This window comes from Phyllostomus hastatus, unplaced genomic scaffold, assembly GCF_019186645.2.
Source record: "Phyllostomus hastatus isolate PE091 unplaced genomic scaffold, TTU_PhHast_1.1 phas_scaffold_216, whole genome shotgun sequence".
Lineage (NCBI taxonomy): Eukaryota > Metazoa > Chordata > Mammalia > Chiroptera > Phyllostomidae > Phyllostomus > Phyllostomus hastatus.
Genome location: NW_025334018.1, coordinates 4,797,619 through 4,867,986, shown reverse-complemented (window position 1 = coordinate 4,867,986; position 70,368 = coordinate 4,797,619). Strand labels below are relative to the sequence as shown.

The 70,368-nt window shown below is 46.8% G+C and overlaps 3 protein-coding genes across 9 annotated transcripts; all 3 read right to left on the bottom strand.

Moving 5' to 3' along the window:
- Positions 1-43,083: 43,083 nt before the first annotated feature.
- On the bottom strand, positions 43,084-48,300 carry S100A5 (S100 calcium binding protein A5). Of its 2 annotated transcripts, none has more exons than XM_045817195.1 (3): positions 48,164-48,300; positions 45,055-45,206; positions 43,084-43,325 (listed from the first exon to the last, which is right to left on the bottom strand). In XM_045817195.1, exons 2-3 carry the CDS (start codon positions 45,190-45,192, stop codon positions 43,182-43,184), a joined length of 282 nt encoding a protein of 93 aa, XP_045673151.1. In that variant the 5' UTR covers positions 45,193-45,206; positions 48,164-48,300; the 3' UTR covers positions 43,084-43,181. The 2 variants fall into 2 exon arrangements, with proteins under 2 accessions (XP_045673151.1, XP_045673152.1); XM_045817196.1 differs by lacking the exon at positions 48,164-48,300 and adding an exon at positions 45,703-45,800.
- Positions 48,301-48,492: 192 nt separating this feature from the next.
- LOC123804591 (protein S100-A4) lies at positions 48,493-50,343 on the bottom strand. 2 transcript variants are annotated; one of them, XM_045816951.1, is made up of 3 exons: positions 50,272-50,343; positions 49,284-49,439; positions 48,493-48,788 (listed from the first exon to the last, which is right to left on the bottom strand). In XM_045816951.1, exons 2-3 carry the CDS (start codon positions 49,422-49,424, stop codon positions 48,624-48,626), a joined length of 306 nt encoding a protein of 101 aa, XP_045672907.1. In that variant the 5' UTR covers positions 49,425-49,439; positions 50,272-50,343; the 3' UTR covers positions 48,493-48,623. The 2 variants fall into 2 exon arrangements, with proteins under 2 accessions (XP_045672907.1, XP_045672906.1); XM_045816950.1 differs by lacking the exon at positions 50,272-50,343 and adding an exon at positions 49,630-49,753.
- Positions 50,344-51,801: 1,458 nt separating this feature from the next.
- On the bottom strand, positions 51,802-64,879 carry S100A3 (S100 calcium binding protein A3). Of its 5 annotated transcripts, none has more exons than XM_045816834.1 (4): positions 64,574-64,879; positions 54,553-54,610; positions 52,659-52,804; positions 51,802-52,226 (listed from the first exon to the last, which is right to left on the bottom strand). In XM_045816834.1, exons 3-4 carry the CDS (start codon positions 52,797-52,799, stop codon positions 52,062-52,064), a joined length of 306 nt encoding a protein of 101 aa, XP_045672790.1. In that variant the 5' UTR covers positions 52,800-52,804; positions 54,553-54,610; positions 64,574-64,879; the 3' UTR covers positions 51,802-52,061. The 5 variants fall into 5 exon arrangements, 1 of the variants encoding a protein (XP_045672790.1); XR_006783166.1 differs by lacking the exons at positions 51,802-52,226; positions 52,659-52,804; positions 54,553-54,610 and adding exons at positions 61,169-61,640; positions 63,056-63,210; positions 64,393-64,458 and having other exon boundaries at positions 64,574-64,862; XR_006783164.1 differs by lacking the exons at positions 51,802-52,226; positions 52,659-52,804; positions 54,553-54,610 and adding exons at positions 61,169-61,640; positions 63,056-63,210 and having other exon boundaries at positions 64,574-64,852.
- Positions 64,880-70,368: the final 5,489 nt, after the last annotated feature.

Here is a 70,368-nt window from a genome sequence, read left to right as displayed (position 1 = left end):
GTTATCAATGGGGAGGGGAGAAGAATGGGGGAAAAGGTATAGGGAATAAGAAGCATAAATGGTAGATACAAAATAGACAGGGTGAGGTTAAAAATAATGTAGGAAATGGAGAAGCCAAAGTACTTATATGTATGACCCATGGACATGAACTAAGGTGGGGGAATGCTGGTGGGAGCGGGGGTACAGGGTGGAGAGGAATAAAGGGAAGAAAATAATGGGACAGCTGTAAAAGCGTAATCAATAAAATATATTTTAAAAATATAAAAAAAAATAAAACTGCTTGCCAGTTTTTAAAAAATAAAAAAATTGCTTGCCAAAAATGAAAGGGCTTAAAAAACAAAAACAAAGAATATAATTAGTACATTTATGAACATTTGCATATCTGAGAATAATTTTCTGGTGCCTTCATAGATGACTAACAACTTAGTTATAAAATTCTGAGTCACAAACATTTTTACCCACAAACTAAAGATTTTGTTCACTTGTCTTCAAATTTCTGTGAGTAAATTCTAAGAAATATGAGTAATATTTCTTAGAGTAGGTTGGATCTAAGAAATATTGAATTTTTCCTTTGTATATAACTTTGTTTCCCCTATGATCTAAGACTTTTGCAAAAGTGTGTCTAGGCATATTTCTATTTTTATAAATTTTGCCTGGATTGCAGTAAGCCCTTGTTCTGCACATTTTTGTGTCTTTTTTTAACTCAGAAATGTTTTCTTTCTTTGTGTTGTAAATAATTACTTCTGCTCCATTTATTCTGGCCTCTTCCTCAGGAACACCACAGCCACCAGAAGGATGGCGCTGAAATTAAGAGTCCAGGTGTGGATCTGTACTAGCTGGAGTCACATGATAGCTCCCTTCCAACAAGTTCTGTAATCTTGGGCTTTCCTAAGCCTGTTTCCTCATATGTGAAAACAGGATAATAATAATACTTTGCAAGGATTAAATATGATGTTTGTAAACAGATTAGCATTATAGCTGGTACCTGAGAAGTATCAGGTTGGAAGATAGATGGGGTTTTATCATCTTGTTTAAAATCAAGTGAAGAAAATAAGTTTTTATGATTGCAACTTCAGATTGGCTTCAACTTAATTCGTGCTCAATACTTAATCCACAAACCTTAGAATAATTGTGTTTCTAATTTTTCACTCTGTTAAGAATGATATTAAGATGCTGGGACCCTTTTGACTTTTGGTCAAGATGGCAGGGTAGGTAAACACTGTGCTCGCCTCCTCCCACAACCACATCAAAGTTACAACCAAGTTACAGAACAGCCAACATCTTGAGAACCATCTGAAGACTAGATGAACAGAAGTTCTATACCTAAGGACATGAAAATGAATCCACATCAAGACTGGTAGGAGGGAAAGACACGTGAAACAGGGCAGTCCCACACCCATGTGTTGTGGTTATGAATTGGGAGGGATCGGTCTGCTGTGGAGATCCCCAATGAGGCACAAAGGGTCCCAGGCTCCCCAGCCCAGAGCACCAGTGCCAGGAACAGGAGTTCCTACAATATCTGGCTTCAAAACTATCAGGAATTCAGTCCAGGTGACACAGAAGGCTGCTATAGACCCAGGCATCCTTTTAAAGAGCCCAAGTACAGACTCACTTGCTCACAAAAACTCACCCTGTGTTCCAAAGAAGGAACAGCACTTCAAAAAGTGCCAAGGACATACAGTCCTTGTTTTCTAACATTTTTATTTATTGATTTTAGTCAAAAAGAGAGGAAGGGAGAGAGAGAGAGAGAGAGAGAAACATGAGTTTGTTGTTCCACTTATTTATGCATTCATTAGTTGATTCTTGTATGTGCACTGACTGGAGATTGAACCTTTAAACTTGGCTCGATGATGGGAACAATGGAACGATGCTCTAACCAACTTAACTAGCTGGCCAGTGCTCATTGCTCCTTTTTGAGGCCTTCTTCATACACATGCAGCCTGCAGGCGTAGGCTGGCATCAAATCTGAGACTCCATTACCCTGGCTAACAGGGCTCTTTCCACACCCTGGTGATTCTCTGAGACCTCCCCCACCCCACCCACCATGCACCAGCCCAAACCTCTTTCAGATGATTTTCCACACAAGTGTCTGGCCTTGGCCCTCGCTGAGGACTTTCCTAAAACATCTCAAAAGTCCACAAACCCCAAACAAGCATTGGCTAGGAGAGCCTTAAACCTCTTGCCAAGTGGCTCCAAGGTGCAGCTGGCCTCAGTTCAAAACATAACCACTTCCAGGTGCCTTCAAGCTCAGTACAGGCAGCTACCAAACAAAAATCACTTTGTAGCTCCTACCAGGTGGCCCCAGGACAGAGACAAGAAGCAGCTGACCTTGGCCTGCATCGGAGTCCCTCCCCAGAGACCCCAGAACCAATACAACTGGTGGACAGCTTCAGAGCACGCCAGAGCACCACACAATTAATGACACACTCTAAGGGTGGACATGGCAGGCACCAGAGCCCCACTAAAGGAGATCTTACTCCATTGGGTTAGCTCTTGCACAGCAGCTTGTCTGCTTTAGTCATTGCCAGTCTTCACAGCCAGTCAGCCTCAGGGCAAATTCCACCCACTGACATGCCAACAGCAGTCAGGCTCAACTACAGCAGGAGAACACACACAACCCTCACAAGCTACACCTCTGGAGAACCCAGCTCAGGTGAACAAGGAGACTGCACCATGGGGCCCCACGAGAAACCTACTCCATAAGGCTCCCCTGTCAAGACCGAGAGATAAAGTAGATCTACCTAACACATAGAAACAAACACAGAGAGGCAACTAAAATGAGGAGACAAAGAAACATGTCCCAAATAAAAGAAAAGGGCAAAACTCCAGATAAAGGACTAAACAAAATGGAGGCAAGGGAGTTACCAGGTGCAGAGTTCAAAAACACTGTTTATAAGGAAGCTCAGTGAACTTAGGGGAAGAAGAAATGATCTCAATGAGAACTTCAACAAACTGACAGGAAACATAAAAAGCAGACAGAAAACATAAAAAAGAACCAGTCAAAATGAAGAATGCGTTAGAAAAAATCAAGAGCAGATTAGATAAAGCAAAGGATCAAATTAGTGACTTGAAAGACAAGGTGGTGGAATACACCCAATCAAAACAGCAAAAAGAAAAAAGAATACTTTTTAAAATGAGGATAACTGACAGTGACCAGAGGGAAGGAGGTAGGAGGATAATGGGGGAAAGAAGGGGAAGGGTCAAGTCAAGGAACATGTATAAAGGACCCATGGACAAGGACAATAGGAGAGAGAATTGAATGTGGGAGGAGGGATGAGCAGGCCAGGGGAGAGCAATGGGGGAAAATGGGGACAACTGCAAATGAAAAACAATTAAAAAATTAAATAAAATAAAAATTAAAAGATGAGGATAGTTTAAAGGGTCACTGGAACAACATTAAGTGTAACATTTGCATCATAGGGGTACCAGTAGGAGAAGAGAGTAAGCAAGGGATTGAAAACCTATTTGAAGAAATAATGATTGAAAACTTTCCTAACCTGGCAAAGGAAATAGATACACAAGTCCAGGGCATCCAAAGTCCCAAACAGATGAACCCAAATAGCTCCCCAGAGAATCTTAAAAGCAGCAAGAGAAAAGCAGTTACTTACAAGGGAGCTCCCATGAGACTGTTAGCTAATTTCTCAACAGAAACTTTGCAAGCCAGAAGAGATCTTCATGAAATATTCAAAGTAATGAAAAGCAAGGATCTATAACCAAGATTATTCTACCCATTGAAGTTATCATTTAGAATTGAAGGACAGATAAAGTGCTTCCCAAACAAGAAAAGGCTGAAGGAGTTCATCACCACCGAACCAGTATTACCAGAAATGTTAAAGAGACTTCCTTAAGAAGAAAAAGATAAAAAATTCAAATAAGAAAATATCACAAAGAAAAATTCTCACTGACAAAGTTAATAAAAGCAGTGGATTGATCAACACTCAAGCTAGTACAAGATGAGAAGGCAAAAGTAGGAAGAGCATGTGTAACTAACTATAACAGTAAGTTAAGGGATAGGCAAACACACATGCAAATGTAGTAAAAATAATGACAAAGATGTAAATGTGGAGGGGGTGAGTAAAAATGGTAGTGATTTTGGAATGTGTTCAAAGTTAAGCAACCATCAACTTAAAATAGAGTGCTATAAACCTAGCTTGGTATATATGAAGCACATGACAATCACAAACCCCAAATCTACAAGAGATATACAAGAAATAACAACAAGGAACCCAAACACAATGCTACAGCAAGTCATCAACATATAAAATAAGAGAGTAAGAGATCAAGAAAAAAACAAAGAACTACGAGTAATCAAAAAACAATTAATAAAATGGCAATAACTACATACCTTTCAATAAGTACTTTAAATGTAAATGTATTAAATGTTCCAATCAGAAGATGAGTGGATAAAAAAGAAATGGTACAGCCCTGACTGGTGTGGCTCAGTTGGTTGGGCATAGTCCTGCAAAGCAAAAGGTCACCGGTTCAATTCCCAGTCAGGGCATATGCTTGGGTTGTGGGCCAGGATCCCAGTAGGGGGTGCTCAAGAGGCAACCACACATAGATGTTTCTCTCCCTCTCTTGCTCACTTCCTTCTCCTCTCTAAAAATAAATAAATACAATTAAAAAAAAAGGAAAACCTTTCTCGCCAGTGGCAGTTCAGGATCAGTAAGGCTCAGGCCCCCAGCCTGACAACAACACAATCTTCAGGAAGATCATTTGCAAGGAAATCACAGCCAAAATCATTTTTGAGGATGACCAAGGTCTTGTTTTCCATGACATTTCCTCTCAAGCATCCACACATTTTCTGGTGAGACCCAAGAAGCAGAAAATGCCAATGAAAATCTTGGATATTTAATGACTGTTGGCAAGAAACATGCTGCTGACCTGGCCTGAGGCAGCATTGTCGAATGGCAGTGAGTGAAGCTCAGCTGAGGGGCAGTCTGTCTACCACGTTCATCTTCATGTTTGGGGAGGTCGGCAGATGAATTGGCCTCCTGGTTAAACATGTTTTAGGGATAATTTTCCCTACTCTAGGCAATGATCAGTTTTGCGAGTTGTAATATGTTAAACAGTACACTTATTTTTGCCTGTATATGGAGAGTTTGATGAAATAATTTCTAACACCTATCCACAATAAAGACATTATTGCATGACCTGAAAATAAAAAAGGGGAAAAATAAAGAAAACTCTGCAACAGACTTACCTGGTTGGTGATAACCCTGTGTAACTAGGAGTTTCCCTCCTTGCTCATGTGGAGGGGGAAGGGGCACTACCCTTCTAAGCAGCACCACCACCCATCCTGGTGTCCAGCCCCCACCAGCCATGTGGACCACTGAAGGGTGAGGCTTCCACATGAGGCCACTGGGATGGGAGATTCAGCCAAGGCTTCAGGCCATGTCACTCTCCTGCTGGACCAGGAGGTGCTGGCCCTGATCAGCTCTGAGAGGGGCCATCTCAAGGCCAAAGCGTGCTGTGGAGGCTCAGTGCTCTCTGCTCCTGCACCTCCCACCCCTGCTGCCCTGTGTAAGCAAGCCCCTTGGAGGTGGGACGATGGTGCTTAGGGATGGTGTGCATATGATTCCAGATCTTTATTATCTTGTATCTTTACTCCAGCTGTTTTTAAAAAACAAGCACCAAAATGTAATGCCTCACCGCCCCCACCCAAAAAAAATGTGATGCCTGTGTTTCTTCTCGTTCTGCACTGACTGTATCCTGAAGGTACCAGAGACTCTGGTCCAGTTGCTGAGTTGGTGTGAGGGCTCAGGGCAGCACTCAGTGGGGCCAGAGGAGGGACCCTCAACCCCATGTCTGGGCCCTTACAGGAGCAGACCCTTGAGGACAACAGTTCTCAAAATGTCCCCAGAAGAGCAGCCCAGCTGCACCAGCAGCATCTGGGAACTTGCTAGAAATGCAAAGTCTCAGTCCCACACCTGACCTGCTGTGTTTTAACAAGCCCTCTGGAGATTCAATGCCTGCTCGAGGTGTGAAACCACTGCTCAGATACATCTTCACAGGCCGAAGAAACTATCCTAAGAGGCAAGAGAATGGCTGCCGGTTTCCTCTGTCCTTGTACTTGGTGTCTGTCGGACTGGGTGGTGTAGAGATTTAGTCTTTCTCCCTACCCTCATGAGCCCTTCCTGAGAATGTGGTGTCCGTGGCTGCGGGCCAGACAGCTCTTCAGCTAAACGCTCTTTTCACCCTCATGCAGCAGCGTGGGGGGGTAACATTAGCCCATGTCTTGGCTAAAGAAACTAAGTCTCACAGACGTTACCTGCTTTTTCCAAGTCTAAGTTGAATCCCTCCCTTCTGCAATGACATCCTATTCTAGGCCCAGCACCCAAACACCTAGGTTTGTGTTTCAGCCCTGCCACCAGCTCTGCCACCAGCCCTGAGCCTGGGCACAGCACTCCACTCACCAAGCCACTGTCTCCTCACCTGGGAAGCAGATATACATCTGACCTGCCCGGTCCACCCACCTAACAGAGTCACTTAGGGAGCCAAGTGGGAGAAGAGGGCAACAATACGGTGGTAATGTCTAATTATCCCCAGTTGTATGTGCATGTCGGGGAGGGGAGCTGGGCAGAGAATAGTGACCCAGGGAGTGTGGCAAGAGGGGAGACAAGTCACCAAGGACATATGTTGCTGTCACAGAGCATGAATACAAGGGGCTCCTGAAGGGATGTCTCAGGCAGGACTCTTTTTTTTCTATTTTTTTCTTTTTTTCTTTTTATTTTCTTTATTGTTGTTCAAGTACAGTTTTCTGCTTCCCCCTCCACCCCTCCCCACCACTCCAGTCCTTCCCACCTCCCTCCCCTATTTCCACCTGCCCCCCCATTATTGTCCATGTGTCCTTTGTAATTGTTCCTGCAAACCCTTCACCCCTTCCCCCTGTAATCCCCTCCCATCTCCCCTCTGGTCACTGTCAGCCTGTTCTCAATTTCAGTGTTTTTGGTTATATTTTGCTTGTTTCTTTGTTCCTATTATGTTATGTTCCTATTAAAGGTGAGATCATATGGTATTTGTCTTCCATCACCTGGCTTATTTCATTTAGCATGATGCTCTCCAGTTCCATCTATGCTGTCGCAAAGAGTAGGAGCTCCTTCTTTCTTTCTGCTGCATAGAATTCCACTGTGTAAATGTACCATAGTTTTTGATCCATTCATTTACTGATGGGCACTTAGGTTGCTTCCAGTACTTGGCTATTGTAAATTATGCTGCTATGAACATTGTGGTGCAAGGGTTCTTTTGGAATGGTGTTTCAGGGTTCTTAGGATATAATCCTAGCAGTGGAATTGCTGGGTCAAAAAGCAGATCCATTTTTAGTTTTCTGAGAAAATTTCATACTGTTTCCCATAGTGGTTGTACCAGTCTGCAATCCCACCAACAGTGCACTAGGGTTCCCTTTTCTCCACAACCTCTCCAACACTTGTTGTTTGTTGCTTTGTTTATGATGGCCACTCTGACTGGTGTGATGTGGTATCTCATTGTGGTCTTAATTTGCATCTCTCTGATAGCTAGCGGTACTGAGCATCTTTTCATATGTCTCTGGGCCCTCTGTATGTCAAGCAGGACTCTCTGACTGAAAGTAACAAACCTCAGCTATGAGTAGCTTCAGCAAAAAGAGCTCACATCGCTGGAGAACAATGGTCAATTCCAAGAATCCAATGATATCACCAGGTTTCTAGATGGATAGATGATGGCTCCACTGATGTTCTCTCTGTCTTGGAAGATCTCCATCTCTGCTGCCTTGGGAGGACTCCTCCCTGAAGAGACAGACAGTCCCCGCTTTCATCACCCACAGCTGCCATCCCAGGGAAAGACAGCTTTCCTCCCATAGCATCTTTCCCCCAGGAAAGGTTCCAATTGGCCCAGTTTGGGTGACATGACTACCTTTTAGGCAATCATTGTGGCCTGGGTGACATCATCCACAGAGTTGGATTTGAGGTTTCGAGAAAAAAATTCTGACCATTTATATAAAGTTTGTATTTATTACGAAAGACCCAGAGACGTCCCTTCCACAGAACATCCCAGGGGTGTCAGCTGGGAGGATGTTTTCTCAACAGCCTTCCCAGTTCCCCCTCCTGCTCTCAACCTCATCATATTGAAACTCCAGCACAGCCACCGGACACGGTTTTAAAAACTGCCTCGGGAAACCACATCACCTGGCTCTAACCTTCAGTTTCCAGGCACAATTTTTTCTTGTCAATGATCCCCATCTTGCTGTATCTGTCACATATCCAGAGCCAACCACAGCCAGGTAAGGGTGGCCAGCTGACCACATCTATCAAATGCCTCCTCTGTACAGGGCCAGGAGGGACTGGGCATAGCAGGCTGGCCAGGGCCCCCTGCATCAGGGACAAGGCCGTGGGGTATGGCAGGCCTTTGGTCACACGCACACACACTGGGGCAGGTAGGAATAAGGCAGTATAACTGGGAGCACTGCCAAAACAAAGTAGGAATGGGGAAGGAAAGTTCTCCAGGGACTGAGGGAATGAGGGACCAGGTCATCAAAAGGGAGAAGATGGTGGTCAGGCTTGTGGGGATGAAAATGAATGCAGCAGTGACACCAAGGACCAACTGGCCCCCACAGTCCTTCGTGGTGTGCTCAGAACTCACTGGGCCCTTTGGCACCAGGCATATGGTCCAGTTTGAGTCACCAGCTTTGTGCAGCTTCCCTCACCAGCTTCTGTTTCCAAGACCAGGGTGGGGGAGACTAAGGAATTTTTTGCCAGAGAATCCAGAGAGCACCTGAGTCAGCTGCTGGGCCAGGGTCCAGTTCCCTGTGGCAGGTTGGCCAGAGAGTAGGGGCTGACCCTGCTGAGAGGAAGAGAGGAGGAAAGAACCCAGACTGGAGCTAAGAGGGTGAGGCCAGATTATAAACACACTGGGGAGTGAGAGCGTTGACCCCTTGTCTCTCCTGGCTCTGCCCCCCTAGAAGGACCAGAGTAGATGCAGCGAGCAGGGATGGAGGGTGAAAGGACAGGGTGGGAACATGAAGTCTTCCCCCAGCCTTCCCACTGGAGGCTTCCCCAGGGCCTGAGACCGGCCCAGCCGGGCAGGCCAGGAGCTTTGATGCCACAAGAGATTGAGCTTCAGACTGGACTTTTCACTACCTAAAAATTGAGGTCTGGGTGACTGGAAAGGTTACAGGACCTGCAAGATTTGGCCCAGGGAGAGAGAAGAACAATGGCCAAAAGCAGTTTTGTTGGAGAACAGAGTTCCACTCCCTGTCAAGTTCACTGCACTCAGTAAACTGGTTAGCTGATGGTCACACGCATGTAGCTGATGAGTTAGCACCTTCTTTATGCCACACACAGTGCTGGGCATGAGGGATACAGCAGTGAACAGAGTACCCAGTGGTTCACGTGCCCTGCTGGAGCTTCCATTGGAGTGGAATTCCAGGTCTGTGCCCACCCAGAGCTGTGTCTCCCCACCTGCCCCTCAGCAGCAAGACTGAGCCCTCACTGCGCTTCTGAGATGGTGACTCGTGGGTGTCCTCTGCTTGTCCTTCAGCTCCTCAATTGCGTGGGGTGGAGTCTGACATAAAAAGTCCTTCTACAGGTACCCACCCCAGCCCTTTATGCCACAGCCCTCCACAGTGTGGAAGCGTGGTCATCTGTTCAACTGAGACTTATTAGACACCTGCGATGTGGTGGGCCCTGTGCTGAGTAAAGATGGGGTGACATGACCCCTCACTCTGAGGGGCTCCCAGTTGGTATCAGTGGAGGGAGTGGCAGAAAGGGAAGTGGGGTGGGGGCCTTGTAAACAGATTGCTACACCTGGGACCTGAGATATCACAAACGAGGTGATGTTTGAACCTGGGGTGAGTTTACCAGGAGAGCGAAGAAACTGCATGACCAGATCATGGAATGGACTTGGCAAGAAGAATCAGGAGACCAGGGCAAGTGTGAGGCTTGCGGAGAGCACTCCTTCTTTGCACCAGCAGAGGGCGTCAATCTCAGCAGGAGGCTCCAGACCCTGACCTCGTCCAAACCTGATTACTTCCCACATATCTTCACTTTGGGAGTCGGGCGGGACTCAGCATAAAAACCAGCCCCAGGGGTGGGGGGGAGGGAAAGAGCATTTAGTTTATTGAAGCCATAGGATATAGTTTATAGGATAGTTTATATAGGATTCCCATAGTTTATAGGATTTTAAACTATGAAACCAGCTTTATTTGTCAGGGAGACAAATTTGACAGCAATATGGAAGATGAATTGGAGCCAAGAAGTCTAACTCATTCTTGTCCTTACACAGTGGGCTTGCCCATCACCAAGGCCGAGTGACTTGATCCTAAAAAGCAGCACAGGGGTCTAGATTCTGCTCCAGGCACCTGTTGTCCAGATATCTCCCAGCCAATCGGTTGGCAACCCCACCCAGCACCCAGATCTCTCAGACCACAGGGAATGGGGACTGGATGGTCAGCAGGGGGAGCCAAATGACCAGTGATTGGACTGTCACCCACACTGGTCAGCCCCTCCCTGCCCAGTGTGGACAGAGCCACCTGACCATGGCCTACATGATTCCCAGCCCTGTGCCCTGACTCAAATGGGAGGGAAAAAAAGGAAAGAGGACATATTTCTTTACCCCAAATTTGGGGCAAGGGATGGGGAAACACGTACACACATACACATTTTTTTAAGGCTCTACCCATGGCCTGGAGAGCTTTTTACTACCAAACTCACCAATTTCTGGATCAAGTTTTGGATCGTGCATCTGTGTGTTTCTAAACTAACAGCAGACTAACACCATGGCTCCCAGCTGTGAACAAGGACACGGGGGTGCATTAAAAAGAGTTTTGACCCATTTCTGGGCCAGTTCCCCAGGGCAGGCAGTGACATCGCCTTCCCTCCCCTGAGAGACAAGAGCAGGCACAAGGGCTTCTTGCCTGGTTGGGAGCCTGAGTGTCTCCTCGCTTCTCTTAAAGACTAAGGGAACACAATGCCTATTTTCTATATTCCCTATTTTCTATATTCCCATATTCTGGTATGGCATGTCAATTTTTAGATACCAAAATATTAGTATCTTTGTATAGCAACATTACTTCAGTATTTTTAAAAATCTGAATTCTCAATCATTTATATATTGAACTGTGCCTAAGAATTATAGGTTATGTTAAAATTTCAAGTCAAACAAAAGTTTACTAGACTAGAAAGCATTCCTCTACACCTCCATAATCCAATAGGAGAATGAAAATGCCAATCAAGTCCCTTCTTCGAGAATCATTCCTAACATCTCTATGAAAGTGAAATAGACATTTCAGCACTGAAATAGGCACCAGTTCCTCTGCACAGTAATCTCTATTCATGAGTGAAGTAATTAAGGAAGACCAAGGAAATCAATGATCTTCCAAACAGAAACTATATCTTACAATTAGCAATAAAGACTACATGTCTTGAAAAATATCTAAAAGCATCTCCAAGCTATGAAACCCAAAATAGGGTTATTTGAAGATGGAGTCAGCTGCCCCAAGCCTCGTCATCTAGGTGTAGAGTCAGTGTTTTCAGCAGCTGGGAAACTGTCCATAAAAATGCGTTCACACTCTGACTGGTGTGGCTCAGTTGGTTGGGCATGAAAGGTCACCGGTTCGATTCCCAGTCAGGACATATGCCTGGGTTTCAGGTTCAGTCTTCCCACAGGATGGGTGCAAGAGACAATCGATCAATGTTTCTCTCCCTCTCTTTCTCCCTCTCTTCCCCTCTTTCTAAAAATAAAAATAAAATCTTTTTCAAGAAATGCTTTCACTGCTCAAGTACACCACCATTGGAGATTGATTTTTAAGATTACTCTTCTTTAAGATACCATTTCAGCTTCACCTTTTCAAAGTTAATGAACTTTATTTTTAGATAATGTTTAGTTTACTTTTTGAATAATATTTTAGCATCTTTCTTTTCTAATTTACAGCAGAATAATAATGCATGTTTAATGTTGATGAGGTTTAGGGCAGGCCACCCCAAGATGTGCCACTCTGGCCTGGGGATTACTTCAAGCTAAAACAAGCGAGGTCCAGAAGTCTCAGGAAGTACCTCTGACTTTCCACCAAACTGCCTTAATGAACGTCAGACAGAAGGCCCGCTCCCGGAAGAACTCTCAGTATAGGCAACCACAGTCTAATATGAACAAGGTGTGATAGACAGGGAGGAATCAAGGGGAGCCTTTTTGATCTAAGTCCTCTCTGTGACCCATTGTCTCCACATGGCCCAGCAAACATTTGTCTACTAAACATTAATTCTTCTGTCACCATTTTGTTTTATTTTGTTAGGGAAAACAAACATCCTCAGAGACTTACTGTGTCTTTGCAAACAATTTATTTAGCACAGGTTTACTGTGGGAATTATAATTTTACAAGCTAATAACATATAGGATGGTATCTCCTAATGAGCCAAATAAAGAAATAACATCCTCCAAACAAATGACAAATTAAGCACATTCTTGTTCCAGGCAAGGCTAGAAGAAAGTATTAAAAGAAACAGCCAATACCTGGCAGGTGTGGCTCAATGGACTGAGTGCTGGCCTGCAAACTGAAAGGCTGTTGGTTCGATTCCCAGTCGGAGTACATACCTGGATTGCGGGCCATGTCCCCAGTTCAGGGCATGCGAGAAGCAACCAATCAATATATCTCTTGCACATTAATGTTTATCTCTCTTTCTTTCTCCCTCCATTCCCCTCGCTCTAAAAATAAATAAATAAAATCTAATAGATATATTTTTTTAAGAAAAGAAAAGAAACAGCCAAAATGGAGTCACCCTTGCTAAGCCACTTCACCAAACCAAAACTTAACAGTAACTTAATTTCAGTTTCAGCTTCTTCCAGTAGTAGAATTTTAAAACAATCAATCTGGATTACCTGATCAACTTCAGAGAGGTAATCTGCCTGATAAGACCCCCTGCCTTCCCCTAGCAGGGGTGTCCAAACTTTTGGCATCTCTGGGTCACACTGGAAGAAGAGGAGTTGTCTTGGGCTACACATTAAATACACAAACACTAACTAAAACTGATGAGCAAAACAAAAGTTTTAAGTAAATTTGCAATTTTGTGTTGGGCCACATTCATAGCCATGCTGGGCGACATGTGGCCCATGGGCTGCGGGCTGGGCACCGCTGCAAGGGAAGGCTTCCTTGCCTGGAATAATCCACTCTTTCAACGTCTTAGTCCCACCTTCTCTCTGTCTGTGAAAACCTCCCACTTTGCTCAAGTCCTCAGAGCTCCCTCCAGTTGTTAGATGGGATGATGCTGGGTTCATGAATCACTTAATAAAGCTAATCAGATCTTCGAATTTGCTCAGTTGAATTTTGTTCTTTAACAAAACAAATAAAATCCAAATGTAATATGAAGTATACCTTTTTGTACAGGTAGGCCTATGGTGCATTGAATTGCTACATTTATAAATTACAAAATGAATACCACTGTAGCATCAGCTAACACCTCCATCCTGTCATGTAGCTACTGTTTCTTTTCCATGGAAAGAACATGTAAAGATTATTTTTTTAGCCACATTCTAGTACACCATCCAGTATCATTAGCTATAATCACCATGGTGCACATTAGACTCCCAAACCTGTTAATCATATAACTGGAAGTTTTCACCAACATCTCCCCATCTCCCCAACCCTCTGAGACCTGGTAACCACCACTGCGCTCCATTTCTCTGAGTCTGACGTTTTTAGATTCGACATGTAAGTGAGATCATACAGTGCTTGTCTTCCTCTCTCTGACATCTCACTTAGCAAAATGTCCCCAATTTCATTCACATTGTTGCAGATGACAGAATTTCCTTCTTTCTCATGGCTGAAAAACATTCCTCTGTGTGTGTGTAAATCTGTCCAGCCAGAAAAAGTCCAGCCATTGTTAATATAATGAGAACAAGTTTGCATGACATCAATGTAACCTGGCAGCCAAGGAGAGTGGCCTGGAATGCGCATGTGTGAACAATGACAACTTCACTGTACTAGTCAGTGGGGGTGGTAGATGCTGTTGAGTGAACATGTGTACCATGTGGTTGCCATATTCAAAATGACTGAGCAAGTAGAGCAACAAATCTGCATCAGATTTTGCATTCAGCTTGAACATTCCTCCGCAGAAACCATTGGGATGACTCAGAAGGCTGCAGCTATGAGCAACTGAGCATTGGCAGCTTCATCACAACAACACGCCCTCTCATCCATCACATGTCTCTTGTGCAGAGTTTTTGGTGAAACATCAAATCACCCAGGTGACTCAGACCCTCGACAGCCTAGATTTGGAGCCCTGCAACTTCTGGCTTTTCCCAAAACTAAAATCACTTTTGAAAGGGAAGAGATTTCAGACTGTGAATGAGATTCAGGAAAATATGACTGGGCAGCTGATGGTGATTGGGAGAACTGTGTGAGGTCCCAAGGTGCCTACTTTGAAGGGGACTGAGGTGTCATTGTCCTATGTACAATATTTCTTGTGTCTTCTTCAATAAATGCCTCTATTTTTCATATTACATGGCTGGATACCTTCTGGACATATCACACACACACACACACACACACACACACACACACACCCTACATCTCTCCATTCATCCATGGCGGACAGTTATATTATTCCCATCTTTGGCTATTGTGAGTCATACTGCAATGAACATGGGAGTTCAAGATCCTAACTTGAATGTCTTAAAAAAATAGACAGCCCTGGCTGGGGTGGCTCAGTGGGTTGAGCACTGGCCTGCGAACCAAAAGGCACTGGGTCAGTTCCCAGTCAGGGCACATGCCTGGGTTGCGGACCAGGTCCCTGGCTGGGGTGTATGAGAGGCAATCAATTGATGTTTCTCTACCTCTCTTTCTTCCTCCCTCCCTTCCCCTCTCTCTAAAATTAAATAAGGAAAATATTTTTAAAAAATAGATAGACTAAGCAATTTTTTTCTTGAGAAGCAAATACTCCATACATTGAGCATTGGCGTCTAAGTGGGGTGCCGTTAGGCACAAGAGGCCCTGTGCTGAGGGTCCTGACAATGTTATTTTTATTTCCTTTAAAAGCACAAGAAATTGAATATAATAATAAATATATAATAATAAATCCATCTTGGACTACATGTATGTTTATACCAACACAGTCATAAAATACAGTTTTTAATATTTTTCTTTGGAGGAAAGAGTCCCCAGAGGCAAAAGTACCGAGGGCCTGTGGAAGTGCTTCCAGGTAATTCATGAGGAAACTAGTCACAGCCGGAAGAGAAGGAACTGGGCCAGAGCACATATCAGCATCCCCATCTTGGGAATCCTCCTGAGCTGGCAAAGCCTGGCTTAGGAAAGCTCTTTTAGCTTTCTAAAGTGCCAAGGGAAATAAAGGCTAGGATGTCTTTATAGAAGAAGAGTAGTGGAGTGTCTCAAGGGAGGAGTTTGGCAACTTAGAAGTTAGGAGGCTCAAAGAATCGTGGGAGGAGGAGGAAGAGACATCCACTGAAGGAGCATCTGCCTCTGCATCTGTCCTGGGACTCTCCCCATCTGAAACCCTAAAGTGAGCTTGAGGCAGGAGGAGAGTCTGGTAATACTGACTCTGGTCTTCCTGACAAGAGATGGAAAGGGTTCCTCCATACCTTTTCTCCTTCCTCTGGATAGAAGAGAGCAGAACTGCTCTGCCCTGGACTCTGGGAAGACACAGGCAGGGAAGTTGGGCACTCAGAGGACTTGGTGGGGGGGTTCTATTTGGACATCCTACTAAGCAGCGGCCCCTCACTCACTAAGGGTTCTCTCTGTCTGCTCCCTGCTCCTCTGCCACACCCTTCTCAGACAGAGCAGGAAGGGCTTCAGTCAGCTCCCCTCCACTGCCCCACTCCCCCCACATGCTCCATCCCCAAGGACTGACTAACTGTGGGCAATAGAGACAAAATTCCTCTCCTCACCCATCTTCTCTTCAGGCTCCTCTGGGTATGTCCCTGCTCACCACCTAGGTCCTAGGTAAGTCCCAAGATGCCAGGAGGCTGAGGCACTCTCTCCAGGAGTGCCATCACAGGCCAGCCAGTGCCAACCTAGGGCATCCTAGACTCTCTACACCTCCACCCTGCCTCCCCCTCATCCAATGAATCCTGTATGTTCATCTTTGCACACCTGTCTACCCCCTTCCTGCCACTGCTCTGCACTCCAGGTCAGATCCTCACCATTCCATCTGCACGGTCCACCAACTTCCTGCCCCCACTCCAAGTCCCCCTCCCCAAGCTCCAGATCTCTTTGAAGTCCAGGCTTTCACCAAATCACCACCTTATTATAAATCTTCAATACCCACCCCACATGTGAAACTGAGGGACAGGTCTTTCAAACACTCCTTTGGAAACATTTCTTAAAATAAAGCCTATGGGAGAGCTGATATATGAAAAATATGGAGCTCTGGCTGAAAGGGAGAAAGGGGCGGGGAGACCCCCACTCTGAGACAGCACCCTACCATAGGAAGCGCCTAAGCCATCTCTGGGGATTCACCAGAACTTTTGTAGTTCAAAACCCACTAGATCCTATCACTAAAATTTCTTAAAAGTGATATTGCATAAGGCTGTCCGCGCCAAGAAAAAATGCTCTCATTTCCTACTAATGGGAAGTGTGAATTGTCATTGCCTTGATGGAAAGTAATATAACATTAGATATTTAAATTAAATATGCATATTCCCTCAACCCAGCAGTTTCACTCCTGGGATTCTGCACTAAAGAAATAAAAGCATCAGTCCTTTAGAATGTGTGTACAAGCCCTGGCCCAGCAGCTCAGCTGGTTAGAGTGTTGTCCAAATATGCCAAGTTTGTGGGTTCGCTGTCAGCTCAGGGCACATGCAAGAAGCAACCAATGAATGTATCAGTAAGTGGAACATCAAATCAATCTCTGTCTCTCTCTCTCTCATCAATAAATAAAAATTTAGCCCTGGCCAGTGTGACTCAGTTGGTTGGAGCATAGTCCCATGGACCAAAAGGTCATGGGTTCAATTCCCAGTCAGAAAACATACCCAGGTTGCAGGTTCAATCCCCAGCTGGGCACATACAAGAAAGTAACCAATCAATGTTTCTCTCTCACATTGATGTGTGTGTGTCTCTCTCCCCTTTCCTCCGTATCTAAAAGAATTGAGCAAATGTCCTCAGGTGAGGATTTAATTAATTAATTAATTAATTAAAACAAAAAAGCATGTGTATACAAAGATGATTATTCAGCAATATTATTATTGCTTGTAGCAAGAAAAATGGGGATAGGAAATGTGATGGTTAGGAACATGGGATACAGTCAGATAAATTGTGGTGCTTACATACCGTGGAATAACATACAGCTATTAAAAAGAATTTAGCTCTCCACCAGTTGACTTGAAGAGATTTTCATGACATATTGCCAAATGGATGAAAAGTAAGATGAGAGAAATATCTATCATGATCCCACTTTTATCATGTGATCACAATGTATAAAAACATTTCTTATGTTCCATCTTATGTGGAATTATTTTTATAAATGGTGGCATGAACATAAAGAAAGCTGTGAAAAATGAATTCAGGTTTATTAACATCAGTTGGGAAATAAAGCTGCAGTGAATTTCTTGTTGCAGCAGTAAAAGCCCTTACTTGCCTCATAAGTCTCTTCTCAGATGTTGAAATTAGATTTGTAGCCATTCATGTAGTTAATTCCTCTGATCCACCAAACAGACAACAAAACTTCTCTTATGTCCCAGAAAGAGAGTGTAATGATAGGTTAAGCCCTGAGGTCCCTGGGAGACTGCAACACTATCTCCCTGGGTGTTTACACATCACAAGGGATGAATTTAGAATTTAGAGACATCTCTAGGACTAAAAGCTGGAGACTCCTGGGCCTAGCTGGTTTCTGAGTAAAATTCATTCACATTCCAAATGGTGATGTAGAATTCAGGCATCTGACATTTCCAGGAAGTCGTTTCAGAAAGAGAGGAGGACAGCTGTCCTCTTTCCCTTTATAAGTAGGAAAAAATTTATTTTTCCTTGATCTAACCTTTGGATATCTGGTTATCATATAGAACTTGGCATAAGGTAATCCTGAGCCAAGGCAGCCCTGATGCACTGATTGATTGCTTCCAGTAAGGTAGGTAAGAAGAAATCTATCTCTGTCCAGAATACTTCGTGTGTGCATTCAGGATAAAATTAATAAATATAAATACTAAAATCCTAACACAGAGGAGATAGAAGATGGCAGTGGAGTAGTTGGCAGCTACACTCACCTCCTCCCAGGACCAAACTGGAATTACAACTAAATTATAGAACAATCATTATGAGTAACCAACTAAAGACAGGCTGAAGAGAAGTCTTATAACCAAGGATTACAAAAGACGCCACACTGAGACTGGTAGGAAAGGCAGAGACACAAAAAGGGCTGGCCTCACTCCTGAGGGCAGCTGCTGAGGTTCCATAGGGATGGCTCAGCTGCTGGGGGAGTCCCCCTGAGAACCATGGGGACTAAACTCCAATCTGGGCTTCCTAGTCCAGAGCACCAGAGCCAGGAAGGAGCACCCAGATAACATCTGGTTGTGAAAAGCAACAGGGTTTCTGTCCACCAGGGAAAGGCAGGAGTCTGCTAGAGACACAGGCACCCTCTTAATAGGCCAATGTAAAAAATTTTATTCACAGCTACTCACCCTGGGTTCCAACAGAGGGAGAGCAAAGTGGACTAAAGTGACCTGAGGAGAGTCTGGTCTTTATGGCTCTGGAGAGGGAGCAGAAGGGACAGCTGCCAGGATCTCTGAGCTGAGTCATTCTACCAGACCACAGACACCATCTTTCTTGGGTGGAGCACTTCATTCCAAGCTGCATCAGCCTTGGGAAAAACAATAGCCTCACCCTCTGGAATCCCTCCTGCCCCACCCTGTGGAGTACAGCCAGAGACTCTTTCAGTGACTGAGCCTAACAGTCAGTCTTCAGATGGAAACAGGCTGAGGAGGAGTATCTTGGGACTTCTGCTGACCTGCCCTAGGGCCAATGCTGGTAAAAGCCAACCTTGGTGCATAGTTTGGTCCTTCCCACACACACCCAGGCCCAGCAGAGGCAACCACAAACTATGAATTGCTGGTTGCTCTAAACATGTTGCCCATGGCCAGTCGCAAGCAGCATCTGACATTGGTCTACACCAGAGTCCTTCCCAAGAGGCTCAGAACCAACACACTCAGTGGCCAGCTTCAGACAACATCAGGGAAAAATCCAATAAGCTTCACAAGCAGCATGTCCAAGGGGAGTTCTTGGCAGGCACTAAACCCTGCAGAGGTAAATTCTACTTCTTGTGGTCAGCACCTGCACAGCAGCTCACACACCATAATTGGGGTTGAGTCTAACAGTAAGCCAGCCTCAGGGTCAAGCCCATGCATAAATGCACCACAAGCAATCAAGGCTCAATTACATGGTGATAACCAGAAGGAAGAGGGAGCAGAGGCTGAGAGAAGGGGAGGGAGGAAGGAAGGGGGGAGGGGACATCTGCAATAATGTCCATAATAAAAATTTTTAAAAAATAAGAAAAATTGAAAAAAGACTCAAATAAACAGGAAGACCCACATAACCCATACAAGGGACATTCCTGGACCACTCAGATCAGTGATTAAGGAGGCTGCACCACTGGGCTTACAAGACCACCCCATGAAGACTGGGAGTCATAGCAGATCTATCTAATATTTAAAAATAAACACAAAGAGGAAGCCAAATGGGGAGACAAAGAAATAGATCCCAAATGAAAGAACAGAACAAATCTCCAGAAAAACAGCTAAATGAAATGAAAGCAAGTAATATAACAGATACAGAGTTGAAAGTAATGGTTATAAGGATGCTCAACAGCATGAAAAATAAAAAGCATAGAAACCATTTAAAAAGACCAATCAGCAATGAGAAATATAATATCTGAAATGAAGAATACACTGGAAAGAATAAACAGTAGGTTGGATAAAGCAGAGGATTGAATAAGCAATTTGGAAGACAATGTAGTGAGGGAAAAACACCCAATCAGAGTAGCAAACAGAAAAAAAAAGAATTTTTAAAGATGGGGACAGTTTAAGAAAGAGGTGGCAAACACAAGGCCCATAGGCCGAATCCATCCCTCCACCTTGTTTTATCCGGTCTGGCACCTTGTTTCTACCTGGCAGCAGCACCAAGCTCCTTGTCCCTAGGTAAGGAGTAGTTACACTTATACAGTCCTAAAATTACATTTGGCCCTTTGAAGGCAACCACAAGGCTGATGTGGTCCCTGGTGAAAATGAGTTTGACACCCCTGGTTTAAGAAATCTTTGGGAAAACATGAAGCATAATAATACCTGCATCATATGGGGTACTAGAAGGAGAGAAAGAGGAAGGGATCAAGAATCTATCTGAAGAAATAACAGAAAACCTCCTAACATAGTAAAAAAAAAAAAGAAAGAAAGAAAGACACATAAGTCCAGAAAGTACAGAAGGTTCCAAACAAGATGTACACAAAAAGGCATACACCAAGACACATCATAATTAAAATAGCAAAGGTTAAAGACAAAGAGAGAATCTTAAAAGCTGCAAGAGAAAGACAGTTATTCATCTACAAGGGAGCTCCCATAAGACTGTCAGCTGATTTTTCTACAGAAACATTTCAGGTTAGAAGGAACTGACATGAAATATTTTAAATGATGAAAATCAGGGACCTACAATGAAGACTACTTTACTCAGCAGGGCTATCATTTAAAACTGAGAAATAATGAGCTTCCAAGAAAAGCCATAGGAGTTTGTTACCACCAAACAATATTACAAGAAATGTTAAAGGGCTTGCCTTAAGAAGAATATGAGGGAAAAAAACACAGGGGAACATAGTTAAAAGAATAAAATAGTAATAAATACATACCTATCAGTAATCACTTTAAATGTAAATGGCTTAAATGCTTCAATCAAAATACATAGGGCAGCTGAAAAAATGAAACAAAACATATATATATATGTTGCATGCAAGAAACCCACCTCAGAATGAAAGATACCCACAGACTAAAAAGAAATGGAAAAAATATATTTTATGCAAATGGAAATGAAAAAATCTGGGGCAACAATACTTATATCTGACAAAATACACTCTTAAATAAAGGTTATAGTAAGAGATAAAGGAGGACACTAAATAATGATAAATGGAGAAGTCCAACAAGAGGATATAGCCCTTGTAAACATTCATGCACCCAACATAGAAACACCTCTATATGTAAAGCAAATCTTGATGTACATAAAGGAAGAGACCGACAGTAATACAGTAACAGTAGAGGATTTTAACATCCTATTGACATCATGAATAGATCTTCCAGAGAAAAAATAAACAAGGGAACAGCAGCTTTAAATGATACACTAGATCAGGTGGATTTAACTGATATCTTCAGAGCATTTTACCCCAAAGCAGCAAAACAGACATTCTTTTCAGATGCACATGGAACATTTTCTAGAATAGACAACATGTTAGGACACAAAACAAGTCACAATAAATTTAAGAAGATTGAAATTATATCAAGCATCTTCTCTAAACTAGAAATCAATCACAAGAAAAACACTGAAAACATTCAAACATATGGAGGCTAAAAAACATGTTACTAAACAACAAATAAAAACATGTCACTAAACATGTTTTAGTGTTTAGTGATAAGATAACTTGAAAGATAAATCATAAGATAACTTGAAAACAAATGAAAATGAGGACACAGCAACCCAAAATCTATGGGACACAGTGAAAGCAGTCCTAAGATGGAAATTCAAATCATGACAGGCCTACCTGAGAAACAAGAAAAATCTCAAATGGGCTGTCTAGCTTTACACTTAAAGGAACTTGAAAAAGAACAACAAATGAAGCCCAAAGTAGATAGAAGGAAGGAAATAATAAAGACCAGAGCAGAAATAAACAAAATAGATTATAAAAGATAATAATACAAAAGATCAATGAAACCAAGAGTTGGTTCTTTGAAAAGATAAACAAGATTGACAAACCTTTAGCCAGACTCATCAAGAAAAAAAGAGAGAGAATCCAAATAAATAAAATTGGAAATAAAAGAGAAAAGAAAGAACTGAAACCAAAGAAATACAAAGGATTATAATAAAATATTACAAACAACTACATGCCAACAAATTGGACAATCTGGATGAAGTAGATAAAGTCATAGAAACATACAATATTCCAAAACTGAATCAGAAAAATATAAATAAGCAGCTAGTAAAATTGAAGCAATTATCAAAAATTTCCCAAAAGCCCTGGCTGGTGTGGCTCAGTGGATTGAGTGTCGTCCTATGAACTAGAGTCACCAGTTCAATTCCCTGTCTGGGCACATGCCTGGGTTGCAGGCCAGATCCCCAGTTAGGGGTGCATGAGAGGCAACCACACATTGATGTTTCTCTCCCTTTCTTTCTCTCTCCTTTCTCCTCTCTTTAAAAATAAATAAATAAACTCTTTTAAAAAACTGCTAATAAACAAAAGTCCTGGACCAGATGGCTTCAAAAGGTGAATTTTATGAAACATTCACAGAATACCTATCCTTCTCAAACTATTCCATAAAATTCAACAGGAGGGAAAACTCCCAAGCTCATTTTATAAGGACAGCATTATCCTAATTCCAAAAACCAGATAAATACACAATAAGGAAAAAAAATATTCTTGATAAACATAGGTCAATATTCCTGATGAACATAGATGTTAAATCCTCAACAAAATATTACCAAAAAGGACTCATCAATATATTAAAAAGGTTATACACCAAATAAAATGGGATTTATTCCTGGGATGCAAGGGTTAGTACAATATCTACAAATCAATAAACACGATACAGCACATAAATGAAATGAAGGATAAAAACCACATGATCATATCCATAGATGCAGAAAAAGCATTTGATAAAATCTAGCACCCATTTATTATAAAAACTTTCACAAAGTGAGAATAGAGGAAATGTATTTCAACATAGTAAAGGCCATATATGACAAACCCACAGACATCATACTCAATGGAGCATATCTCTTAAGATCAGGAACAAGATAGAGATGTCTGATTTACCACTCTTATTCAACATAGCACTGGAAGTCCTAGTCATAGCATGAGACAAGAACAAAAAATAGGTACTTCCAGTCAAGATGATGGCATAAGTAAACATGGCTCACTTCCTCACATAACCACAGCAAAATTACAACTAAAATATAGAACAACCATCACTCAGAACCATCAGAAATCAAGCTGAATGGAAGTCTGACAACTATGGAATTAAAGAAACCACATCCATCCATCCAGACTGGTAGGAGGGGCAGAGATGAGAATGGGCTGGTCCCACATCCATTTCGCTTGCCAGGGAATTTTTCCTAGTTTCTTACTAACCTGTCTCAAAAAGACAACAGGCAGGCTCACTTAAGATTGACTTTACCAAGGAAACTACAGGCCTAGGATGTAACTATCCTCTATGACTTCCTTTCAGTTAGGAATTTTTATGTTCAGACCATTCTATGTGGTCACTTTCAATCTCTGAGTTTGTAAGGCCTGCCGTGCAGCCCTCCCCTGAGCTTGTGGGGTTAGTATGCGGCCCCTTTTTCATTCGGCCTCCCCTCTTGATCATAACTCAGTCCTAAGGATGCACTGATGACCAAACTTTTGGTTTAATAATGTGGTCCCACGATGCTAGCAAGGCTCATTTCTAGGAAGTCTCAGCATCAGTATTTTGTCTTGCTGAGCCATTGGGGATGGGACAAGACCATAATCTGAGATGAAAGTCAAGGTTTAATTTTTCTCAACAGGGAAAGGCAGGCAAGTGGGAGGCAGTCAGGGATTATGGGCCTTCATTAAGAAAAGAAAACACGCCGGATCATTTCTAACCTGCAAGCTATCATGCTCCAAGTTTTGCTATCTGTTTCACTTTCCCGTATTTTGCATCTAGTACAACATTTACTTATAGTTTGAGGGCGCTCCATACACCTCTTCAGCGTTCATCATCTGGCCATGAGACAGGTTCCCATTTACTGTTGTTGTTGTTGTTATTATTATTAACATGGTCATCTACATTCCATTGAAAGCACTCAAGTGCCATTCATTATTAATCTGATTCCTGCTTGTTGTGCAATTGAGAACTATAATTTTAAGGTTTTAATCACAGCCAAGTCTGTAAGAACACACTGATATAAATCACACGTACCATCTAAAAATTTCCAGGGGCCAGGAAGATGGTAAGAGTTTTATAAGTACATTTTCTGTGCCTCAGCAGCAATCCCAGCAGTTACAGGGAGTTCTGTTTGGTTGACCAGTTGGTTGGTTTTTTGTGTTGTTCTGTTTTGGTTTTGCCCCTTTAGTCTTCACGTGAGGTAATACAGTTAATAGTCCTTGTTAGGCCAGGGAGTAAACACATTCCCATAACAGGTTTCTAGCATTTCTGCATAAGACTCCTCTCTCAATATTTCTTTCCCACTAACCTGCAGTGTCCCTTGTTCTTCTTAGTTTGTCCTTTTCTACCCGCTCAGAAATAACTGACTTATTTTGACAAACTACTTCCTTTCAGCTTCTCTCAAAAACACACTCATCCCTTTCCTTCTTTCTGTCACAACATCCTTTCTAAATTTCAAAAGAATAACCAAAACAGTGCACTATTGATCATAGAAAAGCCGTGTTTTTTGGACTATAAGACACACCCCCACCCGTCCCCCAAATTTGGGAGGAATAATGGTTGTTAATGCTGCTGTTGAGTTCTGTTTACATTTCCATTGGTGAAATATTATGTTACTTATGTTATTAAATATTTTACCTCATTTTTTGCTTCAAAATTTTTTCCTATTTTCCTCCTCTAAAACCTGGGTGTGTCTTATGCTCCAAAAAATACGGTAACATATACCTTCAGCAATTATTAATAGTTGCTCTGGTTCTGGGGTGTAGTGGGTGTGCCCTGAGGGGTCTGGAAAAGGAGATTACTCTGACATTTCAAAGATATGTTGAGAAGACAATAGGCAGGCTCACTTAAAGGCTGACCTTTGTCAAGGAAGCTACAGGCCTAGGATGTGCCTGTCCTCTTTGACCTTTTAGTTAGGAATTTTTATGTTCAGACCATCCTATGTGGTCACTTTCAGTCTCTGAGGTTGTAAAGCCTTCCCTGAGCTTGTCAGGTTTAGTGTGTGGCCCCTTTTTTGTCCACAGAGTCTAAACCACCAGCGGCATGGCTAGACAGGAAAGAACATGCCCATCCTCTCGGAGTTTGCAAGTGTTTTTATACATCAGGTTAGGGATGTGTCGGGGGAGGGGTGTAAGCCATTCTGAAAAGGTTTACATTAGCTCCAGACAGAGCGGGTGGGAGAAGATGAAGCGGGGCTGGTTCTCGGACCAGCACCGCAGAGTCCAAAAGGAAAAACGTCTGTTCTTGTAGCTTAGCTGTGAGCAACATATCGGGGAGACCATGAGCCCCTGAGGTTTGGTGGGGCCTGGCTGGTCACAACTACGAACAGGCTAACTGTTCTGTCTCTACCTCTCACTCTCCAGATGCTGTAATTTTAGTCTAGAACATCTCAGATTTTTTTTCTTGTTATTATCTTCAGGCAGACAGTGTCATAATTGAATTGGACACCTGCTAGTGTCTGAGAATTGCTTGGTAGTGGGGGTGGGGGAAGCTCCACACATTGGAATTGGTATCAGAACCCCTTTTTAAGGGGACAGGTACAGCTCCCTGGAGCATGTCCGTGCCTTTTCTTCCCCCACAGGCGTGCATCTCCTAAACTCTGAGGGACCCCATTAGACTTGCAACGAGGGCAGCAGCAGCTCATCCTGGCATAACCCCCTGATCCTGTCCCCAAAGGCCTCCTTTTTTCTGGCTTTTTAGTGAGTGAAAGCAGGCTCGCCAAGGCTCCTTTCCCCACCTAGTCACTCCCCATCCTGTTGTTCTTGTCTAGGGCAGGCCCTTCCTTGTTTCACTGTCCCCAGCTTTAGTAAACGTCCTCTAAAAATCACCTAGACTCATGCTGTGAAATCTCCCCTGCACAAAGTCAAGACCCACATATTACCAGCTGGCCTTTGGGAGACCCGCTCAGAGTCAGGTCTCCTTTCTGGTAACAACCTGAGAAGCTATAAGTGGCTCTGAAGCAGGACTACCTACATAATTTGCAGGGCCCAGTATTGAATGAAAATGCAGGACCCTTCATTCAAAAGTTGAGTCATGATGGTGACAGCAGAGCATTCAGACAAATGAGGGGGCTCTTCTGAGTACAGGGCCTTGGCCGTACACTTCGAGCGTCCATGAGTCTGATCTGTGGAGTTCAAGGCAGGCAGCTAGTCTGCTATGCAGATAAATTTGGTAGCTACTCTCTGGGTGAATTGACTCACTTCTTTTCTAAACTGTTGACTGACTCAGGCTAGAAAAATGAGCAGGCCTTGCTGCCGTCCATGCTGAGAGGCGGCTGAGCATGGTGGGCGGTGACAAGGGGGGAGGCAGTGACGAGGGGGAAGGCGGGCAGGGCTCCAGGCGGCATCTTTTCTCTAGAACAGAAGGTCCCTGACCACAGATACCCAATACGGTCATCTGTCACAGGGTTCACAGTAAAACCCAGAAGACCAACAAAAAGAGAGTGGGGGTGAGATAGTTATAGAGAAGAAATGAAAGAGAGAAAAGTAAGTGAAAAAAAAGCCACTTCCTTTAAAAAATATCACTGCCTTAGAAGTATTTGAGCTCTTCCTCCCTGGCATGTGTCATCAGTGTGGCTCAAATAAAGTTTTAAAATTTGGACGTTTTTGTTTGGACATATGGTTTGGACATTTCCTACATCAACATTTACTTGGAGTAGTTGGCAAGGTTCCAAGAAGCCCACCAGGGCCACCCTGCTGACCCAGGCCAGGGCTAAGCACAAGCAAGCGCCCGTTGTGTCCCACCAGCTCCCCGCTTTGCACCAGGTAAATTCAGGTGAGCTTCGCTTGGAATTGCTGGCCTCCTTTCTCTAAGTAGCAGGCTGTGACTTTGTTTGAGCTGTTTGTTGAAAACCCTCAAGGTGCATAAGGGTTGAGATGACCCAGGGAAAGGAATAAAATGGGTTGCAGCTTTTAACTTTGGTTTTTAAGTGGATTGCTTACTCCTCTAGCATTAATTACTTGACAGGCTTAAGCAATCAAAGCCATAACCAAATAGTTAAAGAATTTGGCCTTAATTGGCTTAAGTGACTGACGCACATGGAAAGCTGCTACCATATGTTGCATGTATAATTCGCACCCACAGTTTTTGTGCACACTATACACGGAATTATGCCCATGGCATGTGGTCATTATGCCCATGTATGATGTGCATCCTTATTTTTCCCTCAGAAATTTGGGCGAAAAGGTGCATACTATACATAGCAAAATACAGTATTCCAAAATTGTGAAGCTTTTGAATAAAGATTCTTTTCCTTTATCACCACACTTTGCCTCTGGAATGTTGCCTAGAGGGGAGTGGTGGGCAACAGGGCCCCAGCTGCCATTCGGTAACAGCACTAACAGTAGTCAAATCCACAGAGACAGAAAGCAGAATCGCCGGTCCGGGGAATGGGAGGAGGAGCAGTGGGTGTGACTGTTTAGTGGATACAAAGTTCCTGTTTCACAAGATGAAAAGAGTTCTGTCGGCTGGTTGCCCAACAATGTAAACATATATAAACACTACTGAACTGTGTACTTAAAAATGGTCAATATGGAAAATTTTATGGTGTTACTATAATAAAAATGTTTTGAAAAATTTTATAAGTATCACCAATAAATTAGCATTTATTATATGATCTCTAAGGAAAGAGTTAAGATAGGAAATATAAAATGCAGTCATTTTTAACCAAGTTGCTAAAATTATTAACATTGTGAAGGTTGGAGCATGAGGAAAGTCTCTATTCTTACTCTAACTAGCCTGGAAACTGAAACTTTTTTCAACTTTCCAGTCCCGCATCAATGATGGATATACATCTAGATCTCCAGGTAAGCCTCTAATTGGCCCCTGAAGGACTCGCGAACCCAGGCTCTCTGCTAGCCCCCTGAAGGACTCATACATCCACCCAAATTCATCATCTTGACTGACTGACACCTGGCTGGCAGCCGTCCTGACCAAAGCTAGGGCTAAGAATGCAGGACTAATAATTCTCCATACTGTACTTTTTACTATAAGGGCTTTTAGCTTTTCTTTCTTCTTTGGAAAACTTCTAGAGTTTTCCCTAGCTATGCTCCCAGTTTGCAACTCCAAGACCCTTGAACAAATCTCTATTATTTTTTCTAGCAAAGCCTCCAGACCCTTTTTGAGTTTATTCAACATCCCATACATGTAAAATTATGTAAATAATGCATCTAAAAAGAGATGCATAAAAGGATGTAATCAAACCAAGGGTTCTTTCATGACTTTTCCTTTATAATTTCAAATGTTTTTCAAAATTTTTGTAATGAACATGTTTATTGATATAATGTGGGGGTGGGGTGGGGGGTAAGTATTTCATAGCCTAGCCTCTGACTATGTGATCCTGCCCAAATTAAGCCACTAAATATGTTTCCCTCTTTGAAATTCTAGCACTTCTCTGCAGAACTAAGGGGGCCCACATCATATTATTGGGGGGGGGGCGTTAAAGGCAGAATCAAAAACCGTATGCTGTTTTCTTTTTAAATAAATTTTTAGGAAGTAAATGTGAGAGCATCCTACCCAGGAACTAGGTACAGATCCCAGAGCCCTGGCCACCAGGCATTCCTGATTAGGCCCTGGGCTGTATAATGTTCCCAGGCCTGCTAACTTATATGCAGCCTTCATGCAAATGAGAAGTGCCTCATGTTCCAGGCAGATACAGCGGGGCACCAAGGTGGCAGCTTGGAAACCTCAACACAGGCTGAATTTGAGTCCTCACTGGCTCCCCCGCCAGGCCTTTTTGTGCAGGACACAAATTACATGACTGTTCCCAGCAGCCCTGCCTGCCTAGGGTACCTCCAAGGAACACAGCTTTATCACACGACACAGACATACCTCAGAGGTACTGTGGTTCAGTTTCAGGCCAGTGCAATGAAGTGAATATCACAATAAAGAGAGTCACACAAATGTTTTGGTTTCCCAGTGTATATAAAAGTTATGTTTATACTACAGGGTCTGGCAGAAGTAACGCCTGCTTGAGTGCGGTTGGTAGGGTAATGATAATGGTGTAATAATTCATAGTTTTAACTTGAACATTTCACCTAAAATTTCATATGGTGTGCTTCAGTGTAATATTGTTATGTTAAAGAGTTACATGCTTATGATTTTGTAATTAAAATGGCACAGTATTTGTGCTGGATCCTGTATATTGTAGTCTATTAAGTGTACAATAGCATTATGTCTATTAAAAAAGCAATGTACATACCTTAATTTAAAATATTTTATTGCTGCATTTTCAGAAAGGTGCATGGTTACAAACTGTAAATAAGTGTATCCAAAGCAGACAGAGCCTCGTGTCACACGTTGGCAGGCCCTCTTGGAACAAGTGAAAAAGAGCTAAGTAAAAGGACACCAAGTTCCTGGGTTTCCTCTGTCCACATGGTTGCCCTGTCCACTTTAAAGATGAGTAAGAAGTTGCAAAATGCAATTTTTTCATCTTGTAAATAAAGATTCAGTGAGAGCCCTGGCTGGGTATCTCAGTTGGCCGAAGCATCATTCCAGTACAAATGACCAAGGTTGCAGGTTTGATCCCTGGTCAGGGCTCATACAATAATTGTAAGTAAATGCATAAATAAGTGGAGCAATGAACTGATGTTTTTCTCTCTCTCTCTCTCAAATTAAAAAAAGAAAGATTCAGTAGACTTTTCAACTGAATTGTTTTATAGAAAATTTTTAAAAATAAAATACTTTACTGTTAATGCTAACCATCACCTGAGCAACCAGCGAGCTGTTGCTGGTGGAAGATCTTACCTTGAATTTGTAAAAAATGCGATAAAATGAGGTATGCCCGTACTGGACCATCTCCTACATCTCATCTAGCCCTAGTATACTTCAGTTCTTCAGATCTACCTCTCTCCTGGCCTCTCTCCTGGGCTAGTCTGTTGGGCTCTGTATTTTTTTGTTAGATATTTTATTGCAGCTATGAAATCCATTAAAACTGAGTATCTAAGTAAACTGAAATGACTTCCTCTGATTTGCTATGAATAAGGAATTTCCCCAGGGCAGAGAATGAATCTCATCCACCAAAGCAATAAAGTTGGTTCCTGGTACACAAAAGGCACTCCCTCAGTACATGCTTCTTGAAAGAAAGAATAAATAATGGCAGAATAGGTACTCTGGCCAGCCAGAAACAACTCAGAATGCTGCAGAAAATATGAAAACCCTTTTTAAAGTATATCAGTAAACAAATAATTTAGTAAGAAATATTCAGAAGCAAAATTTAAATAAAAATAGGGATCCAGCAAAATAAGAGGAGTTTTGAAGTTGGCTTTTGCTTTCAGGGCATTTGCCAAAATTAGTGAAATTAAGCTTCTATTTTCACTGCCACCCAGGGTAAAAAAAAATGCAGAAGATAAAGCCCAAGATCTTCTCTAGGTAGGAAGTTTATTGAGAAAAATATCCTCAATCCCTGCATAAACCTGAGATTTCAGAAGTCTTGTCTATAAAGTGAAGGTGAACTAGAGATAATTCTATGCGTATACTCAAGGAAATTTGCTTTTTTTGAATCTGGATGCTTAGTAGAGGAGAAAAAACTACTCCCCAATAATTGAACAGCAAACCAATCCCCTCTCAGTTGTGCATCTAGAGTTCACAATGCAGGGTGATCCAAAAACCTTCGAATTAAGATTTTGTTTAAAACAGCCCCAGTAGGGAGTTCCATAGGCACCTGATGGAAGCAAATGCAGATCTGCCCTACAGAACCTTATCTTCAACCTAAATGCCTCAACATATTTACACAGATAAAATTTCCAGAAACGTGAGCTCACAGTCAAAAAGCACAAAACACACAAGAAAATCAGGCACCATGATCCAGGGAAAAAAACAGAGATCAGGATTAGTCCCCCAAAGACTCCAATATTGACAGAACATAAAATTGTTCTGGCTACAGAACATAAAATAAATGTGCGATATTTTTAACAATAAAATAAGGAGGTGATATATTAGCAAAGAGCGAGAGACTAATGAAAAACAGCAAGTATATCTGAGGAAAAAACAAATATTGAAATGAAATGTAATAGAAATTAAAATAAAATACAATAATAGAAATTTAAAACTCAATGAATGTATTTAAGCACAAACTAGATATAGTTGAAGGCACAATTAGTGAACCAAAGACTAAACTATCCGGAAAGACAGAGATGGAAAATGCGGAACAGGTTAAGAGACGGGGAGGAGAGAGTGACAAGCTCTAACAGTCTAACAGAGAAAGAAAGGAGAGGAGAGAGATGCGGGATAATAGACCTAAGGATGAGAACTTTCCAAAACTGAGGAGAAACACCAATCCACAGGTGCAGGAAGACTAAGGAATCCCAAACGGGTTAAATACAAAGAAATCTAAACTTAGGGACATAATAATGAAACTATAGAAATATAAAGACAAGGGAAAAATCTTAGAAGTAATATAGAGATTGTAATAACTATGTGTGGCATCAGAAGGGTATGAGACATTGGGGGGATCACTTCGTAAGTTATTTAAATGTCTAATCACTATGTTGCACACCTGAAACTAATAAAATGCTGTATGTCAACTGCAATTCAAAAATAAAAATGTTAAAGAAGTAATAGAGAGCAAAGAAGAATTGGTACTAAGGAGTAAAAAATAGACTAATGGCTCAGTTCTCAAAAACAAAAGTAGGAGGTAAAAGAAAGTAAATAACTTCTTAAATGAGCATTGAGAAAATAACTGTCAACCACCAAAATATCTTTCAGAACAAGTTCAAAATAAAGAGAAACAAAAACCTAAGAGAATTTGCCCTGGCTGGTGTGGTTCAGTGGATTGAGCACCAGCCTGTGAACCAAAGGGTAATCGATTCTCTTCCCAGTCAGGGCACCTGCCTAGGTTGCAGGCCAGGTCTCCAACAAGGGGCACATGAAAGGCAACCACACAATGATGTTTCTCTCCCTCTTTTTCTCCCTCCCTTCCCCTGTCTCTAAAAATAAATAAATAAAATCTTAAAAAAAAATACCTAAGAGAATTTGCCACCAAATGATAGAAAATGTTTAAAGATAAATTTTAAACAAGAAAAATTGAGCAAAATAAGTGATAAAATGTGTGGCTAGTTATATACTAACTGCATAAAATGATAATGATGATGACTTAATGGGGCCAAACAAAAAGAGAGAGAAATAAGCAAGATCCTGGTACTTGACAAAAACAGTGAATAAGTCAGAAAAGGGGTGATCAGAATTAAGGTATTGTAAGGTCTTCATTTATTCAGTAGAAGGGAAAAAATACTGAATTACTTTACACTTTAATGAATATGATATACATGTGAACATATACAGGGTAACCACTAAAATAATGGGAATAGAATGTATTCCTGACTTGCAGACCAATAACGAGGAAAAATGGAATGAGAAAAAAATTGCTTCAATCAATCATGATAAGAAAAGGAAACATGTAAAAATATGGAAAAATAAAGAGCACAAAATAAAATGGTAGGAATAAACAAATATACAAGTTACTCCAACATACTTAAATGAACTAAATGTTCCAATTAAAAGAAAAAGATCATCAGATCAGATTTTTAAAATCCACATATGGTCACTGGAAGGTTGACAATAGAAGAATGAAAAAATATATATGTCATGCATGTATTAACCAAACAAAAGCTGATTAATATAAAATATGTAGCATGTAAAAATTATTATTAGAGATAAAAATAGATGTTATATATTAATATAAAAATGTCCTGAAGACATAACAATTCTTAATTTATTTGTAACTAAAAATATAGCTTCAAAATTATATAAAGCAAATATTAACAGAATTACCAAAATAAATTAATAGATTTGTTAGGTAGAAGTTACCAAAAAGTAGGAGGAGTGGGAGGAGTTCCACAGCACTCAAAGAAAAAGTCCACAGGTAACTTGGGACTAACTGCCTGCCTCTGGTCACTATCTGTTTTATGAAAGAGCCCACAATGCTTGCAGAAAAAGCCCATAAATAACTTTGGGTAACTGCCTCAACTTTGATTAACTGCCTCCGGTCATGTATCTGTTTTACAATGGATGACAAGACGTGGTTTGGATCGAGATAGGGACTGGAGTTAACAGCCCCCTACACATACCTACATTTAGGAAGTCACATCCCCCAAGAGGAAACTGGCACCTTTAAGGACCAATCACTGTGTAACTGTCTCGCCCATCTTACAATTATTTAAGTCCTCAGGACAAAGGACCTGAGGCCATGCTGCCCATACCTTGCCCTGCCTTTACCTGTGCCTCTCTAATCCTATGATAATATTACTCCAGAAGTATACAAAGAAAGGAAAGGCACAAATTATCTTTAAGAACCAAAAAAGGGGGAAGTATAATTACAAATGTTTCAAAAATATAGGTAATAAGAGTACATAGTAAATAACTTCATGTCAATAAATTTTAAAATGTAAATAAAATAGTTAAATTCTTGATTAGCGCACAAGAGTGCACACAAGAACTGATACACGAAAGAATAGAAAGGCTGAGTAGCTCAATAATTGCATCAATGATTTAAGCTCTTACAACTAAGAAAACTTCTGCCAAATTTTACCAATGACATTTATGAAAAGCATTCAAGGAATAAATTTCAGCTTTCTATATACTATACTAAAGTTTAAAAACAGAAAAAATCGCTGCGAACCAGGCTTCGCAGGTTCGATTCCCAGTCAGGGCACATGCCTGGGTTGCAGGCCATGGACCCCAGCAACTGCACATTGATGTTTCTCTCTCCTTCTCTTTAGGGGGGAGGGTGGGAGGGGGAACTGGATTGGGAGTAAAAAGGAGAAAACTGTATATGAACAATGATTAATAAAAAAATAATAAATAAATAAAAATTAAAAATAAAAAAAAAAACAGAAAAAATCTCTCTCCAACTCATTTTATAAGGCCAGTATACCCTTTGTAGACAAACTTGACAAAGACCATACAAGATAGGAAAATTACACACCAGTCTTACTTAAGAATACAGATATAAAAATCTAAAATGCAGTACTAGCAAACCCAATCCAGCAACATATAAAAACTGACATGTAGCATCACCCAGGTGAATTTCTCCCAAGAATGTAAGTTTAGTTTAAGAAGAAAATAAAGTTATATAATTTATTTCATTAATGGATAAAAGAAGAATGTTCAATAATTATCTTAACATATGCCAAAAAAGCATTTTTAAAAAGTTGATCCAGTCATGATTTTATTTTATTTTTTTAAGATTTTGTTTCTTTATTTTCAGAGAGGGGAAGGGAGGGAGAAAGAGAAAGAGAGAAACATCAATGTGTGGTTGCCTCACATGTGGCCCCCACTGGGGACGTGGCCTGCAACCCAGGCATGTGCCCTGACTGGGAATTGAACCTGCAATGCTTTGGTTTGCAGCCCACGCTCAATCCACTGAGCTACGCCAGCCAGGGCTCCAGTCATGATTTTAAATAAAAACTCAGAAAACTGAGAATAAAGAAAACTCCTCTTTTGAAAAAAGCCTACAGCAAATACTTATGATGAAACATTTGGATGAATGGATGAATGGATGGATGGATGGATTTATTTATTTATTTATTTATTTAACAAAATTTTATTTTTCAAAATATACAGCTGGCGGGGCCTGTTGTTCATTCATCTTCACCGGCAGCGGGTGCATCCCCAACTTTGGTGTTTTTGGTAAATCACTTGAGCTCTGTGCTTTGAAACTAGATTTAGGTCCTTTACTAAGGAGCTCCTGAAAGGCTGCCCTGGCTAAGGAACCGCAGATCTTCAGTCTCTCAGAAGACAACTGCTGGGGTTATAAGCTTATGCTTGGGGACTTCCTTACAGAGTTTGTCATGTGTTGCTTTGTCAAATAAGACCAGATTATTGAGCTTGTCCCAAACTTTGCCTTTGAACCACTTCTTTTTGGCCTTCCCCCCAGATTTGTTCACTGGGTTTTTATCTTTCTTGGACAACTCCAGAATCTTCCTTCTTGTTGTTGTTGGACAGCAGAGTGAAACTCAGAGAGCACCTACTACCACTGCTGCCTCCATAAGATGTTGGACCAATGATGAAACATTTAAAAGAATTCCTTGTAAGGTCAGAAACTAAGACCTGGCCAGGTAGCTCAGTTGGTTAGTGTCCTCCCACTATGCCAAGGTTGCTGATTGAATCCCCAGTCAGAGAACATATAAGAATTAACCTGTGTATGCACCAATAAGTGGAACAATAAATCAATGTTTCCCTGTCTCTCTATCTCCTTTCCTCTCTGAGATAAATAAATTAAAAAAGAAATTTAAGATCAGAAACTAAACAGGAATACCCACTGTCACTTCTATTTAACAAGGCACTAGCAAGATACTAAACGTTCTTTCCAGCGCAGTAGGAGGGGGGAAAAGCGTAAATATTTCAAAAGAAAAAGCAAAACTTCAATTATTTGCAGATTGAAATAATTGAATCTGAAAGAAATTCAAAAGAATCTAAATGACTAGAAATAATATAGCCCTGGCTGGTGCAACTCAATGGACTGAGTACTGGCCTGTGAATGGAAAGGTAATCAGTTCAATTCCCAGTCAGGGCATAGGCCTGGGTTGTGGGCCAGGTCCCCAGTTGGGGGCGTGCAAAGGGCAACCTATCAATGTTTCTCTAGCATGTCAATGTTTCTTTCCCTCTTTCTCCCTTCCTTCTAAAAAATAAATAAAAATCTTTAAAAAAATAAACCTTCAGTGATGCCACAAATATGATTTTTCCATTGCCCCAAATAAAATATCTCATTAAAAAGGAAATAATACAAGTTTATTTCAATACAAAACTTAATTACAAAGAGGAGAGAAATCTTGTCACATACCATAACATGAATGAAACTCAAGCACATTATGCTAAGTCAAATAAGCCAGTCCCAAAAATATATACTGTATGGTTCCACTTACAGGAAATATCTAATGTAGTCAAATTCACAGAAACAGGAAACAGAATGATGGTTGCCAGACACCAGGAGAAGGGTGAGATGGGAGTTCTTGTTTAGTGGCCATAGATGTACAGTTCTGCAAGATGCACAAGTTCTGGAGATCTGTCGTCCAACAATGTGATATACTCAACACTACTAAACTTCACAAACTGTACACTTAAAAATAGTTAAGATGGTAAATTTTATGTTATGTGTTTTACCACAACTAAGAATGTTTAAGTATCTAAAAACTTAATGACATTTCTATACCAATAAAAAAGAGAAAAAAAATATTTTTAAAAACATGTCATTTGCAATGTCAATAAATTGTACAATGAAATACTTACATGGTGAAATAATAACATGTTGTTCAAAGATGTTAAAGAAGGCATAAATAAATGGACATATAAACCATGTTCATGGATTAGAAGATTCAATATTCTTGACAAGGTGATCTATAGAGTCAATGCAACGTCAGTCAAAATCCCAACAAGTTGTTTTGTGGAATTTAACAAGCTTGCTCCAAAGTTTATATTTAGAGGGCCAAAAATAGCTAAGATAGCCCTGAAAATGAAGGGCAAGATGGGAAATTTGTCGTACCAATTTTTTTAAATTTTTGTAATCTTTATAAAGTATAAAATTTTTTAAAAGATGGCATTGTATTGGATAGAAATAGACCAGTCAAGCAGCTAAAGAAAAAAAGAGAGCTCAGAAACAGACCCACATATAAACTTATTACATAACTGGCATTATAGAGTGGGGGAGAAGGAATGAAATTTTTAATACATTTTTCTGGAATAATTGTTTATCTATGAGAGAAAAAAGAGATTTGACTCCTTCATCATACTATAAACAAATATATGGTGTCATTCCAATTATATAAAGCTCATGATAATGCAAAGCCACCTATTGTTTAGAGATGAAAGTGCATGTAGTAAAAACCATTAAAGAAAGAAAAAATGACATCACAACACAGCAAAGTGGTTTGCCCTGTCCTGGCAAATACCTAAGTCTCTGCCCTTTACAATGTAACAGGTGCACCAAAACAAAGAAATATGGGCCAAATGAAAAAAACAGATAAAAACTCCAGACAAAAAATTAAGTGACAAGGAGATAGCCAACCTATCAGATGCACAGTTCAAAACACTGGTAATCAGGATGCTCACAGAAATGATTGAGTATGAATGCAAAATAAAGGAAGAAGTGGAGGCCATGAAAAGTAAAGAAAATAAAGAAAAATATACAGGGAACCAACAGTGAGGGAAAGGAAACTGGACTCAAATCAACAATTTGGAATAAAAGGAAGAAATAAACATTCAACCAGAACAGAATGAAGAAACAAGAATTCAAAACAAATGAGGAGAGGCTTAGGAACCTCTGGGACAACTTTAAACATTCCAACGTCCAAATCATAGGGGTGCCAGAAGGAGAAGAGGAACAGCAAGAAGTTGAAAACTATTTGAAAAAATAATGAAGGAAAACTTCCCCAATCTGGCAAAGGAAATAAACATGCAAGTCCAGGAAGCTGAGAAAGTCCCAAACAAGATGGACCCAAGGAGGACCACACAAAAACACATCATAATTAAATTACCCAAGATTAAAGATAAGGAGAGAATATTAAAAGCATCAAGAAGAAAGGAGAGCATTACCTACAAAGACATTCCCATGAAGCTATTAGCTGATTTCTCAAAAGAAATCTCACAGGCAAGAAGGGGCTGGAAAGAAATATTTGAAGCCATAAAAGGCAAGGATCTACATCCAAGATTACTCTATCCAACAAAGCTATCATTTAGAATGGAAGGGCAGATAAAGTGCTTCCCAGATAAGGTCAGGTTAAAGGAGTTCATCATCACCAAACCCTTATGAAATGTTAAAGGGACTTATCTAAGAAAAAGAAGAAGATCAAAACTATGAACAGTAAAATGACAACAAACTCTCAACTGTCAACAACTGAACCTAAAAAAACAAACACAAAAACAAAACAAATTAAGCAAACAACTAGAACAGGAACAGAATCACCGAAATATCGATCACATGGGGGTTACCAATGAGAAGGAAGAGGGGAGAGATTGGGGGGAAAGATACAGGGAATAAGAAACATAAATGGTCCGTACAAAATAGGCAGGGGAAGGGTAAGAATAATATGGGAAATGGAGAAGCCAAAGAACTTAACACGCATGACCCATGGACATGAACTAAAGTTGGGGGAGGAGAATGATGGAGGGAATGGGGGTACTGGGCAGAGGGAATGCAGGGGAGAAAAAAGGAATGAGACAACTGTAATAGCATAATCAATAGACTATACTTTAAATATAAGTAAATAAAAAATGTTAAAAAAGAAAAGAAAGAAGAAATTAGAAACACAATGGCATGACTGGTTCCACTGAGAAGCAAGGAGATGGGACAGGGAAGACTATCTAGGGGCTTGAAAGACAATGGTAATGTTCATTTCTTAAACTGAGTGGGTTTTGTGTCATTGTTCGTATGTCTTAGATGTGTTCTATAAATCATTTTGTATACTCTCAATGTTATTAAAACATGTAAGAGAAAAAGATGAAGAAATGGCCGAAGTTTGCCATGATGAGAAAAGCACCAGTGAACTGACAGGGGAACGGTGCATGCTCCTTCCTAACCCAGAGTTTGCCCTGGATAAAGTAATGTCCTGTCATTTCGTCTTTTCGCTTTTGGTTGGGGTTAACACTACATACCACACAGAAATCTTCCGAGGATCACAAAAGGCAGTGGTGATGAAAGTGTCTTGTAAAAGTAAAAGGGCCATGCGAATGTGAAGTGGCATTATTCTTGACAATTTCAGGCTGCTTGCAGGAGAACAAAAGCCACAGCTTGTGACTCAGTCCCAAACCCCTCACTGGGGCCCGCCCTGGTTTACAGAAACCAGCCATGGTGAGCAGTCTGAGCTCCTCTCCACACCCGATCCCTCCCTTTCCAGGCTGCACTCACCAAATTCCATTGTAAATGTTGCTTCCTCCCACCCACCCACCCCCCAAAAAATACCCTTAAAAATCATACCCTCAAAGCCAACAAAAGATTTATTATTTGTTCGGGGCTTTGTTTTATTGTTTAAATCCATGTTCCTGTTTCCCACCACTACCATGGATGCACCTGGGTATTCAGCAGGTGCACTGCGAGCTTTTGTTGGTTCTCTTCAACCTCTTGTTGAGCTCACCCACCAGATCCCCGGAAATGAAGGGTTAGGGCTTTCCCTGAGCCCTGCCTGTGGCAGTGGGCCTTTGACCACAGAAGCAACCCCTCCTTCCTCTTTGGATGAAGATCTCGGTTCAGAAAGCTCTGAAAGCAGGGGGAGAGGAAGGGCAGGATTCAGAATTTCTCTTTGCAAACCGTGGGCTTGTTCATGGGAGGTGTGTCTAAGGTGTAGCCTAGCTGCTTTATTTGTGGGTTGACTGCTGGAAGCCAAAAGGTTCCCCTGCTGACACCCCCTGGGCATCCAAGCTCTATCTTCCTCTTCACAGGAAGGTCTCCTTGATGGCCAGGGTTGTGGGGCCACCACCATTGGCCCCTCCTTAGGGGTTCAGGAAAACACCCCAACTCTCCCCACCACACCTTGCTTTCTGCCCACATGAGGGCGCTCGCTCCACACCCCAATTACCAGTCACTGCCGGCCTGAGGTATTTTCCAAAGAGACTTGAATAGAGCCAAGGCTTGCACAGGACTGGGCAGACCAGGAGCTGGAACCTGGGTCCCTTCCTGTGGTCCAACCATGCAAGTCTCTACTCCCTGCAAGGCAGAGGAGACAACTAGAGAAGGAAGGACTCCAAAAGGTGATGGTTCCAGCCTTCTCAGGAAGTCCCCACCCCAGGGAGGAAAAAGAACTACTTCCACAAAGTTAGGCCCCCAGGGAAGTGGGAGATAAGAGGGGAAGATGAACACAGTCTTACCCTGAAGTCCCCGGAACCTACAGGGGAACTTGCTTGGTTCAGACCAGGCCTGGAGGGGACAGAACTGTGACAAATGCTGCACTGCCCTGAGACAGTTTACTCTTTTGCCCCCTACTCCCACCTTCTCCCTGCAAACACTAATAATGCAGACAGTGCTGATGGGGCCTGGGGTCTGAGAGTCAGTCTTGACTCCAGGAAATAGCCAGAGTGATTCCTTCTGCTGAGGCTGCAGGGGTGGGCAGGGCTCTATACTGACAGAAAGGCTTGAAGCTGCGGTTTGCCCAGCTCCAGGGACCCCTCTGTCCCTCCCTGCCCCACCCCATGACTCATGTGTCCCTGCAGCTGCCAGCTCCCCAAACCGCCACCCCAACTCAAAGGATGATGTCCCTGAATGCAGGGACAGGCTGCTAAAGCATGCCTCCCACCTTAGACCAGGCGTGGGCAGCTGCAGTAAACTCAGCCATCCTCAGGGGTCTCAGAAAGAACATCCCAGGCCAGGCTTTGGGTATGCCACATGTGTCCTCTCAGCCCCCACTTCACGGTGGTGAGAAAGTGAGCTGGCCAGCCCAGGGCCCTCCTGGCTCTTCTTCTCTCACCACACCCAGAGCAAAACACACCTTCTGGAACCCTGCTAGCACTGTCTCTGCCCCACGCTGGACCCTTCACAGCCTGGCTCAAGCACCATTTCCCTTTCCAAGCCCATCCAGAACCCTCTCTACTGGACCGTTTGCACCTTTCCTTAAGAGGGCTTTGTCCAGAGTGGGCACCTTTTCTAATTCACGTAATGGCACCTTAGGAGCTAGCAGTAACCTTGTCAGAGTTAGATCCACCATCCTATGGATCCTCCCACCAGCTCCCCTGGCCTGGCGAGTCACTGAGTCACTCCCGGAGCATTCTGAACAAACCCTCTGCCGGCTGGGACAGCGCCAAGCAGAGGAGGAAGCAGAACTCATTGGAAAGCGAGGACACATGATTAAAGTTGACAAAAATAGGTATATATTTATTGTACAATTACCCACCACTGGACTGGACTTAAGCCAACTAGAGGGTGCCTCTACCTTCCCAATTTATTCTTAGCCACTGAGAGCTCACGGTAGAACACAGCCAAGGCTCCTGAAAAGTGATATGTTCCTGGAAGTTCACCACCTGGTCCCGTTCTGGTGCAGGCCAGCCGTTGGCATTCCACTTTGGGACTTCTGCAGCCTCCAAAGTGCTGCAGTGAAAAATTCAGACTCGGTGGTGATGAGAACCTGGGTTCTCTCTCTTTCCCCCTCCCAGGCGGCCCTCTCTCCTGTAAATGGCTCAAGAGGGTACTCACTTGTCACCAGAGATCCCAATGCACCTTGGGTTCACCTCTCCTTTGCGCCTGCCCCTCACTCAGAGGGAGTGAATGCCAGGCTGAGAGTATCCCCCACCCCTTCAGGGGAGTGGACCTATGAGCTCAGTAAGGCCAAGGCATATGAACTAGGACCCCAGCATGCCAGTCAGATGCATTTAGCACCTCCCCCTTTCTAATCTGCTTCTAAAGGGCAAGAGGTAGGAAGAGCTAAGGAGGATGGGTGGTTTGGGGATTCGAAGGAACAGATAGGGCTGCAGCTGGAAACCGTCCTCCAAGGGTTCCAAAAGAAGTAGGGAAGTGTCGGGTGGGGGGAGTGGAGGCTGCACACCCAGCCCTTCATGCACAGCCTCACAGGGCCACACACCACAGGCTGACACACCCAAGAAGTGCCCTCTCACACTCCAGAAAAACCTATGGTGGGAGCCACACCACTGGAAGCCTTAGCCAGGATCCAGCCCACACTCCTAACTCCTGCACAGACCTGCCCAGTCTGGATCCCACACAGTGGACCTGGGCGGTGCAGCTGCACCAGCCCCAGGGTGGCCGAGGGACAGCCAACCTGGCCAGAAGTCACCTTCTAGCTGCAACCAAGCCAAAGGGAGCATGGAGGGGATGCACTGAGTAGTCGACCTGCCTGCAGCCACTGGCCAGGGGTGCACCACGCCCCACCCCATGGTTTGCACAACACCCACCCGGCCCATTCAACTTTTTCATGCCTCCTGCTCCAGAGCTGTTGAAGAAGGCAAGGGAGGGAGCTGGTGGGAAGGTGGGGGACCCAATGGAGACCACTGCTCAGTTTGCCTGCCTTGGTGACAAGTGACAAGCAGTGTGTGTGTGTGTGTGTGTGTGTGTGTGTACATGTGTAGGGGGAAGGTGGAAAAGGGTGCCCCACAGAAGGTGTTCAGGCTCAAACCTAGATGGGGGTAGGGGTGTAGCCAGTGATATGATTTAAATTTTGAAGGACTTCTGCAACATCTACCCACCAGCAAAAATAAATTCCTACTACCACCCAACTTCCTCCTTCCACCCCCACCTTGGAATTCTACTTTCTACCTGGAGCTTTAGGATTAATGAGCCCGCCTGCCTGTAAGCATCACTAGTTACTGCCCCTCCACCGAGGGTAATGGCAGGGGTGGGGGTGGGATTTGCTGCTACCCAGGGAGGAATGGAGGAGAGGGAAGAGGGCTGCCAAGTTTGCCCATCTTTTTTTTAAATGTATTGATTTTAGGGAGAGAGAGGAAAGGAGAGGGAGGAGAGAGAAATAATTTGTCCCACTTATTGATGCATTCATTGGTTGATTCTTGTATGTGCCCTGACCAGGGATTGAACCCACAACCTTGGTGTACCAAGTCTATGTTTTAAACAACTAAGTGACCTGGCCAGGGACCACGTTTGCCCTTCTTTTTTTTTATTATTTTGTCTTATTTTTCATTTTGTTTTGGCGGAGGCAGGGCAGGGGGAGTTGTTATGTTTTGTTTTTGCCCTTCTTGTTAGTGTCGTCAGAGGAAACTCCTGTGAGCAGGGTAAACTCCACTACCGCCAGGTACCACACCCCAGACAACCCCAGTGTCCTCACTCTCAAAGCACTTTCCCCCTTAGCTTTCTCTGCATCTGAGCAGCATCCGTGGAGGGCAAGCAAAAGCCTGGCCCCACTTCCCCATTTTCCAGCACGGCAAAACTAAGCCTGGAGAAGCTCAGTGCGGTCCACAGTGAAGAAGACCAGGAAGAGGAGTGGGAGCGCAGGGCCCTAGCTCCCGGAGGCTCTCAACCCACTCGAGGAGAAGCTCTGCCTTGCCCCACCCCACCCCCAGCCAAGGTGGACAAAACGTCTTCAAAACTAGCCCCCAGACACCTGGAGTGGGAAAATCTTTATTTCCGCTGGTGGAAGGGAAGGCTGAAGCGGGGTCCATTTGGGAGGGAGGGGGTGATAGGGCTGCTGAGCATCTGCGGAAGGAGCTGTAGAGGCCGGGGCAGCGGCTGAGCCCCGTCATTTGTGGTCCTCCAGGAAGAAGTCATTGTAGGCCATGCACAGCGTGGTCAGGAACACCGAGTACTCCTTAAAGTCGATCTCCTGGTCGCAGTTTTTGTCAAGGCTCTTCATCAGGTCATCGATACTGCCCTCCTGCATCTTCTTGGAGAGCCCAAGTACAGGGACACGTCAGCCAGCCCTCTCGGCCCTGCCCCACCGCTGCAGGTGCCTCCCGCCCCTGGAAAGGCAGCCCCACGGTGACCCCCATTGACCCCCACCTGAGTCGACAACACTCTGAGCATCTGGACCCCCGGTCCCTCCCCAGCCCACACCCAGCACAGGGTCTGGCACCAAGCAGGGGTGTGGGGGCCTGATATTTGAACTTAAATAAATTACAGTAGGAAGGCAAGGCCACCCGCCCTTTCCCTCACCACTTTCCACCATCCAGATTTTATATGACACCTGACAGGAACACCTTGGTGACGCTGTGGCATTGAGCATGATCCGAGTCTCTGATTTATGCTGTCCCTTTGGCGGATAGGTGAGGATGGACCCAGACTATACGCATCTCTCCACGACAGCAGCGTGTGGGAGCTGAGGAGACGCAGTACCCTTCCCTGCTAGCAGAACTTGCAGGGCAGCTGGAGGGAGATGAGTGCCTGGCACCCAACCGTCATCCCTGTCTGGTCCCCTGCCCTCCCAGCCCAGTCCCACCAAGAGAACGGAGACAGGGCCCTGGAGCCGTGCAGGAAGAAAACACAGACACCCTGCCCTCCCCTCTTCACAGGGTGAAGCTCCAGCTTTTCCACAGGAGACAGGACGTCGGGATGTACAGAGATGGAAACAGCTTCTCTGTGACGCAATCCTTGTCCCCAGTCTGTGCTCCTGTTGTAGCCAGACCCTCCCCAGGGCCTCTGTCCTCCTGTAATTAACCCCTACTGGCCCTGCGGCCCCTCCCTCGGCCCTCATTAACTCCAGGATGCAGAACATCTGGCAGGAAGGCCGGAGAGTAGGCCTGGTGACACACACACACCTGCTTCAGTCCCCTGCCCCCTGCCCACAGGGGCACACTTCGGGGAGCTCCTCTCTGGGGAGGCCCACCAGGGCTCAGTATGTGACTGAACTTTAAAGGAAAAGGGAAGAGTGATACACAGGCCTTGCCTGGAATTCCAGCTCAGCCTCTCACGGGTCAGATGTCCCTAAACAAGTCATATAATGTATCTGAGCCTCAACTTTTTTAACTGTAAAAAAAATACCATAACTACTTTATAGTCCGTCCCCTCTGCCAGTTGCCTCTCTCCCAGCATCTGCATCTGGCAACAAGCAGTTCTGTCTCCTTCCAAACCCGTGTTCACAAACTTGCAGAGCTATCCTTTTGGTTCCTGTGGCAGCACCAGCTGAGAGTGGTGCATGTGGGGGCTCTGCCCTTGAGCTGTGCCCAGCCCGGCCTAGACCCCCTGGGTCCCCTCATCCCCTGCAATGCCTCACTTAGGCTCTGCCACCCCTGTGTGGGCCTGGCCTCCAATCAAAGACTCCTTGATTTCATTCTCTAAAGCCTCCACAGACTTTCTTCTTCCCAGTGAAATCCGACTGACCCCGCAGCCTGGAGATCTAGAGTCCTGCGGGCCTAAGGCGCTCACCTTCTTCCTTTGGTTTCTGTCCCTTTTGGCCACCCTGCTCCTGGCTGAGACTAGAGTACCCTGGGGGCAGGCGTGTGTCCCCTCACTCTGGGTCTCTATGGAGGCAGGGCCGGGTCTCCCACCTCCACTGGAACGCCCCCCACCCCCGACAGTGGTATCAATGCTTCGGTGCTTCCTCTTTTCCTCCCTCCCCTCCCGTGGGGCCCACAGGAAACACACAAACTTGGGCGGGTGAAACGGCGGCCACCTACCTCGCCAAGACACAGCTCCTTCTTGATCAGCTCCTTCAGTTCCTTCCTACTCAGCGTCAGTTTGCTGCCCTCTCTCCCCGAATATTTGTGGAAAGTGGTGACCATCGTGGCCAGGGCCTTCTCAAGAGGGGTCTCCATGAGGGTGTGCAATTCTGGAGGGGGAAGGGAGGGGACAGGTCACATTTCTTGGGAAGCCAGGTCTTCTGCTGCCCCCTATCACTAGCCCATCTCCCAGACCCATCCCTCGAGGATCAGAGACTGGAATCCATGAGACCAAAATCCACCAACAGGTGGACTCAAATGTGTCACGGATGGTTCTAGTGAGAGCCAAGCTCAAGTGGAACAGTCAGAGTGCAGAGAGACCGGCTCCCGAAGGAGGCTGCACCCCGCCCCACTCCGGGGATGTTGAAAACGGGGTCTCGGGGCCGAAGTATGACAAGATGAACTCTCCAAAGGAAGAACTGGTGATAGATGACGGAGCAGATAAGGGGTCAGGATTTTCTCCCTGCCCCATCCAGCCTAGACATTCCTTTCCAGAGGCACCCTAGTCACCCTCCTTTGCCTCCTGTCCTATGTGGGAGTAGGGAACAGGGCAAGAAGAGAGTTCAGAGGTTGGAGGGGGCTAGAGCTGGACCCGGGAGATAAGACCTCAACAGGAAACAGAACAGAGGTGACTGGAGTTGTCCAGCTGGTCTCCAGTCTCTGGCCCAGAGAACTGTGCCCGGAGACTGGCCACAAGGCAGCAAAGGGGGTGCACTTATTGAATTCTCCATATCATTCTGAGAGGTGGATCCAGAGGTAGCATTGGATGGGGCCCTCTGGTTCATCAGCACAGCCACACCCACCCAAGTAAAGAGGCAGCTGGAGCTCCTGTGACTCAGACTTGAAAACCACTTCCCCCTTTGGGAGGAAGGAGGCGACACCCAGGGAACTTGGAGGCTGCAGGTAAATCTGTGCCGAGTCCAGAGCAAACAGGAAGAAGCTGCTGGCTCTCATTGTCAACCCAAAGACTGCCCCATGATTCTCGAACTGGACCTGTCCTTCACCTCACACCTGCCAAAAACCTCAGTTTCTCCCCACCTCCTGGAGACTCAGCCAGGACCAAAGTGGAGGCAACCACAGAACCCCTCTCAGGAAATGCTGAAAGCCACAGTTCAAATGCCCTGCTCACCTTTCCCTAAATAGATGCCTACTCATTGGGCCGGGTCTCCCTTGGTGGAGGTCATCGTGGCTTGTCACCCTCTGACCTCATCATCACCCAGCTTGCCCTACCATGTAGATGAGCAGGGAGATAAGAAAGGACTCACCAAGGAAAGACCAAACCAGAGAACTCTCGCAGCAAAAACAGGCTCCCTTCCACTTTTCTCCGCCTTTATTCCCTCTCTCCAGTCCCCAGGAAATTAGCAGAGGGGCAGGGCCAATGAGAAGGGGCCAGGGACATGAAGAGACCCAGGTCAGAGTCTCCTGGGACAGGGCTGGGGAGAAATCCCCTCTGCCAATCTTACCTTTCTATTTCCAAAGGCAGGGACGGCACACTGAGCCCCCTGAGACATACACATCATCAGCCCTGGAAGCTTTGTTTCCCCAACAGAAAATCAGAATTCACAATCTGATGGGTCAATAGGGCAGGAGAAAAAAAGCCAGGCTATCCCAGAAAGAAGACCCAAGAGGTGTGGACCAAACACTGGGTATTTCCCACGCCCTAGTCTGCTGTCCACTTGAGCCCTCCCAACCTCTTCAAGAGCAGAGCAGACACACCTGGAGATGAGAATTAGATGGGAAGATGTTTCTTGCCAAGGCGATGGTCTAGGTCATTAGGTAGTATAGAGCCTAAGGTTTTGAAATGGCTTTCAAATGAATGATTTCTTCTACACCTCATTCAACTTCCTGAGAAAAAATTGTCAGAGACTCTTGGAATGGAGGACTGTAAATCAGGGCCTGGGGAGGGGGTCCAGGGAAGGGTAGGTCCTGGTGATGGGATAGAGGTTTGGATTGTGGACAGCAAGTTCCAGGTGCAGTAATGAATGGGGTAGGGGTCAGGGAGAGTTGCTTTATCCCAAGAGAGACTCATTGTTCTACCATGAACCAGTCCAAGCCTGAGAACAGAACGGAGTAGGGGCTTAGCACCTGTGGCTGCTGCAGCCCCACCCGAGCTTGCCTGGGTCTTCTCTGCGGTCCCACTCCACACCTACCCCCAGCTGGCAAGGCCAGAAAGGCAGCGGGGACTGGTTGCCTAGCAACAGAAGTTTCCAAAGCAGAGTGTGAAACTGGAGGAGGCTCTGGGGAGGGCACTCCCCAGGGTTATGGGCAGACTTGGGGCAGGGCGGAAGGCAGAGAGAGAGGAGGGAAGAGGCAAACTTTTTCCTGGACCAAAGTTCTTCCAAAGTCTCTGTAATCACACTGAGGGAATATCTGAGTCACCTACCCCATTCTTCTAAAACTTGAAAGAAAAACAACACGATGAGAAGCAAAAGGGAAAGCTTAGAAGGTCAAGGGGACAAACCCCCCCCCTGCCTCTGGACCTGCCCTCTACTCAGCTCTTCCTTAGAGGTCCCCATACACCCAGGTGTGGCCTGGGAAGCTAACCTCGATCCCACTCACTGGAGGTTGGAGCTACTGCCCTTTAACCTATAGAAAAGTAACGCAGTGCCTGATATTTTGGGGGTGGGGAGAGCCTCAATTTTATTTATCAGATCATATGTCTGGAATTTTGTCTTCAGAACTGTGGTCGCCTCCCACTGTCTCCCTCACTCCCACTACAGCCCCTGTCCTCCACTCACCCCTTCCGAGCTGTTCCGTCCTTCTCTGAAGGAATGCGATCCCTAACTAATAACAGCTCTCACTCATCCCAGGACGTCTGGGACAAAGACAGGGGGTTAGAGAAGGACAATATTCTCAGGCCGTTGCCGACAGCCTGGTCTCCCTCTACATCGCCCCTCTGATCCGATCACATCCAGGAAGGACTCACTCATTCCTGAGGGTTTAAGCCGTGACCTGGAAGGAGGCACCAGGACCAAGCCCACCTCCACATCTCCCACGGCCTCCCCGTGACTCAGCCCCTTCCCCCACCGCACCCTCAAGGCGCACAAGCTTCATCCCAGATACCAACCAGGAGCAGATGTGACCTTCCACCCATCCCAGCCTTAGTCAGAGGTCCGGCTGGAGCCACCATTGGAGAGGTGGGAGTAGCAAATGCCCCAACTAAGATTCTAGAGCTGGCACAGTCCAAGCCTCTGGGAGTCCCTTTATCTGCCTTTGGTCCACTCAGAGTCAACTCCGTCTCACACACACACACACACACACACACACACACACACACACAGAGTCACACTACATCCCTCCCCCATCCTCCAGTTCTCTCCACAAAACTGCAGTTCAACTCCCTTAGCCCTCAGCCTCGACCCCATGCCCCTAGCGTCTTTCAGACCATTAGACTCATAGTTTTCAAAAATCTTTATTGAATTTGCTCAGCATCCTGCACACATCCGGAGGAGCCAGGGCGAGGCTTTGTGCTCACTGCCCACAGGGGAAACTCCAGCTGGCAGGCCCCCACCGCATCTGAGGGGCCCTCATTTCTTCCGGGGCAGCTTGTCGGGGAAGCCCTCGAAGAACTCGTTGCACATCATGGCGATGCAGGAGAGGAAGACACAGTACTCCTGGAAGTCCACCTCGTTGTCCTTGTTGCTGTCTAAGTTGCTCATCAGCTTCTGGAATGCTGCTTCATCTGTCCTTTTCTGCAAGGGGAAGAAGCTACAGGTAGACACCAGCACCCGAGGGATGGAGCCAAGACCAGACCAGGTGTCCACATGCAGGTGGGCTCAAGAAGGCGCAGCCAGTGCTGGGGCGTCCAGCTTTGGAACTCCAGCCTCCGGGACTAAGCTAGGAGGCTGGAGTTCCAAAGCTGGAACATATGTTACTTAGCTTCTCTGAGCATTGGTTGCCCTTCAGTTAATTTGTGCAAAGCCCCTGGCCAATTGTTGGGCCGGTAACCTGCCTGTTCATTCTCAGCCTCCTTTCTGCTGGGCGCCAGGAAGTGAGTGGTGGGTCCTCACTCTGTCTCCACCCCAGGCAACCAGAGCAAGCTCTCTGCCCCACCTTCCCCAACTCAACGTTAGGTGCCAGCTGAAGCCACCGCTCTGCAGAAAGACTGGTACCCCCCAGGGCCCTAACCCCTCCTCTGTGGGGGACGCCCCACAACGGAGACTCGTTCCCAGGCAGTAGTCACTCACCCCCAAGAAGCTGGGCATCTCCCGGGTCAGCAGGTCCTTTAGCTCTGACTTATTGAGCTTGAACTTGTCACCTTCCTTGCCCGAGTACTTGTGGAAGGTAGACACCATCACATCCAGGGCCTTCTCCAGAGGGTATGCCATGGTAGCAGTTGAGATCTGTGGGCAGGGGTCACAGAGGCCTCCTTATCTACCTCACCCCAGCTGTGTAATTAGAATGCCCGCCCCACTCCCATCACTCAAGGTACCCTTGGTGACATTCTACTCCCACCACAGGGGGAGCCCAGAAAGGTGGGGCTCAACTCCTGGGGGGAGCACAGTGGGAAAGGTGTGTTTTGGCAGCACACACTTGCAGGATCCACTGAACAGGCTCTGGGTTTCAGGCAGCAAACTCCCGGGGCCTCACTCAGTCCACTCAGCCCACAGCAGCCCGCCCGGCTCATTCTTCCCCCTCCCAACACTGGGCGAGGCTGCTGGAGCCTGCCCAGGAGCTTGTAGCGGAAAACACCAGCGGTCTAGTGTAGGGAGGGGCAGGGTGAGGTGGCAGAGGCAGGGATGCTGGGGAGGCCGAGCACCCATGGGCTGGGCTGCTGGGTGCTGGGCAGAGGCTCACGGACACTACCAGACAAAAGCTCGCAGTTGCCTTCTGCCTCTACTTTGCCTCCCACACCAGAGTATGCACACACAAGCCCATGCAAGCCAGCAAACACAAGCCAATGTGCACACCCACTGGTCACATGCACACCAAACATACTAGAGCAATTGAACGTACTATAGCTCAAATCCAGCCACCTGCACGCGTCTTTCTCTTTGCTTTCTCTCTTGCATATGCACGGGTGTGCACGCACACACATCCCACCCCAGAGCCTCCACCTTGGAATCTCACATCTGGACCTCATCAGCACATCTGGCCCCTACCAGCCACCTCTTTTTCTTGCCCTGAGCCTCAGCCTGCCACCCCTTGCTTGCCACTCAAGTGACCACAACTCACCAGTCCAAGAGAGAGGAAGCGCTGAGGAGAGAGGGTTGGGGAGACAGGAAGGGTGGGGAAAGCCCAGCGGTCTGACCTATTTATACCCCAGCCAGGCCCTGCCCATGGCAGCGGATGGGGGAGAGAGGGAGGCAGCCCTCTCGCCTGGGCCAATGTGGTGCATGCCAGGGCCCCCTCCACCAGCCCAGCCTGGAAACACAGTTCCCTGCCCTGAGGGGCCAAAGAGAGACAATGGGAGAGCCCAGTGGGCACAGGCAGGGGCCTCGATAAGGTGGGCACCCTCCCCCCACAATGTAAACGGCTCGGCCTGAGTTTTAGGTAGCTGAAGGAAGGGGCAGTCTATGCCTGGGAATGGGGGGCAAAGAATAAGTGGCCCCACCCAGCAGCTAGGAAAGGGGATCCAGGTGTGGTGGGTGATGGGTGGGAAATTGCCCTGGAAACAGGACTGCCCAGGAATTAAGGGACAGGACCCCAGGCTCAGTGATTGGGACAGCTCACAGCTGCCTTTCTCCCCTCCCCAAAGGGCTCTCTGCCATGTTGAGCGAGGCCCAGGGCAGGAGCTAGAGGTCTGGGAGGAGGAACAGGCTAACACCTAAAGGAGGCGCTGGGACCACCCAAGCTTGTCAGTGGAGAAGGGATCCTGGGAGAGGTAGTGACAGAGTAGGGAGTGGGAATCAGGTGTGGGAGTTCAGGGATGGATTGGCGGTACCAGGAGCAGGTGGGGCAGGGAGGGCCTCCCCAGTGGGAGTTTAGAATTGGGTGGGTGTCTCTAATGAAAAATGGGGTAGAAAGTTAGAGAGAAAATGACACAAAATGGGAGAGTTAGGGATCAGGGTTAGCCCCTCGGGGTGGGATATGAATTCAGGGACTGAGTGAGGGTCAGAAGTGATGGTTAAGACCCTCAAGTGGCTGTGGCTTCAGGGATGGGGTGCACCTCAAGGTCTCCCCTTCCCCTACGGTTTGCAAGGCACCCCTCCCTGGCTGGGACAACACCCTAATCCATCTCAGGCACCCTAATCCAATTAGTGCTGCTCTCTGGGCTCACATAGCCGGGGGCAGGGAACAAACCCGCCCCAGCCCCACAGCCCCACCCTCCTTCACAACATCCTGTCAGAGGGCGTCCTCTCTCCCTCCCCAGGCTGCCCTCTCTCCCTCCTGAACAGCCCAAAGAGGCTTGTCCCTCAAAGAGCCCAGAGAGAGACCCCCAGCCTCGCCTGGACATCGTCCTTGTGTAGATCCCACCCTCTCCTGCTGGACCATAGAGACCATTTCATTTCCACAGCGTCTGAAACTGCCCTCCGCCTCTTGTTCTCCAGTGGGAAAGGCCAGAGAGGAGCTACGAAGTCGGCAGACTTTGCCCTAAGGCCCTGGCTGTCCTCTTAAAAGAACAAAACCAAGCCAAGTGACACCAGTTCTTTATTAGGAGTTAAGTCGGCCTGTTCCTGTCGTGGTTTCATGTGTGCGCACACCCTGTCAGGCCCGGAGAGCCTCGGAACAAATCCCCACCCCTGCCCACCCCTCTCGGGCCACTGTAGGGACACAGAGCGTGGCTGCTGTACACATCACTAGCTGTGATCCTGGAAACGGGTCCCTCATGGGTCCCCCACCAAGAGCAAAGGGAGAAGACTCCGGATGGAGATATCAGGGGCAAAACTGGGAGACTCCTGATGGAGAGGGTGCAGGAGAGGGGAGGGGGATGTGGGTGACTTGATCAGGACCACCTCAGGCCAGGGACGGAGTGGATCCGAGCAGACCCCGGCTTGCAGGTGCCCCACCTGCTGGAGCAGAGGCTACTGGGAGCAGGGAGGCTCCGGGGGGCAGTCCTTGAAGTAGTCGTGGCAGTAGGTGCAGAGGCAGGCAAGGGAGCGCACGTATTCAGCAAAGTCCACCTCGCAATCCTTGTTGGTGTCCAGAACGCTCATGAATTTATTGTAGTCACACTCCCGGAACTCCGTCTGTGAGGGGTTGGGAGGGGTTGATGGGGCAGGTTGAAGAAGGCAGGACACCTTACACAGGCTTCCTCCCCCCTACTCCTACATGATCCCACCCATCCCAACCCACACCCCCTCTGGGGGCCAGTCTCACCCTCCCCACCCTGATAACTCACTACGCCAGCCCCCTCCCAAACCCTCCTTCTCAGACCACGTACTGAGCACCCACTATTGCCACCGAGCGCCTCTATGTGCTAGGCATTCTTCCCATGCTCTCACTGCATCCTCCCAGCAGCCCTGGAAACCAGCAGGGCTGATGAGGAAACTGAGATTCCGGGTGTCAGTTCCCTTCCCAGTATCCCCTCCCCATGGTCTAGCTCCACCCCTCTTGCTGTCCTATGCTCCAAGCTTGTCCAAGCAGTGCTTCCCCGCAGGGTCGGCACCCCAGGTGCTCACCGGGGTCCAGGTGGGCAGCTCCTTCTGTAGCAGCTCCTTGAGCTCTGCCTGGCAGAGCTTGTGCTTGTCCCCACAGCGCCCCGCATATTCTCGGAAGGTGCACACGACGGCAGCCACCGCCTGCTCCAGAGGCCTAGCCATCCTCACTGTTGCAGAACAAGGATGTGACCCACAGCAGAAGCCCTGGTCACCTCCCCCACCCCGCCCCTCTCCCCTCCATGTTTCTGGGACTGCTCCCAGGCTTGTCTTAATTTCCACCAGGCTTCTGGCCCTACAAGCCCCTCCTCCTCCAAGCAGCCCACCCTGATTATACCAGTGTCACCTAATCTTCTTGCCTACGGCCCATCCCCTCCACCGCGTTGTTATTTTCCTGGACAGAGGTCTCATTTCCCCAACATCCCTGCAAGGCCCCCAAGGGACTCCCTGACTCTCTCCACATTTTCTCATCCCAGACACCCAAGAAAAACTCAGTTCCCTCTGCGCCACCCCAGGACATATAGCCCTTGGCCCTGGAAGCTTCCTCCCCTTCGGGACCCCAGAGCTTCTGTAGGAACTTGCTCAAAGAGAGCCTTGCCCCATGCTCTCTGTCCTCAGGTTCTTGAAGAAGCTGGGCGTTCTTAGGAAGGGTCAGGTCCACGAGAGACGCCCACTGCCTCACCACTCCTCACCATCCCTCCCCTGACTCAGGGAAGCTACATCCAAGGGAAATACTTCTGGGACCCTCTTGCCTCTCACTAGCTGCGCAGCCCTGGATGAGCCGTTTACCCTGCCTGGGTCTCAGGCACCTTATCTGTCAAGTGGGGTCAATCCCATCTCACAGGCCGAGTCAGGCAGGTGTCATATCTATAAAGTGGGGCCAGTCTTACCTCCCGGGCCTAGACAGGGAGCTATATCAGGTATTTGTCTACCTCTAATCTGCCCCATCTGGGGCCGTCCCAGCTTCCTGACCCCTGGGGGCCTTGAGACAGAAGGCTCTGCATAGGGGTACCCTGTTCTGTTGGAGGGGAAACCCTTTCTGGAATTTCCCTCCCCCCTTTCCACTGGCTCCTTTCACTGCCCTTCTGGGAGGACACTTGCAGCTGGGAGGACACTGGTGAGACCATCGGGCAGCCTGGGAGCCAAGTGTTGTTTTCCTGTGAGCCCCATGACTCACTGCCGGTTCCCCCAGGGGATAGGAGTCTTACAACACGAGAGACCCAGGGCCAAGCCTCTGCTTCTAATCTGATGATTCCCCCGAGACCCAGGGCCAAGCCTCTGCTTCTAATCTGATGATTCCCCCTCTGCTGGGCCTATGGAACAAATGGCCAGCAAACGGTTGTGGCTGTGTGGGAAGAGAAGGCAGGGGGAGGTGGGGCCAAGCACTCCCGGGGTCTCTTTGTGGCAGCCCAGGATGGGAGCAGGGTGCCCAGGTTCCCAGGAGAAGATAGGGCCAAGATCCCAGGGAGAGGAATCTCAGAGGTGCTCAGCTGCCCTTCTGGGCTCCTGCCAGCCTGCCCAGTGCCACCACTGCTGCTTTTCCAGAAGCTCGGTGCCTGGAAACGGGAGGGAATCCTCTCCTCCCCAAGCAGTCTGGCTTGTCTCAACCCGCAGTCAGGGAAGAAGGAAGGAAGCAAGGGGAGAAGGAGGGAGCTAACCAAGGGTAGCACCAGTGCTTTTAACCCATTGCCCCCACCCCAGGCCCAGACCTCAGCTCCTCACACCCTCTAACCCAAACTTCCCAACGGCCCCCCTCACCGTACAAGGGAACCCCTGAGTCCACTACATCTGACTTCCCTCACCTCATCAACCCTGCTGTGGTTATCCCTCCAGCCCCATGCCCGACCCTGGGCCTGGAGACAGATCCCGCGCTGCCTAACACCCAAACCAGAGCAGGACCCAAGCAGCCGGCACTTACCACTGGTGCTGGTGTTTCAACTGTAGGCGCCTAGACTCAGCATACCCCTATTTGTAGTCTGCCAGGGAAGGAAGAGGGCAATTATAGGAGAGCCCAAGCAGGTCAAGCGGAGGATGCCCCCAGGGGCTCCCCCTTTTTCCGGAAGCACCTATTACTGGGGCTGTCACCCACCCACCTATCCACGCACACATCAAAGGCCCGGTCTGGGCCTCAGTCATCACCCACTTTGTTCCTCCTCTGCCCTCCCCCAAGGCTGGGAACTGGGGCAGCCTCTTGCCTGTCTCCTCCTGGGCTAGTCCACCACTCCCATCCCCTACACTTTGCTCTGGACAGGCACCACAGAATGCAAAGTGGGAGCACACTCCGCCCTGAGTAAGTTTGTATCCCAGAGAACCCCAGTTGGAACATCTGGCTGAGCCCACCATTTACAGGTGATGAGAAGGAAGTCAGGGGACACTCCCCTGCTTGATCTTGATTGCTTTGCGTTTGGTTGCTTTGGACTGGGGACTGTAACTGCTCACAGCCCTGAGGAGACCACCTATAGGATGTGTGAGGGAGGGAAAATTTTTATTTTACCCTTCTAAATTCTTTGGCTGATCTAATAATCAAATTAGCATAAGACAGATTAACAGGAGGAAAAATGATTAATTTTGTATGTACAGGGGTCTCCATAAGAATATGGGGTCCACAAGGGGTCAGACAAGTGGGGTGATAAGCTACTAGGAACTGAAGAGAAGGGGGCTAGAGGCTGGGACTTCAGAAGGGAGAAAGGCAATTCACGTGGAGGTGGAAAAACAAATATTCGCTGGGCCCAGAGGAGACACCGGGACACAGAGAGGACTCTGTCCCCAAGCCCGGCTGAGCCTCCGCTCCCGCACCCAGCCCAGCCCACGTTCTTTGCAGATCTTTCTGGTAATAGTGTTCTTCCTGGACCAGGTCCTTTAGTTAAATTCTTTTAGGCAGCTAAAGGGGACATAAATACTCTTCCTGAGACTTTTGGACCTCAATTGTCTTCGGCTCAAAGAATCCCCATGCCAGGGTGGTGCGTCCTGGGCATACTCATTCCGAACCCCTACAGGCATCTTTGAGGCACAGGAGGAAGGTGTGTTGCTCATAGGGCACTTGCAGCCGTCTGGCTGGACCGAGTTCTCTCACCAGCCCCTGCACCCCGGCCCCCACCACCGCCAAAGTGCCTTAGAGGAGTGGGGCCTGCAGACTCCTGCCCGGCCTCCTGTTTCCGGTCTTCCCTGCTCCTTCAGCACCACCGCTCCTTGCAGTCCCATGAAGCAAAGCCGGAGGGATGGGTTTCCTCTGGTTTTTAGCTTAAACACGTAGCCGTTTTTGGCCACAGCATCATGGAGAGGGGTCCCCCTTGTCTCCCCAGCTCAATGTGGACCCTGGGCTTTAGCTCTGTCTTCTTTACTCCACAAACCAACAAAACTAAAGTTCGTTTTGGCTTAGTTCAGTCAATGTCTTCAGGGCACAAGGGGCCCTGGCGCCCCCTCACCTCCTGGAGTCTGCTTTTACTTAGACTGTGATCCCTTCATTCCTTGCTGCTTTATCAGCATTTACATATTCAAAAAAAATTTTTCAATTCTGCGCAGCATTTTTTGATGTTTTTAGCTTGAATAGGCATAGTTTACCATGTTACCAGAAATGGAAATCCCTCCTGTGGGGTTCAGAACAGGCCTCTCTGAGACGCAGCACTTGGGCATGTGATTTATTTTGAGCTGAAGGCAATCGAGACCCTGTGGGTTCATAAGAAGATTTTACCTCTCCCTTAAAGTATTTAAATTAGGGGCTTTGTCCATAATAAGAGTATCACCAGAAATAACTTTTACGACCTACCTATATGGCAGTGCAAACAACTAATTACTGAACACCCGCTCTTTTTATCATCCTGCCAATAACCCGCCCCCCCAATCCCCGCCTCCTGACCCCATCCTTAGCTCAGAGTGTCATACATACCTCATTTTAACTTTATGCCTCTGAACCCTGCATGTGTGTGGTGTCTCTGACTCTCTCATGTGTGGGGGGTTTCCATGTGTACATCTGTAATTAAATTTGGCTATTTTCTTTTGTTAATCAGGCTCGTGTTGATTTAATTATTAGACCAGCTAGAAGAACCTAAAATGGGTAAAGGAAAGTTTCTTCCTCCCCACACTTCGTATTCCTTCTCCATTCCTTATCCCTGAGCCGGAGAGACCCCTTCCCATTTCACAGGCGGAGAACCAAAGACCCAGAAGAGTGTGGGAGAGGGAGGGGAGGGCACGTGCCAGGCCTTTGAGGAAGCCCCAGTCCTCGTGGAGGCAGCCAGAGAAATGACACCATGAGCTCACCCTGGCTCCCAGCACCCAAACCTTGCCTGCGCCATCATCTCCTTGGAGACTCAGCCCCTGTGGCTGAGGGGAGAGAACAACGGGAGGGAAACGGGGGCTGTGATTAGCCCTGTTGTATTGACAAGGAATTACAGGGAGCAGGGCACGGAAGTGGGGGCCAGAGTGGACCAGCAATTAACTCAGTTCCTGGTGGAACTCACCCCTGATACCCCAGCTTCGCCACCAGCCGCCTCTGGGCAGCAGGCCACTCCCTTACCACCACCACCCCTCATCTTCCTCATCTGTCAGTGACCGAGGATAATAATGGGGACCACTTCACAGGGCTGCTGTGGGCCTCAAATGAATTCATCCACACAGAGTTCCTATATAAGTAGTGCCTGGCTTTTGGTAAGGGCAGAAATGCGAACCGAGAGGTGGGTAACTTGCCCAAGGTCACATAACTAATCAGCGGCAGGGCTTAGAGTCATTTATTATTTATATAAATATTTAGAGACACCTGTCCAAGGCATTGAGGATATAGCCACAAACAAAACTGACACAGTCCCTGTTCTGTGAAGATGACAACTGAATGGCGAGGTCAGACAATAACAAATACATGTGCCATACACTGTACGCAGGCAGATTAAATGCCGGGGAGAACGATAAGCAGGGTTGAGGGAAAGAACGTGGTGGTGGGGCCCAGGGAACCTTATACAGGCGGTCGGTCAGAGCAGGGCTGGGTCGCCAGGCTCCCAAGCCCCTCATGTTTCTCGGCCTGGATGTCCCACCTTTGTTTGCCCAGTGGGAGAGGCTGAGACTTCCAGAGCAGGGCAGGCCGGAGCAAGTGGAGGGGTGCAGACGGGGGTCTGAGTATAGGCATTTTGGGGTTGGAGGACCATCAGGGAAAGAACCCTTGGTGGGACAGTTACTCTAAGCTCCAGCACCCTCTTGCCTACCTGATTTGAACACACCCTCTGCCTAGTTTGGACCTTAATTTCCTTTTCTCCAAAATGTGTTGGGAAGGTTCCTATGGCAAGACTCTGATGTGAAAGTCTTGCTGCTGCCGTAGCCAGTTCGGGACAGAGGTCTCAGTCTCACTCAAGAGTCGCACACAGCCCCTTCAATGGAGGCGGCACCACGGAGGCAGCAGGGAGAAGGGAGGTGGGGGGAGAGAACCAGCCCTCCTCACCAGGTCACTTTGGCCAGCCTTCTACCTTCACACAGGCAGAGGGTCAAGCTGCAGCCTCTCTTCTCTGGCTTTCCAAGTTCTTCTCACTGCGACTGGGACTTCCTGCACTGCTGGAAGCGCTGCCCAGCATCCACCAGAATCCCCCTTCCACAGTGGTTCCAAATGCACGTCACACTAACCGCCCCTCTGAGGCCCTCACAGGGACCAATCCTCCCCTCCCACCCCCACTGTCCACGATGTCCACTTGATTCTCTGCCCTGGGGTGGAGCCCTGCCCTTGGCCTCTCACCAGAACTCTCGGGTGAGCTATGGAGGTGACTCTGAGAAGCACACCACGTGGGGAGTGTCTCTCCCTGTGGAAGTAGCACCGGAGTATAAGGGGTGAGAGCAGATGCTGTCTTGCCTGGCAGGACTTCTTACAGCACTGACCCTCTCCCCAGCTCTCACTGCCTCTGTCCCCCACTAACACCACCATCACCTCACAAAGGCCTCCCGGGAAACTGCCTTGCCTCCCGAAGGTCAGGCCTAGTGCTGCACGTCAGAGAGAAAGAAGATGAAGTGTCCCAGAGCACCTGAGTGTTCACGTGCTTGTGCCAGGAGGACTTGGGCCTGAGGGACAGGGTGACCCTCATGGGTCATGGGGCCAATGAACCTTGTCACACTGACCCACCTCCTTTCCCATCACCTGAGCCAAGTACAGAGGAAGTGTGGGGAGGGGGGTTTGATTCCTGGGGCTACAACCAGGGAGGCCTTCGCTCCAGGACTGGGGGATAGGGGTGGGCAGAGGATCTGAAATGGGATCAAAGAGAGCCCGTGGGGCTTAGACCTACTACCCCTCTTGACTGGCGAGTCAATGCCCAATTATGCCCGTTTCCCAGAATGGAGCAGTGAGTTGGTGGGGAGATCAAGTGATCCAAAGACAGGGAGATCTAAATAGGGAGAGCCCTATTTCAGTCGTCCCCCTGTCTCAGAACCCCCCTTTGCTTTAAGTCTCTCTTTTCTTAGAGGGTCAATAGGCTGCCAGGGGCTTACCTAAAAGACCAAAGGCCAAAGTGACAGCAGGACCCGATGGGAGGTGAGATGTGTCTACCTAAGGCTCTCCTCCCGACCGCGATCCCAGTGGGAGGTGAGAGAGAACCTGGTCAGCGGTCTTGCACACGGGGCCATTTTCCTGATCCTCCTGCTCTCTGCACCGGCACAGAGATGTGAGGGGAAGGTCAGGACCAGGAAAGATTGTTGAGATCAGTTAAGAAAGGATGACGTTTGTTTGATTGTCAAATGCGAAAGGAAAAGAAATTAGTCCTGTTCAGGCCCGAGCCAGCTGAGGCCAGTCTCCACCAGCCAAATAAGCCCCAGAACCTGGAACTGAGCCCCAGCAGAGGCTGGGGTCCACGGCAAACAGTCAGACTACAGTGTGCCACCACTAGCAATTGGGCCTTGTTCCCCATTGATCCAGAGCATCTGGATTCTGCTCACTTAGGGTCCCGTCACCTGACACAAAGCCAAGGCTTTGGAGATGGCTGGGGGAAGGGGAGGAAGGCACAGACTGCCACCCCTATGTTGCATAGGAGTGAGACCTTTCCTCAGAGACCTGAGTCAAGACCCAGCACTGCTCTTCTTAACCTCTCCCAGCCCCTATGTCCTCTTCCATGAAGTGCAAGAACGGATGGCAAATCCCTCATCCAACACTGAGGAGTCAATGAGACGGTGCTCGGTGCTCCAATGGGCCCAGCACAGAGCCTGGCCGAAGGCAGTACTCCACGAGAGGCGGGTGCTCTTCCCTCCCAGTTTCCTCACCTGTAAAAGCACCTAATGATAGCTCCTCCTGGTGCTACCAGGAGGCTGAAATGACAATGTACACGAACAGAGCTCTGAGAACTGCTGTGGAAATGTTAATTACCATTATCGTGATTCCATGACCTATATTCACTGGCTCCCTTTCCTACAGAGTATTAGGAAAGTAGGCTTCTCGTGTTTTTATTGCTAGAACATACCTGGCCTTGCCTCACCAGCCCCAGACATGCAGTTAAGGCAGACGAGTAAGTGAGAGCAAGCAAGTGGTCCCAGCATCTCCTCACTCGGCTCCTCTCCATCTCTGGGGAGAAGAAACTCCAAGCACAGCCTTGAACTAATCTGGCAAAGGGTGGTGGGGTTTTTCTTGGGGTGTTTCAGAGGGAACGGGCTCTGAGGCAGAAGCCTGCCATTCTCCCAAAGTCGTGCGTCTTTTGAATAAACAACCTCTGTCCTTTTTCCCCAAGCCTCAGCCTCTGGAGTTTGCCGATGCAGAGCGGGCAGTAGAACCCCATTTCTGTTCAGTAACAATCCCAGTCTGCTCACAGAACCTTAAGAGATAATAAATTTACATTTGAATTCACCAAGTGTTGGGGTAGTTTGTTATACAGTAACAGGTAACCAGAAGTACTGAACCAAACCTGAATTGCATACACCAGACTTGCTATTGTATAAGGCATTTAAATGCCAACATTTAATAAGGTTTCCTGTAACTCACAACTGAATATATTCCAAACTGGTAGAGAATTTAGCAAGTAGAAGTGAAATCCACTTAAAAAAAAAAAGGAACCAAAAATGTGGAATTGGATGAAGAGAGAAAAGAATAAAATATAAGGACCTAACCTTTGCAAACTGGAAAGTTGGTGACCTTGTTATGAGATGGCAAAGCGTGGTCAAACCATCATCTGATAATGCACCATAGGGTGCAAAATATATGGCAATTTTAGGAAAAATGGTAGAAAAAGTCAGAATGTTGTTATCAACCAGGTCCTAGTAGCTGTCAGCAGAGACCAACAGGATAGGAATGAACTCTGACTGGAACTCTGACTAGCCGGTCTGAAAGCAGATGTAAAAGGAAATACAGCTTTGCTGAAATCAGGGACACAGCCTGCGGCCTGCAGTTAGACAAGAAAGTCCCTAACACGAAGCTTTGCTGGTTGAGTAGACTAACGCACGTCTCCTGAGCAGATCCTCATACCAAGACTGTTCACGGTATTGAACATCAGAGTCTACCCTTTGTTCTGAGATTATGTCTTTCCTTCTTTGTTGGGATTTTCTTTTTTATGAAATGACAGTGATAGTAGACGGGATTTGCCTTTTTTAATATCTTTATTTGGAAAAAAAAAAAGAAGGAAACTTAGCAAACTATCTCAATTTCCAAATTTTCACTGGTATTTGAAACCCCAAAGTATGGGACCTCGAGCCTTGGGGAGGATTCTAGAAGGAGAGTCAGGGCCCAGAAGGGGGTCAGATCTAGGAGGCCTTCAGTTTTCAGCACTCCACCTAAGCCAGCCAGGTTACAGGGCATCACTGGATTATTAAAATTTTATCAACAAACAAAAAAGTTTGTTGAGCACAAAACTAAAAATAGGAAGTCCTCCTGGGCCCAAGAGACCCATGGCAGGGAGCCGAGAGCTGCTGCAGGGCCGGTCCAGGGAGCCCTGGAAGAAGTCATTGCACGTAACAGTGATCGGGGCCAGAAAAATACATACTCCCAGAAGCCACCTCCTGGTCACTGTCATCATCCAGGCCTTCCATGAGCCACTTCAGGCTCTCCTCATCCGCCTTCTCCTGAAGGCAAGAGACAGTGGAGTCATCACCAGGCGGCTCTCCTCCCACCTCTACCCCAAACACACACTCACTGGTCAGAGCCCAGCTCTCCCTGTGAACTGGGCAGCCTGGTAAGGGGGGACCCAGAGCCCCTGGGAGCTACTCAGAGGCCCTGTGAGTAAGGACAGATGGATGCTTATTGGTGAGAGCATCCAGCTCTTTCTGCTGGGAGTGGGGAGCATGCCAAGCACCCCCTAAGCACGGGGTCAGCTCTGCTCCCCACAGGAGCCCAGTGAGGTGGGTATCATAACCCCTATTTTGCTGACAAAGAAACTAAAGCTTTCTAGAGCCTCCACCTCTCCGCATTATCTGTAACTTAAATTCACAAGAAAGCAAACTTTTTTAAAAATCCTCACCCAAGGATATGTTTATTGATTTCAGAGTGAGAGGAAGGGAGGGAGGGAGGGAGAGAAAGAGAGAGACATTGATGTGAGAGAGAAACATCAATTGTTTGCCTCCTGACCAGAGATCAAACCCACAACCTAGGTATTTGCCCTAACTGGGGATGGAACACACAACGTTTTGGTGTATGGGACGAAGATTCAATCAACTGAGCCACCCAGCCAAGGGAGGCAAGGCAAACTTTTTAATACTAGCCAAAATGAAACTAAATCTTAAAAGCTTGGCCAGAAAGAATTTTAATTAACTTTGAATTGATTTTAGAGAGACAGAGGAAGTGCGGTGGTAGGGGGTGGGGACATCGATTTGTTGTCCTACTTATTTATGCATTGATCGGTTGATTTTTATACATGCCTTGACTGAGGATTGAACCCACAGTCTTGGCGTATTGGGACAATGCTGTAACCAACTGAGCCACCTGGCCAGGGCCCAAAAATTTTTGTAAAGGAAAGAAGGCCATACCTCCTAGGTTCAGAGTCTGAGACCTGACTTAGGGATCATCCAGTAGTTGGTATGGGGAGGACAAGGGACAAATGAAAGCCGAAAGTTGAAAAGTTGACTGCATGTGTGTATATATATATATATATATATATATATATATATATATAATCCTGCCTCCTTATTATATATATATATATATAATAAAAATGGGGGAGAGCACACACTGTGTGACCTTGGGCCAGACTCTTCCCCTCTCTGGGCTCTGGTTTGCTCAACTCTCCAGTGAGGAGGATAGAACAGACAGACTTTGAAGGCACTGAGAGCACATCCATTCTCTGGAGGGCTGCAGGGGACAGGCAGTAATAGGGCTCTCTCACACGTGGGCCTCTCTCCCACGGCAGCGAGGCCAGGAAGGGCGCGGCCCCACCCTGGTGTCTGTGTCAGCAGGCACCTCCTGGAGGAGGGGAGAAGAGATTTAACCGGTGGCCCCACACTCACACAGCAGAACCCTGCCACCCCAGGCCGGCCCCACTCACCCCTACAAAACTGGACAGTTCTTTTTCAGAAGTTCCTTCAGCTCCTTCTTCTTAGCCTGAACTTGTCCCCCTCTCAGCCGCAGTACTTGTGGGAGGTAGTGACGGTCACAGCCAGTGCCTACTCCAGGGAACCAGACATCTTGGATCTGCAGGCACTTAGGTGGCCGGTGATGGAGACACCTCAGCCCAACCCGCAGAGCCCACTTCTGCCCTTGTGCCCAAACTGCCCCTCCAAACAAGGAAGGCAGGGGCTATGTCTCCCCCTCAGTCTGGCTCCCTGGGCAAGGGCCACACCTCCACCTCACATGGAGGGCAGGTCCTAAACCTTCCCTTTGTATGGGAGTCCCCAAGGGCAGGGCCTCAAGCCTCCTCTTATCACTCTTGGGGCATACCTCTGAGGGCAGGGCTCCCCCTCTGAGTGTCTGTGGGGAGGGAAATGACAGGGGCACCAGAGTCCCATTTGGCTCCTTCTCAGGGCAATGGACTCTCTGCCAGCAGCGGGGTGACAGGCATCCCCATGGGTCAGTTAGTAGAAGATCACTGGGCTAGGGCAGTAACCATGGCTACAGCCTAGGGGTGCAAGGTTCCCTGAGGAGCTGTTTCCCTCCTCAGAGGGGAGCTCCTAAGGCCAAAGTTGTCACTCTCCCATTTAAATGGAAACTCCCTCAGGCAGGATGTTCCCTCCCTCAGACTAGGGACTTTCAGAGGGTACGAACTAAGCCTCCCTTCATATCAGAGGCCCCTGAGCCAGGGTGCTGCCTCCTTGCACACAGGATTTGAACGTCCTCTCCACCAGAAAGGGTCTTGATGGGTTTGGAATTAAGGAAATTAAATGCCCAGTGCCCTGGGATCAGGGTGGCGTCCTGGGACACAGGGGCAGATCTCAGAGGTCTTTCCCAAACTCCTGCCTCTGAAAATGCTCAGACCAGCCCAGGAGGGTTGGGCAGGACCCAGGATGAGGCCAACAGAGCTGGTGAGGGAGACAAAAAACCCCACCCCCACCCCGGGAGCCCATCCTGCCAGCAAGGGGCAGGCAGAGCTATGCTGCTGCTGGGATGGAGACCCAGTGGGCCCACACATCTGAGATCCCTGACTCTTGCTCCTTCTAGAGTCCTGCTAGAATCCAGGACTTTGCAAAAAACAAAATCAAACAAACTCAGGAGTCTCATTAAAGCACCACCCCGACGCCTCATACTCCTAGTCCTGGATCCCCAAGGAAGGCCTCTAGACTGAAACATTCAGACTGAGAGACCCACAGGGAGCCCCCATACTGAGACCCAAGAGGAGGCCTCAGAGTAACCCCTAAACTGAGACCCACAGAGAAACTGGAAAGAAACCTTCAAACTGATCCTTCGTAGAAGTTCTGCCCGAGTAGGAGAGATGCAGAGAGGCCCCAAGCTGATCTAGCGAGTAAATCAGAAACAGACAACTATGGAGAAAAAATCAGGACAAAGAGGCAAAGACAGAGACTCGTGGGGGTCCTCCCTACTCAGCCCTCAGCAAGGCAGAGGTACTCACCAGAAGAGACGGCAGGGAGACTCGGGAAGGAAAGTACAGGGCCAGGTGCCCAGAGTGGGGATTTATATGCCAGCCCCACTGGCCCTGAACTTGGCATTTCCAGGAAACTGAACCTGCCCTAACCTGATCCCGCCAAAGCCTGGCCTTCAGCCACCTCCATGCCCTCCCACCTGGTACCCTCCCTCTGAGACTGCCAGCTCTGCCACCAGCTGAAGGACAGCTCAAGGCCCAGAAGGCAGCCCCTGGGCGCACCCAGGCCCCAGAGGGAGTGGAAGGCATCATGGGGAAGGAGCAGCCTGGGCCCAGCGTTTGTGGGGCCTGGAGACTCATGTTAGGCCTTGTTTTCGTGACATGCCTGTGAGTCACAGCTCATTCATGCGTCACAGGCTACAAAGGCACACTGGGACTTCACAGGCCTCTGTGTGTGTGTGTGTGTGTGTGTGTGTGTGTGTGTGAGAGAGAGAGAGAGAGAGAGAGAGGGAGAGTGGGTGTGTGTGTGTGTGTATGTGAGAAAGAGGGGGGGAGAGAGGGTGTGTGTGTGTGTGTGTGTGTGTGTGTGTGTAAAGCAGTCTGGGATCACCCTTAGAAAGCTGGGGGCCAAAAAAAGGTGGGGGGGCTACAGGAGGAGGAGGAGAGTAGGGCTGACTTCACTGAGTGGGGACAAACGAAGTTACTCTTTACAGCCACCACCAGAATACTTGTTAATGAGGTAATGAGGAAAGTGCGTTTGCTTAAAAATACCTTGAAAGGCCCACTTTGGGTCGGAAAAGGTCTGGAAGGAGACGCAATGAGAGATGGAGATGGCTCCGTTTATCATCGGAGTCTGCGAGCAGCAGACTGTCCCGAGTGTAAGGGAGTCCAGAGCTGAAGGGAGAGCAGAGTCTCTGGACCCCCTCTTCTCCAGCCTGGGGGGCGGGTGATTGAGGAGGGGTGCGACAGCTTTCTAAGCCTGGAGGCCAGTCCTAGGGCAGAGGCTACAGGCCTCAGCTCTCCCTCAGCCTTGTTCTACAGGCAGTACCTACGCCCAGAGAACGGTGAACATTGTGGACATTCAGGACCCAGCCTCGGGTGCAGTTTCCTGGGGCAGAGCAGGACTCATGCTGCCCCCTCTCAGGCCTGCTCTGTTGGTCTCTCCCAAACTCAGTCTGGGCACTGCCCTTCCTACAGGCCCAGCTCCCCTCCCCCCTCCAGATGTCCTGCAGATTTTCCCCTATCCCAGCCCCCTGCACTTCCCCTAGTCTTATGTGAGTCATGACTCACCCCTCGTGCAGGCCCAGATGCCCCAGGCAGTGAGTCAGCAGCTCCCTCACCGCCCTCCTCCCCCAGGGCCAGGGCAGCAGGCAGAAAATCCCAACCCTGCCTGAGACCCTCTAGTGGCCCACCCCGGGAGCTGTGGATTACCACACAACAGAGAAGTTCAGACTCAGAACTGACTAGGACCAGAAGTGAAGCCAACTGGCCTCTTCCTGGGGGTCACCTTGGGACTTGGGGGGCAGCCACACACCATAGATAAAGTCAGGCCCTGGAGCCCCAGTGTCCTCTTCTACACTTTTGCACACCACCCAGTGTCCCCTCCTTCCAAGACGCCTGAACCTCCCATGCTACTGCTCTTCCTCATCAAAACCCATCACGTGGAGCTTGGAATAAAAATTCTTTACCCTGAGTGCCAAGACCACTGGGGAGTGAGAAATGAGTGAAGAAAACAAGATGGAGTCTGCACAGCTAAGCTGACTTAAATGCATTCTTTATAGTCAATCTGACAAAATTTGTTCAGACCAAATGGGCTGAAGCATGAGGAATAAATTTTATTTTACTTTAGCTAGCCTGAGGATGTAAAGTTTTGAACTTCCCGGTTATACATCAATGTCTGGAGATATATAAATTCCCACAGATAGCCCTCTGAAGGACTTAGAGAAGAATGCAAAAGTTAGGGAAGAACCTTCACTACTCCAGACCACCTGACATCCATTAGCCAGACCACTGAACATCTGGAAGATTACTGCCACAGACCAGTCCAGAGGCTGGGAATGCAGAACTGATTGTTCTCAAGAATGTACTTTTTCCTACAAGAACTCTCAGCTTTTCTTTCTTCTTCAGAACACTCTGGGTATTGCTTGGTTGTGTTTTCAATGTGCAAATCCTAAGGCCCTTGAATAAATCTTTGTCATTATTTTCTAGCCCGAGCCTCCTGACTCCTTGATGCTCATCAACAGGTGCAATGCATTATTCTTCTCAGCAGTTCTTCCACTTTAACTGAGGATTTTAGAGGATGCCTCTCCTGCTCAGAAATTGCAGTGGTGTCCCCTGGCTGTTCTACAAAGCCCAGCAATGAGCCCCACCTGCTTTCCAACCGCCCCTGCATATGCCCTAACTGTCCTGCTCATTGTGCCTGAACGTACAGATACTGTGCCTGGGGTGGCCGAGACCCTTTGCGTATGCTCATCCCGCTGATCAGAATGTGCAGAGGGATCCTGTTGAAATCCCCCCTATCCTTCCAAGGCCAGGTATATGCCATCCACCTCATGGAGCCTCCCCGGGCCCAGCTGGATTCCATCTCTACCTGCTCTGTCCCGTACAAAGCACTCCTTCTGTCCTTTTCCCTTGTGAGCATTCTGCTTTAGATGGAATGACTTGTGTACATGTCTTCCCTTGCCCTTGCCCCCACATGGTGAGCTCACTGGGCAGGGATTGGGTCTTATTCATTTCTGTATGTGGAAAGAGTCTCTCCTGCACCAGCTGCCAACTAGCGTTTGTGGTTACCGCATGGCAACAGGGATTGGGGAGCCTAGGGGTAGCATTTAGGAGGCAGGAGGCCTTCTCACCTCCCCAAGTTATGCTACCAGGTCATAACATCTCTGGATCCCGGAGATGGAAATGAGTGAGACACTGGGTTGGAAAACAGAGCTTCAGAGAGCTACAAATCCCTGAAGACTGGCTGCAGGAAACATTTCACTCCAGGGACCCAATGAACAAACTCCCCATCAGGGAGAGATGGGGACAGGAATGAGAAACACAGAGGCAGACAGATGGAAACTGGGAGAAGAGATCAGAGAAAAATAGTTACAGAAACAAAGGAAACGTGATGGAGAGGGAAATAAGGTGAGAGAGAGACAGAGAGACAGAGAAAAAGAAGCTGAGCTGATGATTACTAAGGGCCCCACCTACAGACCTGCCCCTGACCTAAGAACTGAGGCTAGAGGGTGTCCATCCAGTGGCCATGTGCCTCAGACTGGTGAAAATCACATTAATTTGCCACCAACATGCTTTGTGATCTTGAGCCACTCCCTCCCCATCAGCAGAAGAGCAAGATTTGGATAGAACCAACCCTAGAATCCAATCACCCCTCTTGACTTTTCACTTCTCTGTGAAGGCGGAGAAGCCAGGACACAGACAGGCAGTGGGCACATTCCTGGCAGTGATGCTGGCCGTGCCCAGCCTGAGAAGCAGGGTCCTCAAGGAAGCACACTCCAAGGCACATCATAATTACATCACTCAAGATTAAAGGCGAGGAGAGAATATTAAAAGCAGCAAGAGAAAAGGAGACAGTTACCTACCAAGGAGTTCCTATAAGACTACTAGTTGATTTCTCAAAGGAAACCTTGTAGACAAGGAGGGGCTGGAAAGAAGTTTTCCAAGTCATGAAAGGCAAGGACTTACATCCAAGATTACTCTATCCAGCAGAGCTTTCATTTAGAATGGAAGGGCAGATAAAGTGCTTCCCAGATAAGGTCAAGTTAAAGGAGTTCATCATCACCAAGCTCTTATTACATGAAACATTAAAGGGACTTATTTAAGAAAAGAAAAAGATCAAAAATATGAAGTCAAGTGACAGCAACCAAACCTAAAAACAAGCAAACAAACAAACAAAAAACAAACTAAGCAAAAAACTAGAACAGGAACAGAATAACGGAAATGGAGATCATATGGAGGGTTATCAGCAGGGAGAGGGAGGGAGACAGAGGGGGAACAGGTACAGGGAATACGTAGCATAAATGGTAAGTAGAAAGTAGGGGGAGGTTGAGAATAGTATAGGAAATGGAGAAGAAGCCAAAGAGCTTATCTGCATGACCCATGGACATGAACTAAAGTGGGGGAATGTGGGTGGGAGGGGGTGTGCAGGGCAAAGAGAAATAAACAGGGGGAAATAGGACAACTGTAAAAGCATAATCAATAAAATATATTTAAAAAGAAAATAAATAAATGGGGTCCTCACTCTGTCCAACACACACATACACACACCAATTTTTCCACGGGCAGCGGCTTGTTTTTGCCTGCCTGATTTGTGCCCCCTGGTGGTTCCCTGCTCTCTCTTTCCCTTCCTCTTGGGGGCTGGCCAGCCCTTGCCCTGCCCTGCTCCTGACTCACACGGGAGGACGCTGCGTGGATTCATCTCCAAGGAGCCTTCCCACACCCACGCCCCTCATATCTGCCTCACATACAGTATAAGCTGTTTCCTGGACAGTCCCAGGTGGACTTTTGGAAGTAAGCCAAATGCCTGAAAGCTATTTTAAAAGCCTTAGGAGAGGGGTATGAAACAACAAGGCAGCAGAAGCCAGGGGCCAAACACTGCCCACTCACCCCTTTCCTTGGGGCGATTGTGTGCGAAGGGAAATGGCCTCACTGTTGGGGCCCCGGGTGTAAGTCCTGGAGTTCCCTGGGCCTCACCACCCCACCTTAGGAGAGTTGCACCACACCGCTGAGCTTAAACTTCTTCACTGCAAGGATCACTCTGATTATTTCTCTGCCCTCAGAAATATGCTTTGAAACATTTTCCCCTAGAAAACTGCATTAAATAATTTATCTAGCCCTGGCTGGTGTGGTTCAGTGGACTGAGTGCCAGCCTACGAACCAAAAGGTCACCAGTTCGATTCCCAGTCAGGGCACATGCCTGGATTGAGGGCCAGGTCCCTGATTGGGGGCATGCAAGAGGCAACTAACTGATGTTTCTCTCACACATGGATGTTTCTTTCCTTCTCTTTCTCCCTCTCTTCCCCATCTCTGAAAATAAATAAAATCTTTTAAAATGATAATAATAATTTATCTAACTATCTCCTGATAGCATAATCAACATGACAGTGTTGTCACAGTGGGTCTGGGTCATTCTGGACTTACTATGTGTGACGGGTTTGTGCGTTTGACATATGGAGCACCTACTGTGTGCTAGGTGAGTTCTGTGTATTTTCCCCTTTAATTTACACAATAATCCCAGCAAATTGGTATAATCTCACCTCACTTCACAAAGGAGGAAACTGAGGCTCAGGAAAGTTTGCCCAAGTTCACACAACTAACACAACACGATGAATACAGGTAGTCACCGTGTTAAACCTCCTCTATAGCCCCAATCACTGAGAACCCCCAAGCTCCCTAACTTTCCAGTTTTTCTCAGACCAGTCTTGGTCTCTCTGCCCATCCTCTCCTCACCCACACGTTAAGTCTCATTTCGCAACCTGCCCTGGTGTCCAGGAGCCCGTCTCCGCTGCCTGTACTGGTCGGTCGTCTTCAAGGACCCTCTTTCCTCTTGCCTCCAAATCCTCTGGCCTGGATTTAAAATCAGCTTGAAAGAAACCTTCCTCATATCTCCCACCTCCCTTGGCCCTCCTCTTTGCCACAAATAACACCATCATCCACCCAATAACCCAAAGCAGAAACTTGACCATCCTCTTAGCCTCCTGTTTCCCCCTGGCTGCCCTCCAGGTGTCTGATTAGTCGACCTTTTCATCCTGCCTTCTACATACTGCTCAGCTCCATCCACGCTGCCTGCGTTTCTGCAGCCCCTGGGTGCTCCAAGCACATCT

Bases quoted from the DNA above. Each gene is read 5' to 3' on its own strand.
- S100A5 (XM_045817195.1), bottom strand. From the start codon at position 45,192: ATGGAGACCCCTCTTGAGAAGGCCCTGGCCACGATGGTCACCACTTTC. The intron at 43,326-45,054 runs GTAGGTGGCCGC...GGGCTCTCCAAG, and splicing joins AGGAGCTGTGTCTTGGCGAG to AAGATGCAGGAGGGCAGTAT.
- LOC123804591 (XM_045816951.1), bottom strand. From the start codon at position 49,424: ATGGCATACCCTCTGGAGAAGGCCCTGGATGTGATGGTGTCTACCTTC. The intron at 48,789-49,283 runs GTGAGTGACTAC...TTCCCCTTGCAG, and splicing joins AGATGCCCAGCTTCTTGGGG to AAAAGGACAGATGAAGCAGC.
- S100A3 (XM_045816834.1), bottom strand. From the start codon at position 52,799: ATGGCTAGGCCTCTGGAGCAGGCGGTGGCTGCCGTCGTGTGCACCTTC. The intron at 52,227-52,658 runs GTGAGCACCTGG...AACCCCTCACAG, and splicing joins AGCTGCCCACCTGGACCCCG to ACGGAGTTCCGGGAGTGTGA.